A 64,289-nucleotide genomic window follows, 5' to 3' on the forward strand; every position below is an offset into this window, starting at 1 on the left:
AATGGATCCTTTTGATAGGAAGTGAATGAATTCAACTTGCTTGCTTGCTTGCTTCAGCTAGGGGATGAAAGACCTTATTTATCATTTTCAGTGAATGATTCTAGATCAGAGTCATGAATCATCAGTTTGATCATTAGACAAAGAAAGCGGGGTAAGCAAGTAGGGTAAGGAACAGTGAATAAAGAATCAAATAGTCGAATAATCAGAATGATGTCAATAATACAAGACTTCATGTAAAAAGTGATTCATCTTTATGTTATCCATCTTAGCTGGGATTCCCATAGAATTTGTATGGGATTCTCAGCTGAGTTGGGTAGTTAAGAGATGATTGCTTTAGTTAGTAAGGATTCCTGATTTCCAGCCAACAAATATTAAATTAGAAAAGTACTTGCTTAGGATCCAGGAGAATAAGATCTGTTATTCTAAATCTACTAATGATATTTAACTTTATTAAAGACTGTTAGTAGATCTTAAAATAAATCTCTAGAAAGTTAAGCTTATTAATATAATTACCAGAGTGGTTAACGGTTAAAATACAGGTTAAAAACCAAGCCCTTAAAATGTGTATTTAGATATAAATAAATTAGATATTCAATGTTCTAAAATTGAATTCAAAAGGATATCTAGTATTTATTTATAAATTACATTTATATTACCATCTAATACGGCTGGTCCGTATGTAATACATGACTAATCAATTTCTGGCCTATTTTATATGGTAATTTTTAACCGTTGGGTATTTTATGGTAATATCTATGTAATACCTAATTTAAAAATTAATTATATAATTATCTAGTTTGGATTACACTTATTAATTTAATAAATATTAAATATCTATTTCAATTCTTATAAAATACTTTAACCGTCAGCTAAATTTCTTAACCGTTTACCATTAACCTACCCTGGCCGTTAACCACTCTAATAATTACAGCTGTATTATATCTGCTTTTGAATTATATCTCTGTATATATATTTAAGTATATTAAAAGAACTAATATCCAGAGATTAAAGTAGATAAGATGAATGCGCAGGTATATATATAGAAATAATATTATTTTTAGTATAGATTTAATTGAACTCAGGAGTTAAATAACTGCTGTGGCTGTTAAGCATCAGGAGACTATATTTATTTATTAATTTATCTCTGATCCACGGGATAAAGTATTTTTGAAGTTATTGAAGGCTGATTATATTAATAGTCTAATTATTATTACTGACTTTAATTTTTTAGATAAAAAGAACGGATTGATCTTTATACTAGGTCTTAAAATATATTTTATTTTTAAAAATCAGTATTAAAGGTAGAACAGTAGAACTACTCCAGTAGATTAAATATACTTAATTAAAGTGATTTATTTCTGATTTTCTGGTTAAACTAGGGACGGCCAGTCTGCTCTTTGGGAATTAGTTATTACTTTAATTATAGTAATTATTCCCATAGTAAATCCTGTTTTATTAAAATTATAAATATTATTTGATAAGATTCTGTAATCTGTACTCTTGTATAATTTCCTAAATTTAATGAAACTAGTTTTTTATAATCTCAGGATTCTTTATTTGAGTTCTTTGATAATTGTATTATCTAGTGTAGCGGATTCAGAGAATCTGATAGTATTTAATAAAGCTGTAAGCCTAGTTGATATCTATCTTTTAGAAGTTATATAATCTTGTTTAGATAGAATTAGATTAGTTATATTTCTGAGTTTAAGCGGCCGGGGACTTATATTTTATTTATTTAGAGATAAAATCTATTTAACAAGCAAATCTTCTTTATTTTTTAATAATTTTTGATATGCGTGGATTATATCTCTAGTAAAATTATATCTAGATAATCGAGCATGGAGGATGGTTTGAGTAATATTATAAATATATGCTGCCTGGCGGATACTGGTGATTTGGCTTTTCTGAATAATTTTAATGGTTAGGAGAATCCTGCCTTCCTGTTCCACCTGCGCTTTTGATGAGTGGTTGAATGGCATCGGGTAGGAATTCGAGGGGGTGTTTTTGATGGGATGGGCCGCCCAACCGTTGAATACGTTAAATATCATTGTGTATTGATAATATGACCGAGCGATATATGGGGAACATAAGTTTCGACTGACATCTGCCAAAGTACCTCGCCAATCCTTCTACTGCTGTACTCTACTCTTAGACTGTCTTAACCTCAGAATCAAACTACTTCCTCATATAGCATAGCACAACGGACTCAATCTATTCCACATAGCACTACTGGACGGATGGCCATTCCGGGCTCCACTATGGAGTAGAATTAGTAGCCGTCCATCAGGCGTCCAGGTTTCTATTCCAAGGAATGCCTACGCTGTGGATCGGATACTGCGCAGCTTGGGTATATAATAAGGAGTTCTATTTTCTATTATTGCTTGTTTCGTTTGTGTTAATGTGGTGAGATTGAAGGTGGGACTTTAGTTTTGTTGTGGCGTGGCTCCGGGTCCGTGAGTTATGCGCGGGATGGTTGATTGGTGTTCAGAGTTTGATTGTGGTAGTTGATAGATCGAATCGCAGGGGCTTGACTTTCTTTGTCTCTTTGAATGCTTTAATATGTTGAAATACTATCTTCTGTATTACTATCGTCGCTAATTAACCGACATTGTGATTTGATGGTGCTGGTTCATTGTGTCGAGCAGGTTAAAAACGGAACAAACCAAAATATCCACATGATCGGATAAGGACAGAAGTGACAGAAATGCTTTTGAGATAAGAATACTAGTATACAAAATGTTATAGCGATAAGAAACTACCACGACACCCGTGGGTCCTCAGGATCCTCTCTAGACCGACTCTCATATTCCACGGTTACATTATCCGTCCGTCGAATCGCTCCCATCGGATGACTCTCAATGCGCCCATTGATTTCCTCTCGGAGAATGCTCTCCTGACTTCCCGCCGTTGTGATCTCATAGTCGGGCTTTCGTGGCTTGGACAGCTTGCTATGGTCGTAGGAGGAATCGGGCAGTTGTGAACTCCCCTTGTAGCGGTTGCGACTGTTGTTGTAGGAGCTTGTGGTGCGTTTACCGAGGATAAGTTCGAGAACGGGCTGGAGGGTCGGGATGCAGGAGGCGATTATGACGACGTTGGACTCGATGCTGCATTTATTAGGTCTGTGTTTATTATCGTATCGTAGAGATGTCGTAGAGATGGTCTTACTTTGTCCACATGACGAGTTCGGCGGTACCGTCTGTTGATGTTAGTATTTCTCTTTGGCTGATGGTGGGGATGCTCACAGGTGTAGTCGGTTTTGTCGGCTAACCCCTTCAATTGTGTACACTTGACGATGGCCATTGCGGAAGCACTACTAGGTTAGTCGCTGATTCCTCATGAATATGCATATACTTACACCGAGCCCAGACCCAAGGCTGCGCACAACGCGAGCCGTTTGCGCAACGACATGTGGAGTTTCATCAGCACCGTGCTCGGATAGACGGCCAGCATCAGATCGACAAACGCGGATAGGGCTGGGTGGTCAGCTGTTGCCAAACATTAATGGTCGCATGAACCAACCTCCAGTGAATATTGCGTAGTCGATCAAAATCCAGACGCCTTTGCAGGTTGCCTTGCCTTCTGTCACCAGATGTGTCTTCCACAGCGCCTCAGGCGGGTCGCACATCGTGAACAGCACAATGATGCATATCCCTGACACAACCGCAGCGAATCCAGTCAATGTCCACAGACATATGCGCTGAGTCATACTTGGGTTGAGGATCCGATTGAGCATCGCAGTCACTGCCAGCTTCGGAATCGCGAATGAGATTATCCCGAAAAGAAAGCTCAAGCAATTGAGGAATGTGGCACGTTCCACAGTCCTTTCGCTCAATAGCCATGCATGCTTCCCATATCCCATATCCACGTTTATTGTCGTGATGGCACAGTAGACGACTCCCATCACCTGTTGAAGTTAGTGGTTGTATCCTTCGCATGGTACATACATACCAACGACGCCGTGATCAGCCAGTCGTCCGGTCCGAGGTTGTGCAAAAGACTTGTCCTGATGTACATGCGCGCTATGACAAGGACGGATGTGAGACCTGTCAGTGCCCACAGGACCGATAGGATCATCGGACCTTTATTGTCGCTGGCATTTCCATCTTCTGACGAAGCCATTGTTGCGTGTAGCACAGGAGTTCGTGACGTGACACACAATCGAACGAGAAAAACGTAGCATGAATAAGAATCCCGATATTTATGGTCGCCTGCAGGGTACGCAAGGGAAACGCAGACAATATTATTCCGACAAGCGAAGGATTTCAGTCTACACCTTCATTTGACGATCTGTTCGATGAGCGGGTGACATCAAAATCTCCTTCAAAGGGAATTGCAGGGAATTGCGATGACTGATAGACATCCCTTACTTCCAGTAACCTCTCCTTTCGTGTATTAATCGTTTCATTCTTTGGCATTGGTAGCCAATAATTCTCTCGATTAAAGGTGAGCCAGGAAGGTCGCAAATGCCGTGTGGCGGCTAAGGCATAATACGGTGCTGATGATGGCAGGGATTAGCTGGTCTGGCTAGCCCTGGATCGTCCATTTTGGTAACCTTGCAGTAGATCCGTGCCACCGGTGGATAGACAAGGCGAACAGTGACAAACTGGATGTCCCGTTGGCAGGACAGGATCCATATGGTCAGTTGACAGACGGGTAGTGGGGCCGCCACGCCGTTCAGAGGAAGCTTAACATAACCATTATACCCCGAGCCACTGTGATGGGTCTGATTCAATATACCAGTCATAAGACTCCCTCAAAGGTAATAAAATAGTGAGGTGGTACTTTTGCTGGCCCTTGCTCCAGAGCTATGAGCCGGGATACAACTATCAAGAATGAAGTGTAGATATTTGAAGAATATCAAATCAGCCAGTATGATCACGCAAGGTTCCGGATGGAGCACTCAAACGCCGAAGGATCGCTAGCCTGTTCTCAAAGGAATATCGGACCTTTTAAGGACTCCAATTCCCAAGTTACACCAGCAGGCTGGGTCACGCCGTTGGGCCCATCCGGCTGAATGGACAACCGCCAAGTCAGACCGACAGCAATGTTGTGTCCTAGCTATTATGATGGTTTGTTATGCTCCCGTGTCAAGGTTCAATATGTCAGGTACTGTGCAGTAGTGGACTCTCCTGAAGTTCGATCCAAGTCGCCCATTGTTATACCTATTATTGACTGTATCAGCTCATATCTAATATGGAAGGAATGAATGTCTAGGCGGCATGTGTTGATACTTAATTCAGAGGGGCACGGTCTACCGGTAGATACCCGAGCAAGAACCTTTCCCAATCTGTCCATGTACCCAGTTTCTAAATTACCCCCTGGTATGGCTTGAAAAGAGGTACGTGTACGCGTCCAATGATGATCACGATCCTTCTGTCGGTACTTTCCCGCCACGTTGTGTCACTAACGGTGAAGCCCCTGAAATAGGAGGGTAATGATTGCAATGGAGCACGGTAAGGGCAGCCACGAATTACTTCTTATGGGATAGTTGCTTCCACCTTGACCTTCATTTCAAATTTTAAGCCATGTAATTCATTGTACCTTCCGATAGGCCACGTTGGTACCACGTTATGGTTCATAGGGCCTTCACTATTGATATAACAGAGCCGTCATCCGCACTATGTCCTATCGTTCACAGATTCCCCTTCATCTGATCTATCTGTCGCCCAATATACGTCATAAGCCACCATGATAAGTGCAGCAGAGGGCAGCCCCAATGGCAACAGCTGCTGCCAGCCAAACGGCAGGATGGACGATCATGCACAGCAGGCCTTTGTTGATGACAACGTTGCCATATCTCCAAATGCCCCTGAGGAGGTCCCCACTCTTCTAAAGCGCATAGCATTGCATGGTGAGGCTTACCTCACAGAGAATGATGAGAACGAGCGAACGAAGATTCTCGATGCAGCGCGATCATTGGTCTACGCTCTTGAGACTCCCCGAGAGGCCATCATCAGACACTGCTGGTCGCAGGTGAGCCATAAAAACTAGATAAGCAAAAGTGCAAGCACGCTAAGGGTCATGGTAGAGCGCACTATATGCAGCTTTGGAAACCGGCGTCGACCTGGGGCTTTTTACTGCCCTATCGCAGAACGACAAACCGAAGACAGCTGGCCAACTTGCCACAGCTACCGGTGCTGACCCAACGATGCTTGGTAAGTAATCACACTGGTATCATGTTTATGGAAGTTAACTTCTTAGCCCGCATCTTGAAGCACCTCGCGGCCATGGGCGTGATCACAGAGACTGGTCCTGATGAATACCGTCGGACGGGATTTTCCATGTCAATGATGTCAGATAGATACAGTGACTCTTATCCTTGCATGTACGATACACTCACATATTGGCTATATTGGCAATTAACTGGACCTAGGACTGGTTGCATCACTGATGGCGTCCTTGCCCTCCCCGCTCAGCTTAAGAAAACGAACTACCGAAACCCCAGTGACGGGAAAGACTGCGCCTTTCAACGTGGGTTTAGGACACCGCTCCACTTTTTCGACTTCCTCACAGAGAACCCTATTCATGCCGTCCAATTTAACAATCACATGTCTGTATACCATCAGGGACGACCGAGCTGGATGGATGTTGGCTTCTATCCGGTGTTGTCGCTAGTTGCCGAGGCAAATATCAGCGATCATGACACCTTGCTTGTCGACATGGGGGGAAGCTTGGGACACGATCTGTCAGAGTTCCGCCGCAAATGGCAACAGGTGCCAGGTCGGCTCATTCTCCAAGATCTACCCAAGGTTGTGGAACAGGCCAGAAGCATGAACCTGGATCCGGCTATCGAGCTCATGACACATGACTTCTTTACAGAACAACCGGTCAAGGGTGAGTGCTGTATCAAGCCTTTTAAAGCTATGGCTGACATGTATGCAGGCGCCCGTGCGTATTACATGCATTCTGTTTTGCATGACTGGACAGACGATGACTGCCGTCGCATATTGGCCAATGTTATTCCTGCTATGAAGCGGGGGCATAGCAAGCTTTTGCTAAATGAGAATGTTATCCCCAGCACGAATGCATACTGGGAAACTACCAGTCTGGACATTATCATGATGGCCGATTTTGCTTCGACTGAACGCACGGAGAAGCAGTGGCGGTCGCTGGTGGAATCCGCCGGACTCAAGATCATGAAAATATGGACCGTGCGAAGGGGTGTGGAGAGCCTTATTGAGTGCGAACTGGCTTGATGATGCTGTCACTTCTTCAACAGAACATCTAGGGGTTTATACTGTAGTAATATCATTCTACTTATGAGTCTTGTTTCATGCTGCGTTGATCTTACATCTAAAGTGATATGTGTATGCCTTATGATTCAAGGCGAGTCTTCATATTTACACAGGTAATGGCATGCTCTAACTTCCCTTGCATGTTGTTGGGACATCCGATAAAAAAGAATGGTATTTGGGACATAGTCCCATCGAACGGACGGCTACAAGTATCAAGCGCAAGGGGTTTGTTTGACAACCAATTATATGGCCTAAGGAGGTATCATAACAACCTTGCAGCCTAAAAGACAATCTCTAGACGATGTGTAACATCCAATCTGGGTTCCTGGCAGATTCTCTGTGTCCCATCCCACTACTCCCTACCTACCCAGTGACTCAACAAACCGCTCAGGAGCCATAATGTATCTCCACCTTCCATAGTAGTTTAAAATCCTCCGTTTTCTGTCATTCTGCTGTGGCCCGGCTTTCATCCACAACAAAACCCAAAACGATACTTACAATGAATAAGTGAGCATATGCCATATCAACAGTCTCGCACTGACAAATTTCAGAAACGAAGCTGCTTCGCCCCAGGCAGATGACTACCCAAACTTCAACCTTGGCTCCTACCACCGACCCATCGCCACATCCTCCCCAGCCGCCCAGCGATGGTTCGACCGCGGTCTAATCTGGTCCTATTCCTTCAATCATGGCGAAGCAGCACGATGTTTTGAACGAGCAGTCGAATGCGACCCCGCCTGCGCACTAGCCTACTGGGGCATTGCATACGCCATCGGACCGAGCTACAATATAGCCTGGGGCTTCTTCGATATCCCCAGTCTCCTAGAAACCGTGGGAAAGGCATGGGATGCGCTCAATGCCTCTCAGAAACATGCTACGCATGCATCCCCACTCTTCCACATGCTGCTAAAAGCCATCGCAACTCGGTTCCCTACCCCGGATACCATCCCCGCTCCTACTGAGATGAGACAATACAATCAGGCTTATGCAGACGCTATGCGCGTTGTGTATGAAGCCTACCCAGATGATCTCGACGTGGCATCGTTGTTCATTGAGGCGCTTATCTGCGTTAATCCGCGCGAGCTGTGGGATATGAACACAGGTGAAGCGAGCAGCGCACATACCCTCGAGGCGAAGGCGGCAATCGATACTGCAATGGCACGTCCGGAGGGTCGAGAGCATCCTGCCCTGTGCCATCTGTATATCCATCTCATGGAGATGTCGGCTACGCCTGAGGTGGCCCTGCCTGCTGCAGACAGACTGCGTCGTATGATCCCGGATGCGTCGCATATGGTGCACATGCCTGCGCATATTGATAAGGCTGTTGGTGACTATCGCCGGGCAATTGATTCCAGTGATGATGCTATTGTAGGCGATGATATGTTCTTCGCCACATTGGAAGCATCTCCGCTTTATGTGGCCTATCGAGTGCATAACATTGTCACGAAGCTGTACTGCGCTCTGATGTCTGGTCGGTCGCGAGAGGCCATGTTGGCTGCGGATAAATTGGACGAGGTGGTTGATGTGAAATTACTGGCTACTAAATCACCCCCAATGGCAGACTGGACGGAAAGTTTCTTGGGCAGTCAAGCGCATGTTCTAGTGCGGTTCGGTCGCTGGGAAGAAATTCTCCAGTTAGAACTACCAGCACCACAGGACCGAGACTTATACTGCTGCAAGACAGCTAACGTCCTATACGCCAGGGGCCTCGCCTTCAGCGCCCTTGGACGTATCCAGGAGGCAGAAGTCGCCCGGCAGGAGTTCGAGGAGGCGCGCAAGCGGGTGCCGAGATCCCGGATAAATAATTTGCCTGTTCGGCAGGTCGATTTCCTTGCCGTCGCATCTTTCATGTTAGCAGGTGAGTTGGAGTACCGCAAGGGGAATATTCGATTAGCCTTTGCAACGCTGCGTCGGGCGATTGAGTTAGAAGATGGCCTGGCGTACTGTGACCCGCCGGCGTGGATGCAGCCCGTGCGGCATGCCCTAGGTGGGTTGCTGCTGGAGCAGAAGCGGGTCCCCGAGGCGGAGCAGGTCTTCCGGGAGGACCTGGGCATGGCGCAGGGGTTTCCGCGGCGTAAGGGCCGATTGAATAATGTGTGGGGGTTGCATGGACTGCATGAGTGTCTGGTGGCTTCTGGGAAGATGTATGAGGCTCGTGTTGTCCAGGTGCAACCGGATATTGCGTTGGGGTCGGCCGATGTGCCTATCTCGACTTCGTGTTATTGTCGCTTGTCTGCGGTTAATGGAAAGGGCTGCTGTGCTCGTCTTTGATGATACGTTTCCTACAACAGCACAGCAAGTATGTAGTCAGAATGGGTCATCGCATCTGTCACTTCAACATGGCAGATGTTCGGAAAGCCTTCTTGGCAGTATTCACAGGTCTATATAATACACTTTGTACAAATCCGTCACTTCTATATACAATCCGACACTCCGTAACCATAAACTATAAGAAGATTTTTACTCCGCACGAGGATCCTTCCAGAGGGGATCGACGAAATAGACTAGCCCATGCGCCACCGCTGCAGCCAGGGGACCAACCTAGTATTATTAGTACATGGTCCGAATTTGAAGAGGGCTGCTGGAAATGAAACTCACCCAATGAATCCAATGATACGTCGGAAATTCACTGGCGACATACGCGCCGAAACACCTTGCTGGATTAACGCCTGCAGCTTGTCAGTCACCGTACTTCAATATCGAGAATTGAAACACTCACTAGCACCAATGTATCCTTCCCTCGTAAACGCCGTTCCCCAAGTAACAACTCCCAACACAACACCGACCAACCACGGCGAAACAGCATGACCAAACACCTTGGCCTGTCTGGGGTCCAAGGCAACACCAAACGCCAAGAAAATCAGAATCAGACACGCAAAAAACTCAATGACCAGTCCATCAGTTGCGGACACCATGGTCGAATCAATGTGGCATCCTCCCACGGTGAACTCACGCGTGCCGTACGCGGAGTGCATGGCGAAGCCGGCGAGTGCGCCTCCCAGTGTTTGGCCAGCCAAGTAGAGGATCATGCGCGGGAAAGTGATAATGCGGGCGAAGAAGGTGGCGAGAGTAATTGTGGGGCTGATGTGGCCACCACTGGAGGGGGAGAAGGTGTAGATGAGCAGCGGAGTGAGGAGGAGGTTGGTGAGGCCGCCGAATGTTGGGGAGAAGAAGGTGACTGTTCCGTAAACGCCAGCTTGGCCTTTGGGAGATGTTGTTGCGGAGAGTGGGTGAGTTGTTACCCAGCAGGTGATGAAAACGTTCATCATACTTGCTGTTGGTTATACACTTATTAGCTTGGGGCTCATCTTTGGTATGGGGTAGGACTCCGGAGTATGCGGGGGAATTACCTATGCATTCTAGCACAGCAAACTTCCATAGATCCACGCTCAGGAACCCCCGCAAGTCGAATATCTCTTTTAGTGTCATGCACGGTGCTGCGTCGGGCACCTTCTCTAGCACCTTTGAGTTCTTGGGGTCCGTCCTATCAACCACGAAATCCTGGTTTCCACCCATGCGGCCCGCGAACGGCGGGATGGCGGGCTCGAGCCCATGGTGCTGGGGATGTGTTTCGTCGCTTTCATATTCGGGGAGATAAGTGACCACCATGGTTCGTTTGGGTGAGGGGGTGCGATGACTGCTGCTGCTATCGAGATAAGTGGTTTGTTTCTGCAGCATGTCAGAGAAAGATAGGAAAAGATAAGAAAGGATTGCATGCAATTGATCGCGTGGTGAAGGGGACGTTTTTGTGATCGGGAGGCCCCGGTCTAGGGCTGGAGAGGCGCGATCGGGATGAAACGGGATGCAGAAATGGTGATGGTCGGTCGGCAAACTCGGGGGCGCCGCAGAATTGTGGGTCGTTTAGCCGAGATAAAGAAGGCTTCTAGAAATTATTTGCAAAATCTATCTGTCGAGTTGAATTGATCGGCCAGTGAGAGAGCCGAATTGCCAGATAAGCTACGGCCGATGGCTGGCCGTGGGGATCATCCTTCAACCGACCGCATTGATTGTGGAGATGCCTGTCTGTGCTATCATCGTGCCCTTGCTACCACTTGCTCTATATGAGACGGGAATACCCCGAGGCTTGGTGTGGCAGTTTGGTAGCGAAGTCAGCTTGGGGTCCGGAGTAGCGGTGCCGATTTCGTGTCCGTGATGTCACCCGGCATTTTGACCCTGCTGGCCCGGCTCCGAACAGGTTATCTATGAGCCCGCATGGTGCAACATGGTATGTGCGCGTCTCTGTGCTCGGATTTAAATGTACGGTTGTGCACCACGGAAGCTGCCACGCCTCGGTCGGGTGCCGGAGTCTATTTCCATAGTTTGAGTGGCACTCTTATTCCGATGGTTCGGAAGCGCCCTCGGCCGTTGATCGAAACTGGGGCATTGCATTATTGTGCACGGGAGGGAGTAGAGTAGCTGTTAGTCAAGGTGTCTCAGATTGCTGCTAGTATCTGATGATCTGTTGAGTCGTGACATCTCAGAATTTAGTCTATGAGGCCGGGATAATCCCAGAACATGCCACCTGCTTCTAAGCGAATGTCAGCGATCTTAGCGTTGCATCATGCTCAACACAATTAAATGCAATACTATTAGAGAAGACACAGTCCTTATGTTATTCTGCAAAAAGGTATAACATTCATTTAGTGTTTATTTTGTCAATGATCTCGCGACGCGTAGCCCGATATATATATTCATGGTTAAGCCGGCAAGTGTTAGCACCTAAGTACCACTGCCAGCGGAGCTCTCAGACCAAGTTGATTAACCGAACTGAACCAGGGCATCACATACTTTACATCGAATATGCATGTCCGCAGAATTAGCAACCAATGAGTGGTGGTAGAAAGCAAAAAAGTTGCCTTAAATTGGCACTGCACATAAATTTGAGGATAGTTATAATGGTGGTGCCACTGTAACGCTGCATCGCAGTCGTGATAAGTAATAGTTTCTCTGATATTGAAGGACTATTTATTGCTAGGAAACTACTTTCATCCATAACGAAACTGTCATGCAAGAGCTTCCAGCCGATTACCGCTAGTCCAAAGGAACACGTTGGTTGCGTGTACCGCTACCATATGCAAGCATCTTCAAAATTGGCATGACCCACTCCGGCCCGCTCATCCCTACTTAAAAGAGGAACGGCACCAACATGCGTGTTGTGTGACGATACTCCTTCCACTGTTGACCAAACGTCTTCTCTAGCAGTTCCTCCTCTTCCTTTATTCGTACCCATCCGATCGTTGGCAGACATATAGCCCAGAACCACCAATGTACAATGGTCACTTCGTGCAACAGTGGTAGTCGGGCATTAAACATGCAAGTACACCATCCTCTCTTGCCCAGAAATACAACACTGCAGGGGCCTGGATGGCTAATCCAGCGTATGCTGGATGACGAACGTGGCGATAGATACCCGTAGTGACAAGGCGATGAGGCTTTGACAGAGAACGTGAAGCATGAGCCTAGTTGCCAGAAGGCGTAGATACGAATACAACTACCGAGGCAGATCAATGCGAGAGCAGTTGTGGTTCTGCAAGTGAGAGCAAGGTGATCATGTCGGACATGCTCTAAATTCGGGCAAAGCGCTTGCTGCTGTGTTCGTGGAAGAGTGACGAGTAGAGCGTGAAAAAGGCCCACTGCGAGGTAATACACGCGGTAGACTGAGGATGCAGTGATCACACCATGCTTCTTCAGAGAGTCGGTCGCCACTGGTGATGAGGTATTCGAGCACTCCAGGCTTTGGCAGTTCAGCAGGGTAGTCACCGCCAAAACAAGTGAGAAGATGATCTGCATTCTGAGATGACTATTTCATAAAGCCGATCTCAGTCTGGGGTCGCAAGTCTTCACCCAAAATATATTAGCAAAGGGCCGAGCGCCCTCTAGGTCAGATCCGGCAGGAGATGTCGTTCTGCTAAGATTTCTAGCCTTGTCAATGCGCATGCAAGCATCCGAGGCCACTGTGCCACTGCTGTGGAAGGTGTTGCGAGACTAACAACGAGGTGAACCGGTCACACTGACAGGGACCCACATTCCTCACCATGATGCAGCAAACCTTGTATAGACTTCATTGTACCAGGATCAGTTGCACTGTTCCAGCTAGGTGGTCGATTACCACATCGGGAAAGACACATGTCATACCGCATACCTACACGTGGATCATGCCGTGCCTCAATGGTAAGCTACACAACTTTGTTGGATTGAGTTTTGTGAAGCGTGCTTGTACCTTGGACGTGGCGATAAAATGCATCTTCGGGTACTTTATATTTCCAGTATCCCCGTATGACTTACCTGACAGTCCTTTTACCCCACCTACCATCTTATCAGTGAATCGTTGTCAGAATGTCGCCGGATCTACCTTGCATTGTATTCGTGATGTCCTTTTTGCATAGACCCGATAATCTTGATCATACAGAGCACCATGTCAGACAAGAGACACCCAAGCAGATCGACGGACATACCCACCGGCGAAAACACTCATCCGACTCAGAAAAGACACTTACAGTCGAGGACTGGGCAACAAGTCGCGAAAATCCACATAATTGGCCTCTCGCAAAGAGAGTCATCACATCCCTCGTGGTATACATCTACACGTAAGTTAACCCAATCACACCTCGAACAAAAGTACCTATCTAAAAGTACAGTTTCGTGGTGTATTCCGGGTCATCCATGTTCATTACCGCCGTCCCATTGGTAATGCAGGAGCTGCACCTCTCCGAGCAACGCGCCATGTTAGGGCTGTCCATCTATGTGCTCGGGTGTACGCCTCACCCCATGCAATGCTACCCCATAACCCTATACTCACTTCAACAGACGGCGTCGGACCCCTCCTCTGGGGCCCGCTCAGCGAGATCCCCCGAATCGGACGCTCGGTCGTCTACTTCGGTACATTCGTAGCATTCATTCTCGTCACGATCGGAGCCGCCGAAGTATCCAACTACAGCGCATTCGTCTTCCTTCGCTTCATGCAGGGTCTCTTCGGCAGCCCGTGCCTCGCCAACGGCGGCGCCTCCATGCACGACCTCTACCCCGAATCCCAGTTCCCCTACACTCTCGCTCTATGGGTAGCTGCAGCGTACTGCGGCCCGGCTCTCGGACCCCTGCTCACCAACAGCCTGGTCAACAAAATTTCCTGGAAATGGACCATGTGGCTCCTCGCCTGTATGTCCGGCCCGGTATGCATCCTGCTCTTCCTCCTGCCTGAAACTTACGCCCCGACCATACGATACCGCAGCAGTGCGTTCAATACCAGCAACAACCAGAACAACAACAATACTAGTGAAAGTGACAACCCTCTCGCCAAACTGAAATTTTACCTCGTCAAACCCGTCCAAATCACCCTCCAAGACCCTGCCATTCTCTTCGCCAACATCTACACCTCCTTCATCTACGGCACGTATTATACCTTCTTCGACGCCTTCCCCATCGGTTACCCACCCGTCTATAATGTATCCACTACAACCCTCAGCTTATTCTACCTCTCCGTCCTAGTAGGGTGCGTCCTCGCAGTAGCAGCCTACTTCACATACCTCTCCCTCCCAAACTACCTCCGACAACACCATCACAGCACCTCCCCTAAATCCACCCCAACCCGCACACCCCCTACAAAACACGAACGACACCTCATCCCCGCCATCCCAGCTACCTTCCTCGTCCCCATTTCCCTCTTCCTCTACGGCTGGACCCTCCGCCCCTCTATCCACTGGATCGTCAGCATCATCGGCGTGACAATGTACGCTAGCGCAGTGTTCATCATCCTGCAGTGTCTGTCCATGTATATACCCAGTATATATCCCGAGTACGCGGCGAGTCTGTTTGCGGCCAATGACTTCTGTCGGAGTACGTTGGCTGCTGGGGCCGTGCATTTCGGGATCCCATTGTATAAGAATTTGGGGATGGCGAGGGGGTCAAGTGTGCTGGGGGGTGTGAGTGGGTTGGGGGTTTTGGGACTCTTAGGGATTTATTATTTCGGGGAGAGGTTGAGAGCGAAGTCGAGGTTTGTGGAGAGGTTGGTGGAGTAGATTTGCTAGGAATGGGATGAGGAATTGATTGAGGGTTGTGATGGATCGAGATAAGATGGTAACGGTATTGTATTATATGGGTTGTATTGTATACACTGTCTCGTCGCATGGGTGCTTAGATCGGTTTTGACTAATATGAAATTGAATTGAAATATTGATCTATCTTATTAATCGGAATATTGAGCTCTCTGGCTATATCTACGAAGTGTAGATTCATTGTTTTTCGATGGTGTATATAGTATCAAATGTGGATTAGACAGGCGGATCCTACCAGTTGTTGTTTGCTTCACATTGAACTCTTTCATGGGTCATTCATAAGCCTTTTCATATTCAAACCACCTAACACCACCACGTCTACTCACAATCTAATCTAGCAGCGCATCCAATCCATCTCTATCACTCACAACGCCAATCCACCCAACAGCAACCCACCCAGAACCAACACAACCACCACGCACTGACGATAAAACCCGACCGGCGCTTCCCCACGCACCAAAGAAGCTTTCTGGACCTCCGCACTCGGAAGCACCACGCCCGTCTCCGCCAGAGCCAAGCCAGCCTTCCGCTCCGGATACCGCGGCGGGTTCAGCAAATAGGAGACGGGCGCCCAGTAACTGGCGATGGAGAGGTAGCAGATGTGAAGCATTGGCGGCCAGGCAATTGTGGTGAGCAAGCGGGATAGCAAACCATCGTCGGTGGTTGTGATGGCCGAGTAGATCGAGTAGACGATGGATGCAATAGTGGCAAGCAGAATCACAACGCTGTATGCGATCCCGTTGTGCCACAGATTGTGGTAGAGCTTTTGGAGGGATGTCGGGGTCGCGCTGCGATTCCATGAGTTGGCGCTGCTGCCAGTCACGAAGGAGCCTTTGGGTCGGCTGGCGAGGAGGTGGAATCGAGCGACAGCGTGGATGTGTGCTGTTGTTGTTAGTTATGTCTTGAATCATAGTGGAAGGCAAGAGAGAGCTTCCATCTTCATGGAGGGATGCAATGTGAGAAAAATGTTAAAACAAAGTAGTGGCATTGAAATCCAGACCCCTTCCATGTCCATAATAGAACGGGCAACGACGATACGCGGGTGTAAAGCAGAAAAACAAAAACAAACGATGTGTATCTTACCTCCAGCCAGCCAGATATTTTCAAAACGAGAGAACGGAAAGCTTTCGAATCCCGTATGCGCACTCTGCAAAAGTCCATACGCCCAGGTCAAGGCAATATGGAGAACAGCCAAGAAAAACTGTGCTTTGGCCAGCAGTGGCGAAACGTCTGGGACCAGCTGACCCGACACCAGAAGCAATGGAACCATCGCAAACGTGATCAAACAGCCAACTGCCCCAGCCATGATGAAGACGCCATTCCATGCAATACTCCACTGCAGTGAGCGGGGAAGCGTCTTGTTTGTGGGCGGCATCAACACCCGAAGCTGTTGGGAGTGGCCAATGTGCCACCGGTTGCGCTGTGCAATGTGTCCATCCAAGGACGTCGGAACCAACCCATACTGTAGTGGCTCCTGGACTTGAATGGTGCGGTGGCCTAGACCCTTCAGAACAAGCGAGAGCTGCCAATCCTCGGAAAAGGAGTACGTTGGATATCCGCCGGCATCGATGATGGCTTGTCGCCGGAAAAGGGCCCCGGAGCCTGCATCCTGAGCAAGGCCCCGACGATCGAGCTCTGCATTTTCACATGTGTAGAAGTGGAGGCGTGACTGAGACAGGGGGTCACCTGATGGGAGGTTATAAAAGTACTGCCGGGTGGTGAGGAGCACTGCGTCCGGGTTCTGGAGGAGATGGGACAACGTCGCCCTCAGAAAGTGAGGCATGGGGATGGAGTCTGCGTCAAAGATGGCACAGAACTCAGGTGGCGCCTTCTCTTGCAGGGTGTAGAGGGCGTAATTCATGTTACCAGCCTTGGCGAAGACTTTACCGGACTGCCTTCCCCGGGTGTGGTAGAAGAGGTGAGGCCATTCGGTGCGCAGTGATGCAATGGCAGACTCGAGCTCTGTGGAAGCACCGTCGTCCAGTACACGGACCCGAAAGCTGGAAGTTGGGTAGTCCATCGTACAGGCAGCGCGCACGGTGTCTAGGATGACGTCGACTGGCTCTCCACAGCAGGGCACCAGAATGTCCACCTGCGGTAGATCGTCGGCGCCGTGTAATCGCAGTCTTTTGCGTGGTTGGCCATCTGATGCCGAGCCACCTAATAAGGTAAGAAGCTGATCATGGCGCCAAATGTCTGACAACATATTAGCTTGCGCGTCCTCGTTTGCTCAGGAAGGGAGCCGGGATGCCGAAACACGGCAGCTCACGGTGGTATAGACATACTGGCGAGGACGATCTCGACCAACAGAGTTAGCCATACTCGCCAATCTTGTTGCACGGCAGAGAAACACAGAGCTAGTCGAAGGACGAGGTAAAAGTTGAAGGTCCATGATGCCAGATGGGCTACGTAATAGAGCAAGCGCCGGTGCCGCTGTCCCGCGATAACGCGATGGTCAGGCGGGAGCTCCTGAATGTTGTAGAGCAGTTTAGACAGCATTTGTCGGAGCGGCGTGTCGAAGGCCACGGTCAGCTGCAGACCCTGAAAACCAAAGCAGTTTACGATGCGTGGTCAGCTAGAGTGTTCCACCGAGTCTGACACTCTGTTGCTCGTGAAACTGGCCAGGGTGCTTAGTAGCAGAGCATGGATCACCACACCACTGCAATGACCGGTACTATGCACACAATACCCGTGAAATACAAACACACTCACAGCGCATGGTCGACGAGAAAAATGAGAGAAAGGAGAAAAGCCTCCAAGGGCATCACAGGCCGGGCTTTTTGTGCGGCCGCCCCCTTTTGCCTTGGGGTTCTAGAATTTACCACACGTGCTCCACTAATTCCCTAGTCGGGATGTCTGGTGATCTTGGACGGCGGAGTAGGAGATTCATCTTGTAGACTTAGATTTGTTACTGGAGGCTTGAACAGTATTCTTAATTGACGACTTTCACATGATGCGCTTTCCATTCCCCTCTCATCTATCCCCTTGATCTTCTTACTTGCACGGAAAAACAGGGCTGCATTAAGCGATGGATTGCATGAGTGAGAGGATAAAAGTGCAGCCAGCATCTGGAGAGGAGGACCGTGCTCATCCAGGTCAGCCCGGTGCAGTCAAGTGCGTTGTGAATGAAAAGAGGTGGTGGTGGTGGTGGTTGTGAAAGGTTGAAGCAGCAGGTATCCGTGAATTTTAGGCGGCAATCCGCTGTGAAGGCCAGTGATTGGGGCGCACAGTTCATTCGGCAGGGATGGGGAGATGCATTGGCCAGACCGCCTCTTTGCAACCAATTGCCTGGCATCCTGTCATCTTCCGGGCCGACCCTGGAGAGCTCACTATCCATAGTTGAAGGAGGCTTCGCCCTCAATTAGTCTAGACTGCGACTGGTAGGGTCTTTTCGCCGCCACTCTCCCCATCATCGGCACCCCGCAGGCTGCAGGGTGGACCGGAAGGGAAAAACCTGATCAGTAATTCTATCCCATCACCAGACAACAGGAACGAGAAAAGATTGCCATGGAGCGGATGTGCTGGATGATCGATCTCCTGTCAATTGCTTGTCAGAACAAGTCCCCGCTTAATTGGAACGGCTGGGGGAAATCGTTGCAGGGGTTCGTTCACCTCAGGGCTGCTGCTTCAGTTTTGAGGTTCCGGGGACATCCGGCAGCACGCCAGCCAATAGAAGGAAGGATCGGGATGTGGACAATCTGGGATGTCGGCCAATCACGTGATTCACATGTCTGGGGTCTCGAGTCCGGTTTTTCGACTCGTCGAGGGCCTCAAAGATGGCCCCATCGGGGACACTATATGGCGTGGTCATAACAAAAGACTGGTGTTGTTAACTGAAAGCCCTGTGTAGTATGTTGCTATGGCGGAGGAAGTAAATTACACTGCAACCCCATGGGATGGGTTATGTCTCATTACAGAACACTCAACGACTATCGTAAACACGGAGGAGATAAAGCAGTGCGCATTTACTCAATAGCCGCAAGCCCAAGCCACAGGTAGATGAGCTACGTTCGGATCCTGAATAAGCCTACAGTAAGCTGTCCTCCCGTCTTGCCTCGGTGATAAAAATAGTTTTAAGGTTGACTATATACTCCGGCACGGGGTGGGAAAAGACAAGAACAGAACACGACCAAGTAGATAAATAAAACAGAAAAATGAGATCAAATAAAGTCAAAACCTACAGTAAAAAAAAAAAAAAAAAAAAAAAAAAATTAAAAAATTAATAAATAAAAAAATAAAAAATAAAAGAAATAAATAAATAAAAAATAAAAAATAAAAAAAAAATAAAAAATAAAGAAAAAAAAGGAAAGAAAGAAAAAAAGAAAGAAGATGGCAGCTAGGCAGAGGCTATCAGGTGTCGCTCGTATATTATCAATAAATTCGTGCTGGTGTCAAGTCAGATCGTCGCGTGGTTGTGATTGTCCACGTACCAAGAAAATTTACACTGAATATAGAAGAAAGTATTCGCAGGCCTGTTCCAAGTGCAGTAATGGGTTCCTCACATACAGTGCATTGCCCCAAACGATGCACGGAGGCGGTAAAGACATCTGCTTCAACAACTATCCGCAATAATCCCGACCGACATGTCCAGCCTGCGAGTTGACACAGTCCATCCTGTAATCGGCCGAGATTTGATCAATCAATATCGTGGGTTACAGAAACGAGGTGTGAGACATCACGAGGCCTCTCTAAACGCTATTGAACGTCTGTGTACCCTCCGCTTATTCGCCGCAGAGTTCCGCTTCCCCGGTGTTGCACAACATTTCGTAATGGTCTACATAGCTCCCGATCTAGCTGGATGGAGGCGGATAGTAACTACTCTTGGGGAGTATGCCTCTATCACCTACGTTCAGAGTAGCTGGAAAATGCTGATACTATTGCTCATACTTCGTAAATCAAAACAGGCACGAGGAAGAGAAAGAGATAGTGCCTAAATCAGAAGGAGAAAAATGATGAAGTTGGTAAGAAAAGGTGCAATTTTGTTAGGAGATAAGATAAGGCATAGTAGAATGGGGTAAAAATGAGCGAAGGCGACGATGATGGCAGTTAATAAAGCTTTTACTGCAGAGAAATCCTCCAAGTAAGGCAGTTCAGTGAAAGGGCATGCTGATCTCCTGACGTCCAATCACTTGATTGCATACCTTTGCCACAAATTCAATCTTGTTGTCGACAGGGAAAAACGTCGTGGAAATATCGTAACGAATTCGTACCTGCCTCCGACCACCAACTACCCTGACTTCAGTTTTCCCTGCAGGGACTTGTCTAAACCGAATCTCGATGGCAGTAAGAGGTTCCAAATCTCAAAAGAAAAACTGTTATCAGAACAATGCCGCGAATGCCAAAAAAAAAAAAAAAAACAATTAATTAATTAATTAAAGTAAAGAGAAATGAAAGGAAAAAAGGGAAAAAAGGGAGACTTACCTGTCACAACAGCCGGTGGCCGTGGATCCCTTGACACAAATATGTTCTTATGGCGGTCTCCAAATTCGCTGTCAAGAAAGTATTCCGTAACATTTTCTGTTTCCACTGCACCGTCATGATATGTCCTCCCCTTTATTCATCACATCATTAGCAGACACGCACCAAAGTCGGAACGCGAGGAATTGTAGTTACCATATCGAACACCCAGATCGCCGCCCCGGTAACCATGTTTCTACCGTCCACAGGGTCTCGTGTAAGGACGTCCGGTCGTGGCTGACCATGTCTGTCTGCGTCATACTGCTGGGCACATTCAATCCCGATATGCTGGGGACATTTGTGGATGGATAGCACGTCATCGAGGCCGTAAACCCCGGCTCCATTGACGACGGCTAGTTGCCTAACAAACATTAGTTACAATCTCCACCAACGTCGTCAAATAATTGATCAACGTACGGCTTGTCAGGAGTGTAGACATCTAGCGCATGTTTATCCTTTATCCTCCGCTTGACTGACCGTAAGATGTAGGCATTTTCTGCCCCACCTCCGACCAAGTAAACATGCTACGTCCATTGTCAATTACGATTGTCTCCATTGTGTTTTCTGCCTAGACTCCAGGAAATACTTGCCTGCTTTTTACCACCAAAGCCGGCTGTGGCTACAGTATGGTGCTGTTCGCTGATCAGACTTACCGCCATATTAATGACAGGGTCGAGAAAAGCTTGTATGTCTCGAGCGGACAGGATTATTTCCTTCCGGCGACAGTCGTAAAAGTCCGGGTTATTAGACGATAGTAGTGACCAGAACGGCAAACGGCATTCCCAGCCGTGCTCCTCTAGGTTTTCGGGGGCGAATCTCTCAAAGCAATCCCGGAACTCGCGAATCAAGGCACTACTTGGACCTATGGACTCCGTGTTCTGATTTTTGAATGTGTCCTTAAACCTCTCATACATTGTTCTGTAGAAAGCCGCCTCCACTGATAACATGCCAAGGTCCCCTGGTATGATGGATTAGCTTCGTTGGTAATGAGTTATGCAAAATGGGAATACCTCGGGTTGGCTCGAGCTGCCGAATATAGCGGCCAAACTCAGTTTGACGGATGAAGACCGATCCTACATCCTATGTATGCCAGGATTTCAGGCACGAATTATAACCACAGGGGCACCAAACATATAAAAAAATGATAAAGAGCGACATAACGAAATTAAGGGTAAAACTCACGATAGTTCCTCCGCCGATATCACATACGAGCATGACGTCGTCACCCTAATTCATTAGCTAATTGTCAACTATCATTACCGAGATCGTAGCAGTAGGATCTACCATAGCGTACCTGGAATGTATCCATCTTCTTTCTAAAGATATCCACTGCTGCCGCTATGGGCTCCGGAATCATAGTCAGTATGTCGTTTGTTTTTAATGCTAGCCCGGCATCCTTGACGATCTGTTCCAGCGCCTTGCGGGTTTCCCTTGCCCAGATTCCCGGTACAGTGATAGTGTAGTGTACCGGGTGATAGGAAGGCCCTTGGCGGGTATGTCTGAAAATAGCTTTGCTTGAATACTTCCAGACACAATCCAGGTAGTCTTTTATAACATCGGAGGGCTCCTTGGCTTTCGGTAAGGAAAAAACCCCCGTGACCGACTGTGGAATTCCAAAACGCATAAGGATCATGATCTCGATGAAAGTTAGGTTCAAGCAACGGTTTGAAAAGAGATGAACAGTTTTCCTTGCTCGCCAGTACCTGGGCCCCCCATCGGGTCGCCTCTAGTTTCTCGATACCGTTCTCGGTTTTATTCTCGTACTGGACGATCGAGGCGACTTTAGTTGCATTTATTTTCCTGGAATTGGCAGCGGGCCACTTATCAATGAGGTGATCATTATCTTCCCCTCCTCGCACTTCAAGGCTCCTCAAGGAGTAGGATACGCCTGTGAGTATTGCTTGTCAGCAAAGTGTTATATCTCAGAAGAGAATGGCATTTTTGGAAAGGATAACGTGCCAGTGTAGGTCGTGCCGAAGTCGACACCGACCATGATTTTTCCATCTTCCGCTACTCTCAGTGGCATCGTGAGAATGTAAAAGTACGTTCGAATAAAAGACTGTCGCAATGAAGCGTACTAGTTAACCGAATTATCCTTGTGTTGTTCTCGATTCCCAGTGTTAGGATGTCAGACGCAGACATATCCCGAAGACCTCCCTATATAGTGACTCGCGGTTTCACAGTTAGTTCTTATTCAGAGTGCAGGATCATATGATGATGCACTGGCAGCTACTCAACTACACAAAGTGGTGCACTCACCCTAGACACTTCCACATGATGGTCACGCCAAACGAAAATCTTGTCGGTGGTTATACTGCAAGCAATCCTAGTCACTTATTTCGATGGCAGCACAACAGTTATTTCTGTAATCCATAATCTTCGCTGGCATTTCTTCGTTTCATGCGCCTTCGTTGCACGAATTACGTTGGCTGAATACAATACACGCGTGAGTATCTGTAGTATTTGCTTGTCCCGTTTCGATGGGTTACAGAGTGCGTGTGTGCTTGATCCAGGGCAGTGGCAATATGATCTCAACGTTCCCATATCGTTATCCATCGCAAACACAAGCGATAAGGAAGGTCACTCTTTCTTGCACTCAATCTATAGGAGCTTGTATTGATGCCGCGATGAAGACCCGTGGCGTCCAAACCGTCTTGGCTGCCCCTAACTTTTTTTTTTCAGACTATCTTTCACACTATCTACTCGTTCCGCCCCAATCTGACAAAGAACACGGCCCCAGCCTGCTGAAAGAAAGGCGCCCGGAACTGACAAATTTTGTACCACATAGACAGAAGATCAACAATGAGACGCCATGTCAGACTGTGCCATCGAGCCAAACGCTGTCGGACAAATTACAGTCTGTGCATCGATGCAGTCAAATTCTGGTCTAGCCTCTCTTTTGTCTTACATTTGTGCACCACTGTGCGCTCTTCCACCTTCCCCTCATTTCCCAACCCTTCCGCGTTCCCCGGGTAGTACAGTTCTACACACCTTCATTCATCCTCAAGTTATCTCTACCATCACCGAAGGCCGCCGCCTTATCCAATGCTCAGTTAGAGAGGTGGCCATATCACCTTCTATCTACAATGGCAGCCAAGATGGCAAGGAACAAGGCAAAACACAACGCAAAGGCTAATGCAAAAGTACGTACACTGAGCACGTGACTCTATCTGTTCATCTCGTCCTCCCTCCAATGGCCCCCGAGATCTAACATCCAGGAGTCCTCTGCCCCTGCCCCATCAGCATCTTCATCCTACAAGCCGTCCTCGGGTGGGACACAGGATGGAAACGGCGAGGGACATCTAGACACCGTCGAATTTCGGAGATCGAAGCGTATTCGAGCCATGAAGGATTCGAAAACAGAAGTCCGTTATGGTACCAAATCTAAAGCCTTGCCAATGTTAGATAATGTCAAGTCTGTGAAGGAACCGCCACCGGACGATACGCAGTGTCCTATCGAAGAGCCACCGACTGCTATCGCCACTCCTAAGGAACAGCACGCGGACAATAACGAGTCTGCCGAGGGACCGATACCAGACGACGCCCAGTCTCCTGGGGAACAGTCAACGAACAATGAAGGGACCGTGGAGGAACAGCGATCGAATTTTGTTCCGTCTGTTGAGGAATTGCCACCAGATGATGTCGGTTCTTCGAGGGAACCGGACCAAAACCTCAAGCAAAAAGTGTATCGAAGATCAAAGAAACAAGGTCGGAAGTTGAACAGACGTTATCGAGACATAAACAGACAACAGCAAAAGATGAGCAAACAGCATCTGAAGACGTATAAGCAATTATCGAGGGAGAAAAGAAAACATCAAAAGCTCAAAATGAAGCACCAATTACTGCAAGATGAACACCATCGCAGTACAGAGCAATCCGCTAGGCTGAAGGAGCAATGCCAGGATATGAAAGCACAATACGAAAGAATGAAAGAACGGGTAGACTGTCTGGAGGATTGGACAGCTGAGGCACTACACAAAAACCAGTATTTGGCCGCTGACCCTAGCGGCTGGGAATGCAGATCGCATGACTACTACGAGAAAGAGTTCTTCGGTCTTTGGGCCCTCCTAAAAAACTGGGCAAGACTCCACGCTCATGAGGAAACGGCCGTCTTGGACGGTCTTTCCGCGAACTATAAGAAAGATCTCGTCAAAAGTTTGGATGGCTACTGTGCCCAACTTGACTTGAATGAAATCCTTGGTGCTCTTGAACTAGGTGATATATTTGGAACGGAGATCGTGACCATGTTTCTTGTCAAGGACTGTCTTGAACGCTTCTTTCTGAACCCCTTTTGGTACATTGTGCCTCATCCAGGAGAAGGGACCGAGTTTGACGAGGAAGTTCTGCCACGAGCTACTCGCTTCGGTACCGGACTTCATGAGCTACTTAAAAAGTTCGACACTGGTAAGTAACCCTTCTCTCCGTTAGGCAGCGATTCCGTAATATCTTACTGTTATTTTCAGATGGCAAGGAAGGGTTTCTAGCTCAATCATGGCGCCTATGGACAGCCCGTCTTTGCAGCACCAACGTCCGTGCTGATCAAAGCAACTTCGCCAAGAGCATGATCGCTCGCCGAAACCTCATGATCAACACTATGGTCAAGCAAGTGATGTCTCACGAGCTACTGGAGCCCCTTTTAAAAGTTTCACCTGACGAGAAATCAGTCGCGCTTAAAGAGCGGAGTCTGACAGTAGCATATCAGCGTGCCGCAGAATTCTCTGTGAGACTATCAAAGGACGACCATCATGTAGTATTTCGCAACTTGCATGAGCTCGGAGGAGTCTTCGATGTGTCGAACCCAGATATGGATGCAGATTCTTCCCAAGCTTTTGACAGTGTCCACCTCAATGGCCACCGGATTATGAGCATGAGGTATCCAGCGGTATACTTCTGTGCGGGTTTTATCTCTCCTGACTATCGCCAGCTTATCGTTAAAGCGAATGTCTTTGTGGAAGATAAGACAACAGTCAAGATGACTGATCCTACCCCAGAATGATGGCAACTGTTTTCATTGCGTAATATCTTCACTCATGTTCCCATGTTTTATTGATGTTTAATTTATTCCTCTTCCTTCTTATACGAGAAATAACAAGTTCACAAAGAGACAGGTACTACAAGAGCCCTAACAAGCGTAGATATCCATTCTCATGGCGAGCCTGAGCACTCAAACCATCCTTGGCAAAGCCCGTCCCACAACCATCCAACAGGCTATAATCCTTACCTGCACGCCAATCAAGCACTGGATTACACCGTGAACAGACACTGAAGAGTAAAAGTGTTTGTTCTTGTGGCTTGCATCATCTACCTGTGTCCCTGAATCGAAGCGTTAACATTTGTTTTACATGTGGCTTGGCGTTATCTGATGTACGGAAAGTCCAGACTTTCAGGAAATGATTCCCAGAGGCGGCGTCTGGCTTCCCTTGATGGAAGCTCAGTATACTGGCTCATTTTACGAATATTCAAGAGAGCCTGGCTATATGTCGATGTGACCTGATTATGGCGTAGCGAGCTGTTGATTGAAGTGCAATGGGTGGAGTCCTGTTCGTATCTTTATATTGATGAGGAAGGAAATTCATGATGGAGCCATACAAGATGCCGACCACAGATCTAGCAGTGACTGTATTTGAAAGATGCGATAGTTAATGGGTTGATGTACATGACATGTTGAGGCAACTAGTGTAGGCGTAGTCACGTGCCTGGCGCTCAGGCCTCTTCGCTTTGTTTTGCTAGAAGCACCTAGATAGCTAATTCAACACACTCTTATACTGCATTCGCGTTAGTTCGCTTGCTTTTTCGTTGTTTCGTTGCTCTACACGTAATTTCGCGCCTCAGCATGACATACTAGTATCCGTCACCCAGCCCGTTGAGACGTTTCCGGAGATTCAGGATTAAGCATCGCCCCTCTCCAAAGATCGTCTATTCCTTGCTGTATCCTCCCATGTTATCTAAAAAATGCCAACAAAGAAAGGCAGTTCTTTGATGTATCTGTTACGCTACTCTTAATCTCCCCTTCCCCTTCTATATCTCCTTTTGGAGAGCGACTTTACACCAGCCAATGATATACCTCAATTCATCCAGATCCTCTTCATAATTTACTGTATAAAACTTGTCAAGGTACAAACTACGAATACGAAGGCCCATATTGCCCAGCAAGGACGGCAAACAGGCTGCCTGGAAAAGCCTCGCTTTCAAGGTAGTCCTCTCGCGAAAGAGAAATTCGATACATCTTTGAATCGTTGAAGTAGCTTCTGGAGAATCAGGTTCATTTCTAGTTGCCATGACATCCATAACATCGAGACATTTGGCAGGCAACAGAAAGGGGTCCTCCCACGCAAGTTCGAATGAGTCGAACTCGAACTCGGTCTTGCTACCATAGTGGAGTATATATGTGGGAGAGGCCAAGCTATATAACCCTATAGACAGGTTCAACAATAGGTATAAGGCATACCATTTTTCCGCACACTGACCATTCAAAACACGTTGCGGACCAGGAAGCAGGCACGAACCCGTATAACAGGCTCTTCCCTGTCACAATAACGTGAAGTTGGTCAGGTGCACGGTTAAACATCGCCTCCAGGAGCGCAGGGGTTCCTACAGAAGCAGCAATATATAGTAGTGTCGAGTCAGTATATTCTGTGCATAATAGCTTTCCCGGGTATGTGCAGTGAACATCCAGACTTTGGTTCATTACAAGCTCAGTTCACGCGCTCGAGTACCCTCCCATGTCGCATAACCGGGTAGCGAGTTAGACAGAGGAGGTTGTGGCACGTGCACCCAGAAGAGCGTCTACCGTTAGTGGACACAATTCCCATTTACAGCCCAGAAGGCTTTCCAGGGTACCTGGTGGGCTGTCTCTGGTGCAAGTTAGTCTGGGGCCAGCACCTGTTTGCACATTACACCCTCATCTAGGGCATGAGGATATCTCCCTTGTACAGTGTAAAAAGAGTATTTCTGTAGAATAAGATGCTCTTTCATCACTTTTTCTCCCGGGCGCAAAAGCGACTCAGATGGATTGATCATGTGGTCGCTGTTCTCTTTGTCCGAAACCTTTCTAGCTCACTTCTCTTTGTTGCTGTTTGTTGATCCCATTACTTCCTGTGAGTCATGGTACAAAAGTCCATGTGTACGCTACTTTCCACATTCTGGCAAATGGGTTATCTACAAAAGAGATGTTGGTTGGCAAGATACCGAACCTTTGCCCTACTCAGTGCTCATATCTTTCAATCCAACAAATGGATATACCAAGCGGCGGAGACACCCGCGAAAGCGTTATAAGTGATACGGCCCCTGATGCTGCCGCCATCGACAACTACCTATCACAATTTCTTGTATTACAAGATGGATACATAATTTATGGTAAATGATGATCTGTGAGCAGGATTACATAGGTAAATAACATGTATTTCTAGCCTATAATACGTTCTCAAAGTACCATCCATTATTTCTGGGCCTCTGACATTGACAAGTCTTCTTTATCAGGGTACACATTATTGCAAAGCCCGCTTATGTGGCCATGAAGCTTACAGCTGGGGGTCGGTATATTACATTCAACATAAAATAGTAGACATTATACATTGTCATTCGACATCATCATGTTTGCTTTGATGGAGGCTACTTGCATATTAATTAACTCTTTACAGAAGGTTCTATATAATGTTGAAAACGATGAATAAAGACAACTAATATACGTGACAATCGTAAAATGCATCGAAAAGAAACACTTATACCCTGTCTATATTAATTTCGTCCAAAGACACTCGGTACACTACAAGCGCAAGTGGAACTTCATCGGAATCTAACTGCATGATCAACCGCAGACATCGGCAAGTCTCTATGGCAAATCCAAGGTAGACTCACGCCTTAATTGCAGGATCTCTTCGAGCCCTTTCACTTGCCTTGCAATATACTGGAGTTTTTTCTCGGCAAACTCTAGTTCTTCCACATGGTCCTCAATGTCCTCGAGCATTTCATGATACCTCTCGAGCACTCCATCGTTGATAGACCCATATCTCGATACCTTATTCCTCCAAGCTTGCCAACACTCGGAGTTCGATTGATCAATTTCTCCCGCGAGCTCTTCGAATTTCTTTGTCGCTTCAGTCAAGCTATTTTCATAATCATCAAACGCAAGTCGGTCTGCATAGAGTAACTGGGTACGGGGGCTCAGCTTCTTTAATAGACCAGACAGATATAATCTTCCATCATCTTCACCACCGGGTCGAGCTGCCCAAGAGGCATAATCTAAGATTCGCTCAAAGAGCGAAGTAGCCTCTGCGCCGTCAATGTCGAGCTTACTTGCAATTATCTGCACCAAATCAACCCATTGGAGCTTCCATTCTAACCATTCCATAGGGTCAAGTCGACAATTCCAGTAGAACTTGTCTTGTTTCCTATTGGCCAGCTGAATTGCACCTTCCAGGGTTTCGAAAGTAGGTTTAATTCCCAGATCGGGTAAATACCCAACAATCTTGTCCTTGCCCCTTTCAACTGCTAGATCTAGGGGCGATCGGTTTCGATGAGTGTCAAATTGATATAGCATATGGTTGCCTGTTGGATGCCAGAGCATATACCAAGGTATCTTGGTTGTGTGAACAATCTCAAGAGCAGTCAATTGTTCTGGCGCTCGGTCGAGTATGTGCTTTATCATCTCGGGAGTGCCTTTAGGAACAACAGCGTGCAACCAAGATATATTTTCGCGCTCTACAGTAATGCCATCGTGATTTGTATCCACTTCCGTAAATGTGTGGTGGATACTCAGGCCCTGTCCAAGCGCAACCTCAAGGACATGTGGCGCATCTTGCATGCCACATAGCTGCTCGGCCATTTTCAGGTTTGAGAAGATGACACCACGCCCAAGGAAGAGTAGAGTTGTTTCTTTCCAATGCGTCGAGTATAAGTTGTACTGATGCCAGTTCGCCAACTCGTCCAGTATAGACCATTCCGATGGCGATGACCAAAGTGTCCGCCGGGGTTTGGCCCCCTTTCCGAGTAGCATTTGGATAATATCAATCCTAGTACATCGGCCAGCTCGTAGCAATAGTGATCCCGATCCGTGTCCCCATATTTCCATATTGGGATCGATGCCTGCGTCGATATACTTCTCGACAAGGTTCCGGTCATTATTTGTGATAAGGGCGTCTAGTCGAGGTAACCTTGCTATGTTGTCTCTGTCGGTATCCTCGGATGTAGCACGTCTGAAAATGTTTTCATTCAAACCCCTATAAACATATACATATTTGCATACAGTAGTTGCATGGTTCAGGGCTGCCAAGGTATACTTTTCTCGTAGGACCGCCTTGAAATCCTTGCAAGTGCTAGATAAATGGACGACGGATATAGGGTCCAGCCATTGAGTAAGACGCAACAATATCTTGCGGGGAAGCATTCTCCATGGTCAAGGTAGACTTGATTGATGCGAAGAAGTAAGTTAACTCCTTGTGATGATGCGTCCTGGGTAAGATGAACACAAGTTTGACAGCTAACGAGGACGTAAGAAGAAGAGTATAAGAGCATATTATATGTACATTAGCCTGCTCCTGCCTATTTGCTTGAGCAGATATTGTATGGAGGAAATTACCTATGATGAATAGTGAAATAAACAGATCTCGAAGCCTGCTTTAAAATATAGGATAGCGTGCAGCTGCAGATAATAGCGTGCTCTTAGCAGCCGTGTAATGAAGAAGCCTCGTCTCATTCACACTTCTGTGGAATAAGCAGTGTAATCTTGGCAACAGAGGGATTATTTTACTTCTTTGTTCACCAAATGCCGTGTTGTTGACGGCATTGGCCGGGAAAAATCTATTTATTCTTGAACTGGCGCTTAGAAGAATAGCGCGGATTATGCATTACCCACAGTCTTTCCTATGTGCGTAGTTTCTGTGTGTTCACTTTATCGACTCAGCCACGCCTCACATCAAAGGCATGTGGTCCTCTCCGTATCTGGCTCCTCTTATTTCTCACTCTCAATGTGATAGTTCAACGGATGTTTTGACCAAAGAATACTAACGGGCTGAATCGGCGCCCGGAAAATTTCAATCTGAACTCACATGAAATAAAGGCATGCTCCGCGGGTAATCGACCATCCCGAGGCCTAGTTGACGCCACATTAGGCCGGAATTCATGACGGTGAGATCACCCGCAACAGCATCTATGGGAAAGAGCCGCAACAATTGCAAACCTGGTTGTAGTGAGTAGTTTTCACTGCTCAACTAAATATGAATTGGTAACCTTTCATTGAGGCTTGCTCCCATCGCAGGTAATCAAGATCACAAGGGGACAACCGGTCACTGCACTGATTTTCTTGAGGAACACAGCAAAAGACAGTATTCCAACCTAACGTTAAATTTGCGAATTTGCCGATGCAGCTTCCAAGTTGGTTGCTACGTGACAAGTTCCTCCCAGGAAGAGAAACTCAATCCCTGTTGTTTCATGATTTTCTGCAACACAACCATGGTTCTGTACAAAGCCACAAAGGGGAATATGTCACCGGAATTAGCGACCAAGTAAAGTTCAGCCACATCATTCTTCTTTTTTATGCATACCTTCCTCGTGGGGTATCGTTCTCGCCTATCAGTCTGATAACCGACGGTTATAGGGACAGCTACCTTGGAGAAACCACGATCTGTGCGCACCGATATTGTTTTGAGAGGCTGGAATTAATTCCAGTCAACTTTGAAATATGGCGGGCGTTCGGAAATCGTCACGATGCGCGCATGGAAAAACATCATGGTGATATCATTTGATTGTACCTATCAATCAAGTGATGATCGGTTTTAAATATGGCAGGACTGCATGAAAGAAATAGATGTTTCACTAAAGCTATCCAACAGGCACATTCAAGATCTTCTGACTTCTCTCTCAAGTCCAAAAGGGCTTTTGTAAGGCCGACATACCGGGCAAAGTCATGGACTCTCTTTTCTCTCATAACGTCGCTATCGATCCGGGAGCTCTGGCAATAGATGATGGATTAAATCAATGGTCGTATTCAGACCTCGACCGTGAAGTCCAGCGTATCGCATCCCTTCTGAAGACCCTGGACCTACCTCCAGAGGAGCCCATTTGTATCTTGCAGGGTGCGGGCAGTGAGACCATCATTGCCCAGCTCGCCGTCATCCGGGCGGGCTTGACATGCGTTCCCCTCGAGCCTTCGATTCCAACTAGTCGCTTGATGAACCTCCTGAAAGATGTCGGAACACAGTACATTCTATCTAACCATACTTTGGACATTGACAATGATATGGTCATTATCCCCATCAGTGGCGAATACCACCCACCTACGAAAGCAATCCGACCGGAGACAGCCAGTGTTAAGCGTGTGCAACTGAAAGGTCTGCCCAACTGTGATTATCGAAGTCATATCCTGTATACATCAGGGTCCAGTGGAAAGCCAAAAGCTGTTCAGATTCCAGAGAGTGGCATCCTCCACCTTATGTTCAAAAGTCCTGCCACACCGCTTCTACCATCGGACCGGGTGAGCGTATTTAACAATCCGGGCTTCGATATGTCAGTTTTTGAAATATTCGTCGCTCTAATGTCGGGCTCCACACTGGTCACAGTGCCCCGGCCGGTGATCACGGATCCGTTGGAAGCTAAGAGTTTCATCACGCAGAAAAATATCTCTGTCTCTTTCCTAACTACTTCACTCTTCTCAATAATTGCACAAGCATGTCCCAGTGCGTTTACTGGTTTGAGACATGTCCTCATTGCTGGTGAAGTAGCCAATATGGCCAGCATGAAGGCTGTCCTTGAATCGCCTAATCCACCTCAACATCTGTGGAACGCATATGGCCCCACTGAAACGACGATAGTGTCAACAATGCATTCAGTTACGGCAGATGATTTGCGCTACGACAGTATCAGCATCGGTACGCCATTCGGCGATACAAGGCTTTTCCTTGCTGATGAAAACCTCAATATCATTACCGAGCCCGGAAGCATCGGCGAGATACTCCTAGGCGGACCTGGACTGACAGCAGGATATATCGGACGCCCTAAAGAAAATGAGGAACGATTTTTCGTCGATAAAGCAGGGTACCGACTCTACCGAACTGGCGACTTTGCCAAGTGGCGTCCCGACGATCCAACTTTGCTCGAGTTTATCGGTCGTGTAGACCTGCAGGTTAAGCAGTGCGGTTTTCGCGTCGAACTTGGCGAGATCGAGCAGTCATTCCTTGGTAGTAACCGGCTACTAGCCGCGACGGTGTGTCAAATTCAGCCAGAAACTGCCGAAGATGAACCCTTTCTCGTTGCATTTCTCATTCCGGCTGTTGCTAGTACTATTCAAACTACAGACATGCTGGAGTTCATTAAGCAAAAGGCACCAGTTTATGCTGTGCCGCGGGATATTGTCTTCTGCCAGCACTATCCCCTAACAGACCATGGCAAGGTTGATCGCAAGGCATTAGCGAGGCAGTATGCCAGTCACTGTACTAAGATTCAGGAAATTCTACCAACGATTGAAGACCCATCCACCACAACCAACATCCTCCGAAAGATCTGGACCTCTGTTCTCGGCCAACAGCTAATCAACGACGAAGACAATTTCTTCTCCACTCTTCGAGGATCGTCCCTTCAAGCGGCTGCTATGATCTCCAGAACCAGGAGGCAATTCGGAAACACCGTCTCCATGCGCACATTGTACGAAAATCCCCGACTAACGGATCTAGCCAACCGCATCGACAGCTCCATTCAAGACAACAACCCCAACGACCTCGACCGCTGGATGACAGACGCCCACACAGCCGACGATCTCCATACCGCCCCCAACTGGCAAGCCGCCGAAGAAGGCCGCATCTTTCTCACAGGCGCGACAGGGTTCGTAGGCGCCCACTTCCTCAGCCGCTGTCTCGCAATGCCCACCGTCAAGGAAGTAGTCTGTCTAGTGCGAGGTAAATTCGGCATCTCAGCCAGCGAAAGGGTCCAATCAGTCCTGGAACGCTACAACCTCTGGGACAAGACCTCACACTGCATCCACAAGCTCACCGTCCTTAACGGCGACATCACCATGAGACATCTCGGTCTAACTGAGGACATGTTCACCTGGCTGACCAACTGGGCCAGCGTGGTTTTCCACCTCGCCGCAAAAGTCAACTATCTGGAACCATATGCCGCGCACTACGACGCTAATGTCCTCGGAACCCGTCACGTCATGGAAGTGGCTACCTCCGGTCGCCGCAAGGCGTTCATGTACATGTCTAGTATTGACGTCTTCGGGCCAACAGGCCACGTTCTCGGCACAGAGAAAGTCCTCGAGGACGGTTCGCTGGAGCCGCATCTCCACGCACTGAAATATGAGCTCGGCTATGCGGCTACTAAATGGGTTTCGGAGATGATGGTGCGTCGGGCGCGCGAGCACGGTCTGGCAGCTATGATTTTCCGCCCGGGGTTTATTCTAGGCGATTTCGAGCAGGGATGTGGGAATCCGGATGATTTCTTCGCTCGGTTCGTCATGGGATGTATCCAGGTTGGTGCGTTTCCGCATCTTCCTAATCAGCGCATGGAATATGTGTCTGCGGATTATGTGTGTGATGCGGTGCTGCATATCGCTGCTAATAATGGCAATCTTGGGAAGACGTATAATCTCGTTGCTCCTGATGAGGCGGACTCGGTCGATCTTGAAGAGACGTGGCGGATTACGAACCAGGCAGGGTATCCGGTTGAACTTGTGGAATACTGGGACTGGGTGCGTTTGCTACAGGAAAGGGGTGGTCCTGATAACCCGTTGATGCCGTTGATGTCTCTTTTGCAGGAGACAGTGCAGGATGGATTGTCGTGGTTGGAGATGCATAAGAATACGACGCGTTATGATTCTTCCAATACGGTTGCGGCGTTGAGGGATGCGCAGGGGATCAGATATGTGCCGTTTGATGTGGGGATGTTGACCAGTTTGCTGGGTTTTTGGGCTCAAAAGGGATTCTATCGGGTGTGATCATGCGCTCTTTTTCTTGTATATGCACTATTTACATTTTTAGATTTATAGAGTAGAGCATGGTTCATGCGCATGAAGACTGGTTCAGCACGAGATGAATTCATAAAGCAGAGACTAAAGAACAATGCAGAAAGCTAACATGTCACCAATATCCAGTCATACAATCTCCCAAACCCCCAAGGAAATCCATATCCTACCACTCTAAGCACTTACAACCGACTCGGGACAAAGTACGGGATGTTCTTCGACTCGTACAGATCCTTGTGGTCGGCCTTGATGATATCCGCTCCCTAGGTGCTCGTTAGTCCTCATATCACAAAATAAGTGTTTCATGAGGGGAATGATCACTAACCTTTTCGCCAATCATGTACACGGAATTCTGGATTCGGCAGTCCGGAATCACAGGGATGATGGAGGCATCTGCAATGCGGAGATTGCGCACTCCGTGCACGCGGAGCTTCGAGTCGACCACACCCTGGTGGATGCTCTTGGAGAGACGGGCAGTGCCGCATGGGTCTAACATGCCATCATTAGTAATCACGGTTAATAGGAACGAAGTACTGTTGAGACTTACGGAATCCAGTCTGGCTGCGATCCAAAACAGCGCGCTTCATCTCGTCATCCGACTGAAGAGGCATCTTCCATGGGTACTCCGACAGGACGATATCCTTGAAGCCGGCACCGCTGGTCAGGAGGTCATAGGTCCATCTAACGCCCTCGCGCATAGCAAGGATATCGAGGTCATTGCCGAAGAAGTTGAGGTTGATGTTAGGTTGCACTAAGGGGTTCGAGTTGTTGAGCGTCACCTCACCCTCTGACAAAGGGCGCAGCAAATCGACAATCACAGTCATGTGGTTGCCCTCTTCCGGGACGGGATAGTGCCATTGGAAGGCGGTGCTGAACATGCCAACGAAGTCGAGCTCGAAGTGAGGTTGTCCTGCGGGTCCGAAGGGGTCCAGTCCGCCGTTGGCCGCCTTGGCTTCGCGGTAGGCGGGGTATTTCTCGAGGCGTTGGTCGATGCGAGGGAAGCCGACGAGTTCCAAGAGTCCGGAGCTGATGGGACCGGTCTTGTCTTTCTTGTACTGGGCGATGGCTGCGTTGTTGGTGGGGCCGGGGCGGAGAATGTGGTCTTCCAGACCGTAGCCGTCTTTGAGGCGGAGGACGAAGGGTACGATGGGGTGGTCGAGAAGATGCTGACCGACATGGGGAGATTCGACGATTGGAATGATGTTGTGTTTGGCTAGCTCTGCAGCGGGACCGATTCCACTCAACATCAGGAGCTTGGGGGTCTCGAATACACCCTGGGAGAGGATCACTTCGCGACTGGCGTAGACGCTGATCTCAGTATTGTAGGCTTCACTGACGACGGTCACTCCGGAGCAGACACGAGTGACGGGGTCGATGATCAGCTGCTTCGAGTGGGCTCCGTAGAGGATGGTCACGTTAGGCTTATCCTTCAGGTAGAGGAAGCTGCCTTGGCGCTGACCGTTATAGATGGTGTCCACGCAGTGGGTAAGACCGCGCATCTCACCGGAGTAGATATCCTCGGTCAGCTTCTCGCCCTTGGAGACCCACGCTTGGGTCAGTGCGTCACGGAAGGGCTGCATTTCGGGGACCAAGTCGGCATGGGCAATCTGGACGGGGCCTCCGGTGCCGATCTTGCTTAGCTCGGCAGGGTAGAGCTTCTCATCATCATGATAGGTTGCGCACTTGCGGAGATACTCGACGCAGTTATCCCAAGTCCAGTCATGGCCGCCAAAGGCTTCCCAGTCATCAAAGGTGGGCTTAGAGCCAGGAATCCAGGTGAAGTAATTGGCACAAGAACTTCCACCGAGAGCCTTGCCACGGGTGTTGGGCTTTTCGACACGCTCGTAGTCGTCGCGCTTGATCATAGTGGTCTTGTAGGCCCAATCATACTTACTTCCTCGGAGGTTGAAGGCCTTGGAGGGAGTGGTGATTTCGTCGACCTGGTCAGGGTTGGGAATACCGGCTTCGACGACCAGGACGCGAACATTGGGGTTTTCAGCGAGGCGACCAGCTACTGCATTGCCTGCCGTGCCACCACCGACGACGATGAAGTCGTATTCGTTGCCATTGGATACCATTGCCATGATGATGGATTGGGATTAAAAAAGATGAGATAGATGATGTTTATATGAGAGACTGTAGGAAAGAGTAGTAGAGATGCGATGAGATGAACTGTGATGATGCTGACGGAAAGAGAGCATCAACAAGCGATGCATCTATTGTATTTATATTCATCATCTTCGATCTTTTCATCGATGAAACTTTTTCTATGTCTGCCGACATCCGAGTCATCGCCGTATAGTCGATGCAGCTTTGGTGCCTGAGAGGGCTTAGTGGATTCGGCAGCGCCCGGTGAGGGGAGGCCCACCGTTCTACTGTAGCTGCGATGGCATTGTAGATCTGATCTCCAAAGGTCTAGGCGTTAAATCGTGTTTTGCTTGATCGATAATTTTTTTTTACCCCTCATGCGGGGACAATTCAAAGCAAGTTGAGTAGGGATATATTTTACTATGAGGGTAAAATAGCTGAACCCTGACCGGCAATGCGGCATCCACGGGACGAAGCTGTCAAAGTGTCAACTGGCATCACCACACCATATTCTTCCCATCCATGGTTATACGGTGTCAGATTATTCGAATGACATCTTCGAGACTATCAGCCACTGCGGTCCTCATTGCAATGACAGCATTGGAGAACAAGGAGAGGGGAACAAAAGCCTCTGAGGGGAAAACAAAACACATGCGAGGGGGAAACTCGGCCACCGGTCGGCAATGGCTCGGTCCGGGATTCGGCATTGGCTCGGTCACCACCAGCTGCAAAAAATACTCCTCAGTTTGGCCGGAAATAGATTCCTTGTCTTATACTTCCCCTCACCACTGTGTACACCGAGATACTCTGGCATTGAATTGGAGAATTGACTCGCATTGAGCGATTAAAGATGTCTATGTTGGCTGATTCACCATGGACGTCACACTCCGCGGCTGCTGGCAATATATATACGGGGTTACCAGAAACTGCTGGTCAAACAGATCAAGCACCTCAAGAATCATTATCAGCCTTTATATTTGAGCTTCAACGATAGTAGTCTGTCGAAACACCCTTTCGTCATGTCCAGACCTGTTTATACCCTGGCAGAAGGTCCCTTCCTCGATCCTACACCCAGTTCCATATTCTGACTCTGTTAGGCCAACCCATCCCTGACCCCTCCGTGAGCACTACGCTGCCCACAATTGGCGGTGGAGGCATCACAACCCTAGGAGACACTCTTCTCCTCGAGACTCTGGCTCACTTCAACCGTGAGCGGATCCCAGAAAGGTACCTGTTCCCTTCCTCCACCATCAACCCCCCTTTCCAGACCATCCTCATCTAACCAACCAAACCTCTGCAGGGTCGTCCACGCGAAAGCAGCCGGCGCATGGGGAGAATTCGAAGTGACAAACGACGTATCTTCCCTAACCTCTGCTAAGTTCCTCAACGGTATTGGAAAGAAAACCCCCGTTTTGTTTCGACTCAGCACGACGGGTGGTGAAAAGGGTAGTGCGGATACTGTGCGAGACGTGCGTGGATTTTCAGTCAAGTTCTTCACCGAAGAGGGGAACCATGATATTGTGGGAAACCATATCGTATGTATACCTACCTACCATTCTTTATATACTGGAAGGAAGGTTTCTAAGGACTTGTGTGCTAAATGATGCCAATAGCCTGTCTTCTTCGTCCGAGACCCTATCCGCTTCCCTTCCCTGAACAGAAGCCATAAACGGCACCCTGCCACGAATCGTCCAGATTGGACCATGGTATGTCCCTCACCCTCAGGCCATATATTTGCTATCCTACCTACCACATAGTATACTAACCAACTCACCTTCTGGGGTGACACAGTTCTGGGACTTCCACACCAACCAACCCGAAAGCGTCCACGCATTGCTCCATCTCTTCGGCTCTCGAGGCATTCCAGGCTCCATTCGATCCGTCACTGGCTTCGGCGTACACACATTCAAGCTCGTATCCCCCGATGGCACCTTCCGGTACTGCAAGTTCCATTTCCGGCCTGAGCTCGATGGAAAATACTTCTCCGGACAAGAAGCCGCCCGGATGGCTGGGGTGGATGCTGATTTCCATAACTTGGATTTGTGGGATGCTATTGCACGGGGACAGTATCCTGTTTGGAAGCTGTGTGTGCAGGTTATGGAGCCTGAGAGGGCGGAAGAATTCGGACGGGGACTATTTGATATCACAAAGGTTTGGTCGCATAAGGAGTTCCCACTCATTGAAGTGGGCAAGGTGACCTTGAATAAAAATGTGAGTTCTGTCTGTTTGCTATTTGGTGGCAGGTTTTTGGGAATGGGTGGAGTGTTGTGTGCTAACATAGTAACAGCCCGGAAATTACTTTGCCGAAATTGAACAGGCGGCGTTCTCGCCATCCAATATGGTGCCTGGGATTGCTAGCACGCCCGATCCCAGTAAGTTTGCATTGCGTCCTTGCTGTTTTGCGTTTCATTGATTGAAATTCTGTGTTGTTGGCCATGTCTCTCTCCCTTGGTTCATGCATACCAATCTTGCGAAGTTGTGTAACATGCACTGATATCCCTGGCTTTATGTAGTGTTACAAGCCCGCATGTTTGCCTACCCCGACGCTCAGCGCTACCGTCTTGGGGTTAATTACACCCAGCTCCCGCCCAATCGCGCTGTCTGTCCTGTCTACGCGCCGTTTGAGAGGGATGGCTTTGCCACAGTGACGAAGAACTATGGCGGGGATCCGAATTATGTGCGCAGCTCGCTTTCTCCCGGGATTGTGAGTCGAACTACCGCCCAGGTACGGCACGATGAGCGGATTCTATCGTTCGCGTTGGGTCAGAATGAGATCCCAGTGGATGAAGAAGATTTTGTACAGCCACGGGACCTCTGGAATAAGGTCTTTGATGAGACAGAAAGGCGAAAGTGGGTTGCAAATCTGGCTGAGACGCTGACTGGGGTTCCTGAGCCGCTGAAGGAGGCTGTGTTGAATATGTTTGGCAGAGTCGATTGTCGGTTGAGGGAGATGTTAGGGGCAAAGGTCAGGGACATTTCGCGACTGTAGAGGTGAAATGGTCATTATATTTGTCGATGTATGGGTTGCTGAGAATTCAGGGCAAGGGAAAATTGTATGTTGGATGGCTATCTATTCCTATTTCCAAAGACTTGTTAGCGTCTAATCTGAAATCTAATAAGGATCTAGGCCCAAGGCCAACTGCAGTAAAATTGCACATGGAAATTTGTTTCTGGTCTGTGAGGTTAAGCACGGTTAACCGGAAAAGGGTTTCCGTTAATCCCCCGTCTTTCAGAGCCACCCTAGAAAGCCTGGAAATCGCTTTGCTCTTGTTATGCGTCGGTGGCTGCTCGACAAATGCAAGAACTTGGCATGGAAAGACTGGGATAGAGTCTGCCAAGTCATGGGAAAGGAATCCACTTTGGAACTTGCCTGTTACTCAGCAGCGACAGTCCGTGAGCACCCCACGTGGTCTGATAGATTTCCTGGTTGCATATTTTCTGGCCTGATGACCCCCATGGGACGGCACGGTAAGCGCCCAAATAACAATGTGCACGAAGCCCCCAACAGGACTGCGGGGCAAACTGAAGTGACAGGTCCGACGGCCAGATCCGCAGTTCCGTCGGTGCAGAACTCATACGTGCTCGGTTGGTGATCTAGGGAATAAACATGGAGGTGATAAGCGAGGTGGGACTGGAGATGTTGGAAACGAGGATAACCGACGTGACCTTCGCGCTGGTATCGACGTTTAGCCGTATTTGGCTTTGCTGGTAGGATTGCAGACCATTATTAGTGCTTGAGCATTATAGGGACTAATTTGGTGGAGGAACGTAAGGGAGTCTCTTGCATATGCTAAGACGAAGCTGCTGCCGGGGTTTGGCTGTTTGGCTGTCGTGCGAGTCGATCGTCGTTGAATTGGGTTTGACCAGATACTTAAGATAAGCGGATTCAAATCAAGCTGATGTGCATACTTTCAGAGCCAAGTTTCTCGGGTATGAAGGTTTTATCGTCTAACACAACTCAATAATCCTAGTGATAGACAAAGAGGTATTTGGAGAAGCTGAAATAAGCGGAACCCTTTTCCCTGACGGGCAGGTCCCACGACTACAACTAGTGGCTTTGCGAACCATGGGTCTAGGGCCATTGAAGTTCCACTGATGACACAGCAGTGGCACAACGGTTAACCAGCTGCAGAAAATCTCTGAATCAGACGGGAGCCCTCCTTTTTTGTCATGTTGGGGTCTTTTTCTTTCTGTATTAGTTGCGATACAGCCTTTGGAAGAAGTTATGTAAGGGCGATGTTATACACATTGAAGCATGGACCATAATAGTCTGCGTACATGAAAATCCTTTTGCAAAACACCCATGCCGGATAGGCTTGGGCAAGAGCAGTAACCATAACAAGACCCTGCTATTGTTGGAACAATTAAGGTTGGAATATGACAGCTCATGAGAGACCAGCAGATATAATTAGGGCCAAAGAGTTAGCTCATTTCGATCGGAAATTCGCCCAGCCTCATAATCACGCAATTAGTCGTGCAATTGGAGGAAATCGGAATAATGGCGCAGGGTAGATTAAGCGAGCTCTCTAGTACGATTCCAACCGAGTAGCCAGTGCACCATCTCCGGCTATTGGCGATGGGCTGTCTATAGCTCGGAGTCTAATTATTTAGGCTCATGCGTTTTTAGCATACTATGGTCTTCACCGCAAAAGGCCCTCATCGGTAGAAGGGAACATTTTTCAAAGTGTTTACGAGGCAGGGAAGTTTGGTGAGGAGAGCTGAATAGCATCCTGGATAGCTGGAAAGAGAAGAAAAAGGTGGGACTGTGTCGGATGGCAGTCGGGATTCTCTCGGTCAACTCTCGTACCTTTTGCAACATAAAAGGCCTTCCGTGGAACCCTGGAATGGCGGAACATGATCGCAATTAAGTAACCAATACATAACAGATACGTACATGGGCTTTGACCGTTTAACTGCAAATGTTGGTTGGGTTTGAAAGGGAAGAGCGCCCTTCGATAAGCGCGTGCCACGACTTTCCGGCAATCTCGACACAACATGTGAAATGGATGGCAACAACAAATATCTGGGGCTACGGATACTATTTCCGCCAGGAGGATTTGAGGGACGAGCAGTGTGACCTTGGTTCGCCTTGGTTTGGTGAGACATAGCTCTTTCGCGTCCATATACAGTCCTTTGCTAACTAGATAGCGGCCACGGAAGCGCATGGAACGCAATCGTGGTACCGCTAGACCCCAACATCTTCCAAGCTCCATGCTTCTCCAGCCATATACTCCTTGACCACTGCGTTAGACACTTGAGCACACGGTCCTTACACATACCAGATGCTGCCCGAGACAAGATGATCTACGGAGCCGGACTCATGGGACCCAGTTGAAGTTTACATCTGGATCTGGTAGGGCCCAACGCAATGGCTCTGGAGGTACAAAAAGCATCCGGGACCGGACCGTCCACTGGACCCAGATCCCATTACCCAATAGGGTAACAGTATTCGGCCAATCAGAACCCCAGTGGATGGCTTTTAGGACTAGTCCGAGTGGTGAGGGTTGACTGGTGCGAACTCTTGAAGTCCCTCTCTGAGGCTGCAAAGGGACCCCCTCCCCGTCAGCTTGATCGTGAGACCCCAACAGCTGCATGTAATATGATCTTTTCAACCTTTCATTTCCCAATCTCAGACGATCTGCCGGCCAAGAAAGGCTAGTAAGTGTCCATCCCGCACTAATATTGGTCATTAAGCGCGTCCACATAACCGGGGGATGGCTGTCAGCCATATCTGAGCCCGGCCACCCAAGTCACGACAGTGTCCACTACGGGAAAAAGAGGGCAGGAGAGCATGCAACAGTACCTTAGGGTACCCTAATAATGTTTACTTTCGTTTCAGCTGCACAGGGATTCGGGCAGCACCCGATCCCCGGTCCACGAGAGATGGGCACGTAGTGTCGTTCACTGCTGTTAAAACCAGATCAAACCACGTCACCCCGTGCATTCGTTAATCCCGCCTCTACCCCCTTGTCAAAGCCTCAAGCCAACTCCCAATCACCTATCAACCTTTATTATGCCGAGAAAGCGACATTCAGCAGCAGCCTCCTCCTAGATTTATCTGGTTTTTACAGCCATCTGTTATCAGCTTTACACGGCATGACCTAGATACCCATCGAGAGCGCCACCATGAGCGAAGACCAAGACTCGGATTCAGCAACAACCGAGTACCAGTTTGTATTCGGTACAGACCAGCCAGGCGCCCGCAGCCATGCGATGCGACAGTTCTGGAGGAGGAGGCACCAGGCCCTCCAAAGTTCCCCCCAGACCACTCGACCTCAGCTTAGAACACTACTACCCAAGGACTATAGCTCCGAGAGCAGAGGATATCAACGGGATGCATCACAAGGTCAGACTCCAGATCCACCAGATGGGGAAGGTCAACCAGGCTCCGCCAACGCGAAAATTCCAGCTTCAAACGTCGAGTACGGGCAGCAGTCCTCGATCGCTCAAGGGCTGGGCCCCAAATTCCCGATAGATCTGTCGGCGAAAGACCAAGAAATCTTCGCGTCATGTGAGTACAATGCAGATAAAAATTATACTCTCCAGGCAACTGATGTTAAAGTCTGTTTAGGGCTCGATCTACATGCTAGTTTTGGCCCCGGCTTATCACAAAGTACCGGCTTCGACCCTGTACGTGATGTCTGGTTGCCTTTGGATCTATCGAATAGTGCCTCGTTTTGCGCCTTGATGGCTCATGCGGCAGCTCATGTCGCCCACCGTCAAGGCCAGACAAAGTCGATAGAATCGGAAAAGTTCAGGACCCTGGCTGTGGGAATCATCGCGAAATGGCTGGCCGACGAAAGAAGATCGACACAAGATGATACGATTACGGCTATTGCACGCCTTCTAATGTTCGAGGTGAGTATTTTCAGATTAAAGAACCTCCATTGCAACATCCACAATCCTCATCTGAGTTCACCGTCTGCGAACCAGAAATACTGGGCTATAGATGACCAATGGCGTGCCCATAAAAACGGCCTTGTCAGCGTTGTCAATGCAAGGAATGGGGTAGAGAATTTTCGCTCAAGTTGGCGTCTTCATATGGTTCTCTTCCTGTGAGTGTTCATGATGTTCATACTAATACGAACAGCCTTTGTGCGCTAATATAAACCTGAAATGCATAGGGCGTTCTCTCTGGCAGAGCCGTCAAGGAATTCATCCCCGGCGCATGTCTGGGAAATCTCAGAGTACTTTGTCCCCGCTACCGTGCATCCAGCAATCGACCTTCGACTACACCAGGTTAACCCGAAGGCCTCCCAAGGGCTGATTGCCTATCCTGATATCCATGAAACGATAACATTTCTTGCGAGTTCCTCAAACTTATCGGCAGACGCATCGCCGAATGTCCAAGATCACACACTCCTCTGCTTGTTCATACTTGCCGTGATGTTTCAAGAGTCACTCTACTCCTCATCGCCGGAACTTGGTCACTCCTTCACCGACAAATTGCCGGTACTAAATGAAGCTCTGTCTAAGAGCAAGACCATATGGAAACGCTCCTCGCAGGAGCTATATGAGTTTCTGATGGAGGATCATTTCAATCTCCTGCTCAGCCCCTCAGCTCGCAGTTTCATCACGAAGGTGGCCCAAAACCTGGTTTATTTGAATGAGTCTGCACAGGCAGCTGTCGCAAAATGCCTTCTCAATAAACTTCTCTGGCAGAGCCAGGACGTGAAGGCTGATTCAGATCTCCAAAGTGATGGAACGCTTTAATTATAAGTCGAGCGATATTCCACTCAATGGTACTGTCCAGGAGGCTATCGAGCAGCACTACGCTGAATGTGGTGTGATGTCTGTACTACATAGTATAGACAGCTGCTAGCAGATAACTTCTCGTTACATCATTTCGATCCTGAACTTCACTCTCCATCAGGTAAGGCCGTCATAACCATGACATCGACGTACACATCACTCAGGGAATAACAGGCCCTCAAGAGTAAATATTTCCTATACATTACCAGTCTGCGAGCTAAACTATGGCATCTTCGCTTCTAATAAGCAATAATCGTAGCAAATAGCTCCCTCGCACACGTTCTCCCTTACGTACTTTGAGACCAAAGCTGAACGCATCCCTTCAAAGGCGAGATCGCCACATCCCCCACACAACCTGCTCTATGCACAATGGTATCAACTTCTGAAATACCACAGAAAATACTCATGCCTTGCATATATCGACCCTTATCCTCGGGTCCGGATGATCTCTGTAAAATGCTTGTGTACATGTATGTCTCCGCCGAACCGGTCTTTTCCAATCATGGGCGAATATCAATGCCAAGAAACCCTGTCTCGCATACCGATGCATGTAAGGAGAGGCAAGCATGCAGGAACGCAAGATTCCAGTATTGCATGGTTAGGCTTCTAATAGATTGAGTTAGTACATAGTAACGGTGCAATCAAATATGTGATCTTCATGATTGATATGATTGATACCAACTTTCTGTAAACCTCTTAATCCAGAGCTACAAGCGCATAGCATAACAATATCCGTACCCAATCTTCACTTGGAACACACTTTTCAATACGCAATCTCCTGCTACAGCAGGTAAACAATCTTCCCTAATTAGAAGGGTTACTTCGGATCTGCCCACTGTAAGGATCGGAATATTCCCGAGCTTACTCCGACAGCGTTCCGAAGTTTCCCGATTCCGGTTCCGTGTCCGTATCCGTGTCCGACACTAAAATGCGCACTTTTTGTTATTGGTTAGGATTGATTTGGGGGCGGAAGAGGATTATATTTAGTGTAGTTTATTTATATTAAGCTAAAGTATTGATCTATATAGAGTTAGATGAAGGCCAATTTTTGAGTGTGTTGGTGGGGTGGGAGGGGGTTCACCGTAGTAGTGGGGGAATAGGTGTTGTTTTTACGGCTTGCGCGTTTGGGTGATGTTGAGTTTGGCTTCGCTTGTGGTGGACATCGAAGAGGAGATATTTGGTAGCAAGAAGGATGTATTGTTTTGATTGGACGAGAATAGACTCAATTGAAATACATGCAGATGACCATCCGGGTCGTTTGGGGATAATCACAATGTGATCAATCTGTGTAAAACTCAATCTCAACACATTTCTCTGTCCAACAACGACGCCCAGTCCTTATCACAAGTACAAAGATGCCAGGGGCCTTTAGATCCAAAGCTTACTCGGGCTTCTTCTTTGCAGGCCCTGCATAGTGAAGAATGCTGAATGCAAAGTTAGGGTGGTTGCTTAATAGCGTGCAAAAGCTGCCACTGCATCTGAGGATCTCGATGTGGTAGGCTGCGAAATGTGCAAGATAGGCGAACAATGGGTCGTTCTCCTTGAGCTTGGAAAGAGCGAACTGTGCAGCTGATGTTAAACCCACCGACACATGTATCCGGCTATCGCCCATCCCAGACATGATTTTCTTCATTTGTATGATTGCAAGGCTTGCTAATTCCGGGATACTGTGTCTGTCGCAAAACACGTAGAGCTGGATGTTGTCGGAAATAGAATTGGCTATTTTGCATTCAACGGATTCTTCATGGTTGGATGCGCACTTGATGTCACTCTTCATAAGATCCGCTTTTTCGGGGTATTCCCCTGTATATACCCACCCGACGAGAGCAGAGAGTGTGCTGGCCTCCGTATCCATGCAGACATAATCGTCTACTGCTTTTTCTATGTGAGATTTGTAGAGAGCACAACACTTGGACTTCAGGAGCCCTGTGTGAATTCTGAATTCTGAGTCGGAGCCCTTTGTTCCAAGAACAATGATATCGGTTTGGAAGATGTTCGTGAAAGTGCCAGTGGGTATAGATTCTAGGAGGTCCATGTGTTAGCCATCTTGTAACAGAGCGTACCGACTTTCCTTTGGGTTCAGGCCCGTCGAGAAGGTACACTGTCTGACCAAGCTTGATCTTTTTATCACCACCGTCTTCTGCGGATGTCCCTTTACGTTTTGTGGTGGTGGGCGGAGGCCTGCGCTTGCTCATGATGGAAGGTGAAGTTTGAATGAACCTTAAGGAGTAGTTTGAGAGATTTGATGCTAGATTAGCATGCGTAGAAGAAGGAGTAGGGAAGCTGGGAGTAGTGGCGAGCAAGATCTGAACTAAGAAGTTTAGTCCTCAACTATGAGAATTATACGCTCATTCACTGTCATCTGCTCATGAAGCATATCCAACCTTTTCTATTTCGCGGAAAATATGCTTGCCAATAACATTGCTGTCAAAATAATGCATCTTCACCTCTCATTCACTTTGGGCTTGCTGAGTCTGCTGGGCTGAGGCTGTGTTTACTCCAGCGGTGTCCTCTTGTATAGCAATTCTCTGGTTTTCCGTTTCTACAGCATCATGCCATTTGTCTGGCCTCTCTAATTCTGGAATTCACTTGAACCGGACGCAAGAACATGTTGTGTTGACATAACTGATGAGAATATGTACATCTGACTCAGCAGTGAGATGATTGCATAAATTGCCTATCGCCTCAGGCAGAAAGAGATATATTTCAACCTCAGGCCACACACTAGCCGGGCAAGGGCCTTGAACTACTTTTTGCATTTGTTCGTATTTGTGGGATCGCCTTCCACATGGTTGGTGACCTGCCTTGGTCCCACAAATGTGAACCGAGGTTCTTGGCACTTCCATTTGAGCGAGTCATAATCTCCTGCGAGTCCATTATGGTACAAATAAGCATCATATCAAAGCTTGGCGCTCAGTAGGTTTAGGCTTCCAGTTCGGGACGTGCAACCCTACCACTAACACCGAATTTTTTTAACCATCCCCTGTGTTGACATGAGTATGAGCTTAAATTCTGACTTGTACTCGGCCGAGTCATAGGCAGCAAGATACGTGGCTCTTGTATTTCTGCAGCCTGCTTGGATCGTCGAAATTGGCAGCCGGTGATGTCATGGCATTATTCAGCATGGTGGGGTTGCATCAATCCCCTTTTAAGCTCGTGTCGCAACTTCACGCAGGCTGCTTATTGAGAGCATTCTGTGTTTGCTTGAATGAGTAAAAGTATTCAAAATGGCCAACAATAAGGTTGATGTCACGAGATCCTCGGAGTTGGATGAGGCAACGGGTATGTCCAACTTTTCTCCAGGGAATAAGGATGGGATAATAACCAAAACAAATGATAGGTGGCCGGACGGAAGGAATGGTTCGAAAGGGAGCCATTGTCGACAAGTCAGATCAGTTGTGTGCACTAGGTTGGTTGAATTCCCTTCCATAGTTCAAACTGTTTCTAATACACCTTCTGCCAGTCATGTGCGCTGAGCCCCATTCCTGCTCGGCTGTTCACCATCACGGTGAGCAGGATACCGTGGTCTACGCCGCAAAGGGCCACGGTTCCATTGTATTCGATGGGGGAAAGCAGCGCAAAGACCTCTCCCCTGGTGACTTTGCTATCATTCCTGCGTAAGTAGTGCGGCCTCTACTTGATCGAGGACATGAACTGACCCCGGATCGACCTGTATGCAGTTACACTGAGCACCAGGAGATGAACCAATCAGACCAGGATGTCGAATGGGTTATCACCAGGGCAGGACGAAAGCCGATCACGGTGAACCTGGAAGGTTGGTCTAATACCTCTAGCTGAGGGCTGCACTTTACCGTGAATGCAACAAGTGTGTATTGTGTTAGTTGCCAAACATTAGCGAATGGTGTCATCTTTGCGTCTTCAGTTCTCTGTAGCAATCTGGACATCTCTATGTGACCTCGTTGATGGGCCACGTCAGCTCTGGGATCGTAAAAAGATTCTAACGTCGTGTCACACCCTGCTTACACGTAGATATCAATAAAAAAGACGGAATCCGCATGTAAATTTCAGTCTACTACGTACTTGAATCCCATGGCATTGGCCAGAATCCGCCCTTGCTGTCGAATGATTGGAACATACCCCTACTTCACCAGGGTCGTCCCAACAATAGACATCGTTATGATTTGCCTTCGAGGAAAGCTCCGGTGAGTCGGTGCAGGAAAGTGAATAGCAAGGTCGAGGGTGTCCCAGTAATCAGGTGACAACACATATCTTCAGGAGTCTATCAATGTTGGATTTATTTCAGAACTGCCTCTCCTGCTAATACTCTCAGGATGCTACTGTTGTACCCCAGATACTACATTTCTTTCTCTTTCATCGATCTAACTACCTGTTGATCCATTCTCATCATGATATGAGTACAAGTCATGATTATCTACACAAAACAACAATGTCTCCGACTAAGCAGCATGACTTCGCCATGCTCGATGACAGTGACAAGCCCAGAGAAGTCGAGATCTCCCACGGCTTCTTCAAGCCGGCTGGAGAATGTGGTGTACGAATGCAACCCTTATTATACCACATGCACAGCAGCGATAATTTGACTAATATTCAGAGGACGACCAAATAGTTAGGACAATTAGGCCAGACAAATATTGCCGAAGAAGGTCACTGTTTAACCTGCATCAGCTGTTTTCTAGGCATATACATCATGTACCACAATGCTCTCTGCTCCACCTTATGAGAAGGAGACTTTTATTGGGCCATTCACTAATATTTCCAAGAAGCACACTAACACAACCTTCGCCAAACAACCATATTGACGTTTAGATGAATGGCTATTGGCTGTTGACAACATGGCTATCCTGAGTTGCACTATGGTCACATTTTGAATATCCTATAAGCTAGAGTGGCTACGCCTGGTCTTCAATCATAACCTTCATCCACCTTTGTTTCCATCACCACACCGAGTTGACAAAGGATGAAATGATTTCTGTCAGATTTACTGGGAAGGTGCAATTGATGGCTAGAGAGCAGCAGAGATCAAATTATCGACAAAGTGATACCCAGCCTGCCAGATTCTGTGAAGCATCGTCTAAGGGCCTGGCCTATCAGACAAACAACTTACAATACACCATATCTGCATAACCGCTCAGCACATCAACCCATAGACGGCAGTCAACATATTGGCACGGTCTTTCCGGGAAGTCGAATGACCATGCCCTAGGAGACGAGTGTAAGCTTGACAACATCCAAGGCACAAGGCACTCTCTTACCCCTCTAATGGCAAGAGGGAGCAGCAAAGTCAATTTCGCCAAGACCATAAGCGCAACCGTCCTCGCTTACTGCTCAATTTGTGTGTTAATTTTACAACCCCCCAATTCCTATCATACGCCTAGGGCCATGCAGGCCACAGTATGGAGTTAAATGTCCCGTCCGGCATACCCGACTTTACCTATATGTCTGATTTACACGACCCTTCTGCTCGAGGGGTCGAAGAACGATAACCTTCCCTCGGCTGGCGGGATTTCCGAGTGGTTGGATCCACTTCGTTAACAAAACGGTTTGCGGATACTGGTGGTATAGCGCACCCGTGCACGCAACGGCATTGGACCGTTCGGTTTGCCAATGTCCAAGCGAGTGGGCTAAGACGGCTGACAGGTAGGCTAAGGACAGACCGGCCCAATTATGGGCTACCTCAATAATGGCATAGAACGCCGTTGCAACAGAGTGATTCGCGTTGAAGATCGCACCCCTTTACGGGTAATCTAGACTGAGGCGCGGGACACCTCGGTAAGTGGGAATTTTGCCCTCTACTTGAGACTTCCCCGGGGGCTTGAAACTGCAAACCAGTTAATCTTCTGGCACATCGCAATTATCTACATTCGCAAAATGGTATCTGTTCCAACCATTGTCCTGGTTCCTGGGGCGTGGTGCACCCCGATTGTCTATGATGCTCTGCGTGCTACTCTAACCTCGCGTGATTTACCTTCGATGGCCATTGCCCACCCCTCCATTGGTGCGGAGCCACCCTCGAAGACTCTGGCCGACGATGTTGCTCACTTGCGGTCCGAGCTAGTCTCGATGATCGACAAGGGGAAAGACATCATCTTAGTGCTACATTCATACGGTGGAGTTGTCGGGTCCGGGGCGGTCGAAGGGTTGGGCAAGGCAGAACGCGCGCAACAGGGAAAGCAGGGTGGGGTTGTCATGGTCGTGTACATGAGTGCATTTGCCATACCAAAGTGGAAGAGTCTCCTGGATATGCTGGGAGGCCGGTTCTTGCCGTTCATGAAAGCAGAGGTGAGTTCAATGACATCGTGAATTTGCGACTTTCACCTTACATGATTCAGGGTGATTACGTGCATTGCCTTGAAGGACCTGAATACGGTTTCCACGACATCTCACCTGTCGACCAGGAACTGTGGACATCCCGGTTGACTCACACTTCTATTGCTGTATTCTCCGGTGCCTCGACCTTTGAGCCTTGGCATGTCATGCCGACCGCCTACATTATCTGCGAGGAAGATCGGGCACTTCCGCCACATGTGCAGAAGCAGATGGCAGAAATGCTGAACACGAAGTGGATCTATAGATTGAAAAGCTCCCATTCGCCGTATCTGAGCATGCCAGACAAAGTGGCGGATATTCTGGAGGAACTCGCGGGCAAGACTTTGACTAGTGGTGCGGGAATCTCCGCCAATTTGTGAACTGCATAATTCTATAATACCTCTTTCCCAACATTATAAATAGGACGTAAGATCTGCCTGTCTCAGATTTCAATCACAGAGCCACCATCCTAGACATATAGAGGACACAAGACACATGAGTCATTTGCCTGCACAATGCCTCATCAGCCTCATCAGCACTACCCATGAACAACTCAGCCTCCGTGGGGCGCCAAGGCAAGGCTGCAGCAATCCTCGGAAAATTATAAATATAGAAAGATCCTCCAAAGTAATATCCAAGACTGTTATCTGTCTGGAACCATATCATCTACAATCATGATGCCACCTACAGCATCCCCTCTTCCTAATATTCATCTCCTCTGCATGGACGAAAAATACATCCGTGCCGTCGAATCTGTCTTATCGATAACCACCACATCTCCCCAATTTCCTAAGATCACCTTCCACAATTGTTCTCTCTCTTATATTTCCTCAAACATTCAATTCGATGTCATCGTCTCTCCAGCCAACTCCTACGGCCGGCTAGACGGTGGCTTCGACGACGCCATCTCACGTGCCTTTTCCCCAACGTCAGACTATCTCGCCTTGACTCGTCACGCGCAGCGTATTCTCTATCGAGATTATCGGGGCTACCTGCCTCCGGGATCATGTACGCTCATCTCTATCCCGGAGGAGTTTGACCCTCTATCAAAGAACGTTTGGGGAACAAGGTACTTGGCGCTCTGTCCGACCATGAGAGTGCCGCAGAATGTGCGCTGGGATCGGGAGATCGTATATGAGTGTATCTGGAGCTTGTTGTGCGCTATCGACAGACATAACTGTGATGCTGAGAGGACAGCAGACGGGGCAACGAGGATTGATAGTCTCTTGATGACCCCGTTTGCAACGGGGTGTGGGCTTGTCTCGCCTGAAAGGTGGGCCAGACAGATGATCCTCGCGCTGAATCATTACGTCGATGCGGTGCAGAATCCGGAGAAGTGGTCCAGTCTGGATCTGGGTCAGGCTATGGTGTATTCGAGTGAGGTGGCGAGGACTTGGGAGTTATAGTTGGATGTTGGGGGGTTTATATCTGACTCCTGAGAAGGCAATGGGTGATGAAGATGAGGAAGATACATTGTGTTTGAAAAGAAATATATTCGCACCCAGTTGGGGGCGTGTAACTGGAGACAAGATTTGACGAGAGGAAACTAATTAAGAACATGATTAGACAGACAAATTGTGTGTGCGGAGATGAGGTGTTCACACTTCGTTGATGCTGTATAGCTCGAGACAAGAATTGGAAAGAGGAAGCCGAATAGAGAACTACTTTGAAACGGACGATGACTTGTGTGTGGAGAGGAGGTGTTCCAACCTTTGTCATTCGTTGGAGACGTATACTCGAATGTTCTCATCGACAAGATAAACAGGACAATAAGATTGGGAATATATGGAGAGCAGCTCATTAGTTCGTGTGGACAATGCATCCGCTTTATAAGTGGAGTCTATCAGAAAGTATAAACACAAGAGATATTACTAAGAGAATGAGGAAGATGCACTGGGCCTGTGGGATCTGGATGTTCAGCCTTCGTCAGTGTATAAAGACATATCTGCTCAAATCAGCGGTCGATACTCTCTATCAGCACGCCTATTCTGGTGGTCCTACTTTATGGGAATTGCCATGACACTATAAAGGAGGTAACTTGGCATACTCTGAATACGAGAATGTCTGGCAATGTCTTGGAAGCAACACATCATACAAAATTAGCTGGATTCAGCACACTCAAATCATGAATAATGGCCTACTCTGAGGTCCAAATGGGGCCTTGTTATCGGCAGGTTCCTTTATCGATGCATGATCGACATGACCACCCTGATACAGATTTTGGAGACTCAAAGTTCAACAACACGAGGAGAAATCGACCTATAGAATCTCTGAGAGCGAGGATATGCTTCTACACGGAAGCCAACCACACATTGCTGGTGTCTCTTGGATACTGCCGATTATATCTGTCTCAGAATGCCAGCTACCACTGCCCTGGGTCCCTCAGAACTCAGTCAGGGTTGAGCCACGGATACCTCCATTAACTACCCCACAAATAATAGTTAACCCCAGTCCATTTACTTCATGCAACGACGAAGCTATCCCACCCCCTGTGCCATCATCACTCTTGGCAGCTCTCAAACTACCAACCCCAGACGCAACAGCGCATTTCCCCTTTCAAATATACACTTCCATCACGGCCACACCCAGAAAAATGTCCTCATACCCAAGCAATCCCAGTCGTCATTCAGTACCGTGTATACCCCCCTTCACAGCAACAATAACCTTACTCAAAGTACCCCTGTCCATATATATACCACTATGAATTTGATCCTCCCGGTAACACAAGCATCGAACGTTGCCATCACCAGTCTAGGAGCCACCACCGCCACCACCACCGTCGCCAACTATGCCTTGCACGCCTCGCCCCTTCAAGGCCCCCGTGCCCAACGCCAGCCCGGCTCTGGAAGCTGTGGCCGAGAAGCTTCGTGCCAGCGGCAGCAGAAGACTCCTCACGGCAGAAGGCATCAGATCACTCTCCACCTCGACGAAGAACCTCATTGACAATCTATATACCAACGTCCGCAAGAACTGCTGGGCAGACGCCATCTGCGAAACCCCAGCAAGCCTCCGCTCCGGTCGAATGGACCCCACTGGTAGATGGCACCTTCGTAACCCTCACGTCTCCGCCTACACCGACGACCTCTCCCACGCCATCCAACTCGGCGACATCGACGAAGTCGACTACCACCTGTCGTCCCGCAGGATGCCCCTCAACACCTGCGACCGCGAGGGCAACTCCCTCCTCCACCTAGCCCTAACCACCGGCCACTTGGGCATCGCCGATCTCCTCCTCGAGTGTGGCGCCAGCCCCCAGTACAGCTTCGACCCGGAAGTCCCTGAGCTCGACCAACTCTTCCAATGCCCCGACCGCGTTGCCCCCCAGCTCAGCTCCATTTGCGTCGACATCCTCCGGCTGCTGCTCAGATACGGTGCCCAAATCCGCCGATTCCCAACTCTCAACGTCCTCTTCGACTCCTCCGGGAACGCCCCAGAGCTCCTTCAGCTCCTTATCAAGAACCATCCGGATGTGCTCCACGAACGCTCCAAATCAGGCCACACCATCCTCCACTCGGCCGCCGCGTTCGGCACGCCCGAGGTATGCGACTTGCTGCTCGCTCGTGCTCCGCACCTCCGCACCACATACACAGACTGGGACGTGACGCCCCTGCACATGGCAATCCTGGAGAGAAATGAGCCGACAGCCTGCTTCCTCATCTCCGCCGATATGAGCCTGCAGACGCGCCACGGGTACGACCGCACCGAACTGTTCCTAGCAGCATGTATGGGTCTGCGTCGCGTCGTCAAATTACTACTATCTACTACGGCGTTCTTCGCGTATCCGCCGCAGAAGTGGGTTTCGGATGCCAAAGCTGCTGTCCGCGTCGCGCTGTACATGGGTAATACCGAGATTGTGGATATGATTAGACGGAATTTAGGATTGTATGTTGTTACCCTTCACCTAGCCCCCCTTTTCTGGAATGTATAAATAATATTGACTAATATATTGTTTGTGTGTGTAGATCATGGCGCTCATGCTTATCCCCGTTTCTTACATGTCCCCGGCCTACTCTGACCCCGAGTATTATTAACATTCGGGGGATTGAGACTAGGAGGTCGAGGAGTAGACGCGCTAGGAGTGTCAGGGATCATGCTCATACTCATCGGCCACAGCGGTCTGGTGAGGTTGGGTGGCAGAATGTGAATGGGAGTGGGAATGTCTCTGCTCCTGCTCATTCCCTCGCTACTGTAGCCAATTCGGGGACTGGTAATCCTCTGGACAGTGGCGAGAGCGTGAGCGATGCTATGAGTTTGGATGCCCAGGTTGATCGGTTTTTGAACAGTGTAGGTGGGAGTGGACAGGGTATGCTTGGGATTATGGATACGGTGGTGGAGAGTATTGAGGAGTTGTGAGTATGGCGGTGGGTGGTGGTGGTGGATGCATTGTTCGTCCGAGTCTGGTATGTGAAGAGGGTAGTTTTGAGTCATTCGTTTGAGATATCTAAAAGTATTGTTTCTTTTGTACTTGAAATTGGGATATTGCATGGTATTACAAGCTGTTTGATGGGGCGTTTCCTTACTACAGACAGCATGGTTCAATGTTACATTTCGGTAGATACTTTCCAGAACAGGCTCAATCATGACAAAAGTTCTATATTCATATCCAATTCAGAGCAGAGTAATATCTCCCTATTTGAATTACCTCCCAAGACATATCATATCATATCCATCAACCCTCACACATTTGTACAGATTATACATCCTTCTCCACGACCCCCTTCTCAACAACCACCTGCTGATGAGCCGCCACCGGCTCATCCGCACCCCCAAGCCCCGCCCCAGTCAGATAAAAGTCCTGCGGGTCCGTATCCTGGGCCGTCTGCTCCCACGACAACCCCTGCTTCTTGATCAATTTCTGGTTCTCCGTGGGCCAGAACGTGCAGATGATGTAGTACATCACGAAGGCGGTCGTGAAGGATAAAATCCACCCGAGATCGCCCATGCGGGTCGCGGTGGTGGAGACGCTGGCGCCGAGGGAGCCGACGAAGCCTATACAAGTATTTATTAATGACTTGGGTGTTATGGGAGATGAAGGGATAGACGTACCAGGGAATGGCAGCGCAATGGCAATGATGTACGCGATAACGGCTTGGACGTTCCACCCGCCGTAGTATCGGTAGTTTTTGTTGAGTTTCGTGCCGTCATACAGGGAAGAGAGGAAAATGTTGCCTTTGGCGAAGCAGAAGTCTATAATTCATTAGTATGTTTTGGTCATTTGGAGATGTAGAGGGAGGGAAGAGGGACGTACACTCGCACACCATGATGGCCACGACGGCACCCATGAACAACGCATATCCGGACAAAAAGTCCTCGAACTTCGTCGCCGACGTGAGAATCTCCCATGGCACAACGGCCCACGCGAGCGTCTGCACGATGTACTGTCCGCGACGCATGTTGATGAATCGGGGGAACAGCATGGAGGAATCCGCACCGAAGGAGATCATGTTGGCCGCGATGTTGGTTCCGAGGATCTGTACCAGCCAGGCAAAGGCCACGAGGAACACGGCAAATCGGGTCGTGCCGGACCAGTAATGGTCCAGGATGAATTCCATCATGTCCCATTGGTTCCTACTTAATTAGCAAAGATCGAAAATATTAGGTATTTGGCAGAATGGCGTACCAGATATCGGTGCCGTATTTGTTGTTGATGGCGGCGGTCGCCAGAATACCCAGACTCGCCGAGAGCGTCACCGCGATCGGGTTGGAGAGCAACTGGGTCCAGAGCGGGGCATTGCGAGATTTAGTCCAGCGGCAGTAGTCGGGTTGGTTGGTGATCAAAGTGGCCGTGTTACTGGTCTCATTAGTTTTATAATTCTCAAAGGTCCTGACGGATGGCTTACCCCAAGCCACTGTTGATTCCCGCAATAATCATCCAGGCGGTTGCTGTCGTGGATCGTGCCTCGGCCGTGTACATCGTCCCCAGCTGACCCTTAGTGTTGGCCATGGCGAAAATGAACAATCCGAACATGGCGGGCAGGGAAATGAAGGTCTTGAAGATGAAGAACTTGCGCAGCTGGTAGGGACGGAAATGGCAGAAAGGCAGATGCACCAGCCAGCAGAGGAAGAAGGCCAGCATCTTCTGCGTGGTGATACCTGCGCTGGATGGGATGTGGTTGGGGATGTCGGTATAGTGGTGACCGAAAATCGCCCGCAGGATGTTGTACATGTATTCGGCGCCAAAGTCCACTGCAAGGGTCAGAATGAGGCGTTCATCATTTGAAGCGATCCGTGACAAGCGACTGTCACATACTCTGAATGGCAAACCACACGATGGCCAGCACCGCTCGTGCACCGACAAAGTAGTAGCTCCCCCACATGCCAAACACGCTGCGCCCGACGCAGGGAAATCCAAGATGATATACACTGGCGGCGCGCGAGTTGAATGCCATGGCGACGGACGAGATGAGCTGGGAGACGAAGATGACGACAATCGACTGCCACCAGTTAAGACCGATGCCGATCATGGTCTACAGAATCAGTATGTCATCGAATTAAAAACGTAGCACAACGGGCCAAAAGCATACCGATCCCAAGGTCCAGTTGGTAAAAGAGATGGACCAGTAGAACGAGACATAGTTCCACCAGCGCCAGGCTGCATCATTAGCACTGGCATGAGCAGACACTGGGTCAAGTTCAAGACTTACTGCACTGCTCCGGAGGAGTGGGAAGCAGATCTGCAGAGAAGGTAAGTTCCAAGTCGCGTGCCGCGCGCAGCAGCTTTCATAGCTACTTGAATAGGGTTTGCCGACCTTCGTTGGACCAGCGCGAGTCCTGGCTGGATTCCAGCTCGAGGGCGGAGACCACCCGACTGCCAAACCTGGCCATGATGTTGAAACTATGGACCAGTAGGAAATACAGAGGACGCAGTGTATCGACCCCGGCCACCTAAAGATTGAAAAGAGGTCGCATGGTGCACGGCAGCTGCAGGATTTTATTCCGCGGGGGGCGTGGCGCCTGAGCACGCGGCGGGCAAAGATTTGCACCCACACTTTAACTGTGAAGTGATAAGAACAGCAACCAGTGGGGAATGCCTAGAGATAGTGGTGGAGAATTCTTATTTTTAACTATCTTATTGGTTATATGCCTCCCCTCCTTCACGCCGCTGGTGATAAGCTCTGAGATGGCTGGAACCGACCTTTGCTGGAAAGAGTATAGCAAGGGAGGGTAAGGTTGTAACCCTATTTATCTCGAGGGTTTATCTTAGTCACCCTCGTCCAATCACGGCATTTCCATGCTCCGACGCTATACCAAAAGGAGATGTCAGCCCCGTTCACGAGGCTGTTCGGGTCATCGTTGTTGCGAATTTTTCTCTTTCTTTCCCTTCTTTGCCCTTCTTTTCCTTTTCAACGAGGATCTCCCGGTCGTGGGTCTACAGTTTAATATTCCAGTGGGGACGGAGCAGTTGGGCTGGTTCCTCGGTGAATGGCCGAAGAAAAACGGCCATACCTGGATGAGAACATGCCATGCTGCAGGCTACTAAAAGTAGTGGCATGATGGGGGTCGGTGATAGGCTCGGCTGACGTTGAGATAAATACTATCTGGAGTGACACCTACCGGTTCAAGATACTAGCAGCAGCTAACAATGAACGGCGTCGAGCATGGAAGCTCTCGAAGCCTTGCTGGAACACCAGTTTTTTTTTTTTTTGGAACTCTGGCCAATATGGATGGGTGGATTAGTTGGTTCCTCGTCCACCAATCACTGTGGCTATAAAGGCTGTCGGTCAAATCTGCCGGACCAGACCAAAGGAGCAATGCAATGAATGGCTGGAGCCTAGAGCGGACGACGGAGGATTCATCCCCGATGGCAGGCGGGATAACCGCCGACTATCGCCAGTTTACACACAGACAGTTATCATATCAGCCGCGATATCAACACAACGGTCAACACTACAACCAGTATAGTTGTTACTGTCAATCAGATGCTGTTGGGTTCAAAATACTGCTGCTCATTGCATCTCTTTCGGCGTGATACTCCCTATCTAGTAATAACTGCCGACTGTAAAGGCAGACAGTCACTGACTGGCAGAGCCAACAGTGGCGACGCTACTCTGCTGCAACGTTACAGCATCAGCAGTGAAGTTACTCGCTTAGGAGGGCGCTCAGGCACTTGTACGCGCTGTGACTGAGACGTGACCTCATGCCAAGCACGGTCAAACTTTGTTTCCCCATAGACCGTCAGTCAATACATGTGGACCTTCAGTCTGTTGCATTGCTTTGTCCAAGGGATTATTGTAATGAAGAAGGTTTGATCGGAGAATAATCAAGATCAAGAAATCAAAGAGTGCATTGAATGAATGGGTGTCTGGATCAAATAATTTTCCGGTGCCTGCTACTAGTCCATTTTCGGGTTCGCTCAGGGCACGCCGCCAGGAACCCTTCCGGACCCCCTTCCAAGAACTTAGGTATCCGGTCGGGAATGCCTTCAACTCTCCCAGAGAGAGACCCAGCTGATCGGGGAGTCTCTGGCCCTGTTGCACCAGTCTCAGAACGTATACAGATGGAGTCACCCACCATCTTGCTGCCTAATGTCTCCTGGACCTCCTGAATTGATACGTCCATCACCTCGGGTGGCCGATAATTATGTAGTACACATTTCTTTGTAGTCAAATACCGATCAACAGGCTCCCCGAAACGAGGCGGCACTAGCCATGGGGGTGGTGATAGATCCTGTTCCATCGCCGGGTCTAGATGGCGGCAACCCGGTGTGTACCTGGTCGTCACTCCCAGTACCTCTACTTCCGGCCCCATGATCATGTCGCTGCATTGCTTTCTTGACCAGATAATCCCCAGATTTACACCTCACGATATCATCTGCATATCCTCGGAGATATCATCTCAAGCAGATCAATTTTGAACCTGCGTCTTTGGGTAGGTGAGCAGCGCGTAAACTCCGATGATTCCCTCAAGACAGGACAGACAGTACCTGCAAGAACCAGCGTTAGCCCACCAGCTGACAGTGGCGGTCCCTCTCTGCTCCTGGACCAACTGCTCATTTCATATAAGCTCAAGGACCCCAAATGCAGGCATAGTTCATGACGCAACGACGGATCCGCCAACCACAGGAAGCGATTCACGCTCGCGTATGGCCCAAATGTTGGGTCGGTTTGGAATCCTGCAGCGACGTGTGGAAATTGGACGGGGCCATCCGCGACGCGGTGGGGAACATTCCCAGCGGTATGCCCAGTGATGGTAGAAACAGAAGGGACAAGTAGGACACTTCATTTCCAAGGTAGTTATTCACCGTTGACCTGTCTATCACATCAAAGTATACGGGATAGTCAGTAGCACAATGTACTAGAAACATGATATATCACTAGCAAACGGCCGTTCTGAAACCATCTGCTACCCGCAACCCCGAGCGTTCTTTTAGTCCGAGCGGATCGTGTAATTTCCAGCGACGCCCCCGTCATTCCCCAGATCGCCCAATCACCACCACGAATGCCATTTAATGGCCAAACTGCCTATACCCTGCAATCTCCACCCGATCCAGCATCTCACCGGTTCGTGCTCGAATCGGATCCCCGCCTGGTGTTTCACCTAAAATGTCCGATGGGGGGCGCCATCATTTCCAGCGCCAAAAACCTGTCATCTCATCTTTCATTCATTGTCCCTCATTCATTCCGTTCGGGGGCCAGTATATAACCCTTCAGGGCCCCATCCAGCTGGTCTTGGATGGTATGGTGTTGACTCCCAGCTTCTGGAAAGCCTGTCGCCTCGTCTTTCATTTCCCCAACTTTTTGTCATTCCTTTATCGATTCTCAAGACTTTACCGCCATGTTCGGATCTACTTCTCGCCTCATCCTGGGGATGCTCAGCTGTGTGGCCCTCCTGCCCAGTCAGGCTTTGGCAGCACACCAGCACGTTGGTCACCGTCACCATCATCCCATCAATCCCACCCAGCAACCCCAGCCCAGCACCCTCATCACTATCGCTCAGAGCACCGCTCCTACTGAAGCCCCTTCCGCATGCTACTGGGCCCCATCTGCAGTATCCTCAGTAATTGCCTCCGCCTCCGCCTCTGCCGCCGCGGTAGTCGAGAGCAACATCACCGCAAAGGTCATCATCCCATTCTACGTCTATCCCGAAGCTGGCGCCTGGGCCCCCATGGAAGAACTGTATGTTGTAATATCATGACTCTGCAATCCCCACTTACTAACCTCCCCAGCGTCGCGGCTTTCCCCAACGTCCACTTCACCATCATCATCAATCCCGACAGCGGTCCCGGCTCCAGCAGTCTCCCTGACAGCAACTTCCTGACCGCTGTTCCCAGGCTCACCAGCTACAGCAACGTACTCGCCATCGGCTACGTCCCGACAGAAAAGGGCACCCGCTCCATTTCGGATGTCGAGAGCGACATCAAGACTTACGCCGGCTGGCCCTCCGCCTCCGGTAACTCCTCCTTCGCCGTGCACGGCATCTTCCTCGACGAAGCCCCCAACGCCTACAGCGAGGAGCTGGTTTCGTACTACCAGCAACTCGCCAATCTCATCAAGGAGAGTTCCGGCCTGGGACCGGAGAACTTTGTATGTCCCCCTGCACCTACCCCATTCGTACACCACCTTGCATCCGCAGTAACTGATAAATGATATGTATAGGTCGTGACCAACCCCGGCACAGTCCCCGACTCGGCCTACCTCACCATTCCCGACTCCACTGTGGTCTTCGAGTCGCCCTACGACTCGTTCCTGAGCGCCGTGTCGGAAGACTCATTCTCTGCCATCAGGGGCGGCAATCACAGTGCCCTGGCTACGATGGTCTACTCCGTCCCGGATACCGTGCATCTCCCGACGCTGATTAGCCAGGTCGGGAACATCTCCGACCAGATCTTCCTGGGAAATACGAGTTCGTATACCGTGTATAACTCGTACATGAACCAGGTCATTCCGTTGTTGTTGCCTGTTTCTTCTTGATGTGGATGGTGGCTGGCTGGCTGTCGCAGGGCGATGGGTTAGATAGATGTTGATATGTTTCAATTCTTGTCTCTCGTTTATTTCACCGTTTACGTATATAGATGTGTATGTTGTGGAACAATGTGCATTTTATTCCCCCAAGGGTGTTTGTTATATGTCGGTAGGCTACAGATGAAGCGGTGGTTGAAGATACAGTCAGTGTAGGTACGCCGCGGCGCCACCCGTGGGAATTCCTCAGCTGGGCTGAGACAGTTTCATCCCTACAGTAGGATAGGGATAAAACATGACCAACAAATACTTCGAAGATATTTCATATACAATCATTTCATTCCCATCAATTTTTATGTGTTTATATAATATATACATAGTAAAGTACTCCATCGCCTAACTCCCACCATAAACTTAGTATCTAACCTAGTACTAAACAGTCAGCCCTCACTCCAACCCAAACGATATGTCAGAAAGGCGCAACATACAACAGATGTAGGCAGTAACAAATTAGATAATATCACCAACAGCGGCATCTACATCCGCGCCAACACTGGCTGCTGCATCTGCAGCGCCCGAGACCACCGCGCCGACATCAATGTCGATGGGATTGGCGGTGGCGAAGACGGCCAGGAGGGAGAGGGCGGAGAGAAGGATGAGCTTCATTCTGGTATCTGATTGGAACTGTTAGTAAAGATGTCTGCTTTGTAGTAGTGTATAGTGAAATACATACGGTGGTGGTAGGTAGAGTGGTATAGGGTGGCTTGGATAAGTCTTGTAGGTGTGAGAGGTAGAGAGGTAGTAGATGAGAGTGATGGTAGATAGATCTGAAGACCATGAAGGTCAATTTATATCTTTCTCTACAACAATATTATCCCATATTCTCTGCAATGCTCAACAGTCAGAAGAAAGTCTAGAACCATGTCATTGATGGATGCTCTACATACATGGTTATGACCCAGTCGATCGGAGACTACCATTTTTGAGGGGTTGCGGGGACCCATTTTTGGGTTTCTCGGGTGGCCGGGAGGCGACCGTTGAGATAGCCGTTGATCGATCTGGCGGTTGCTTCAGATAAATTGAAATGCGGTGTTTTACTACTTACTAGTGGTAGTCTACTATTTTTATCAAGAATTCTGATTCTCTTATCTAGATGTGATATTATTCAAGATGGTGTTAAGGTCTTAGTGATTAGGCCAGATTGGGAAAATTTGACTGAGAATAACTCGCAGGCTTGTTCGATACCGGTGTCTGTATATTATAGGTTCAAAGTCCTATCCCTTGAAGGCTGTAGTTTTATATTGTGCACCTAGACCGGATTCAATAATGGATGGCATGTCGCTTGCCTTTTCCACCTAAATTCAAGATAGCCATCGGCCATGCCACGGCTACATCTACGTCCCTATATCTGAACCACGGTTCCGTCCGGGTCAGGGGAACTTGACTACGTTCTAGGCGTTTACGTGATCGACTACATTTGCGACCTGCCATTAAACCAAGGTACTGGCTAATCGTATTTTTATGACAGATGCTATGGTTGGTTGAGAGGTACTCTGGTCTAGATGCATTCTGTCAATGGATGGGTTCAGGACACGTACGACTCAGGGCGAACCAGATTTCATCCCAGTTTTTATAGCAGATTACCGATCGGAGATCTCACAATTCAATTCAGCTCGCTCAAATCAAGGCATGTCGCTCAAATAACGTTCTCATTCTGCAGATCCGCTGATCATATCCTGGCTACCTTGCGGAGCACACTTCCGACCGGCTTGGCTGGCGTTAATGTTCATGAAGACAATGCGGTCATGGCTAATGGTATGACCCCATAATCCTGGACATAGGTCTACTGGCTTACATCGGGGATACTGGCTTCATGTTCCAACACAGCCGGGTGCTTCACTCCTCCAACTCGCAACTTTGCCCAATTACTCTCCACGCCCTCCTCGATGTCCGGGTACGGGCCTAGTGGTGTGATCGCCTTCGGGTTGATATGCCAGTGGCTCTTCGTATACTATTGCAGTTAGCACATATTCTCTGGGCGTATTTAGAAGACTCACATTTTCCTTGATATGCTTGAAGTCCGTAGTCTCCCTCGCAGCCTTCACATCCCAATACATCCCCTTGAGCCAGTTATGAAGCACCGGATAATCATGACGGATGGTCCCCAAATTACACTTGAAGTGCTCCACATACACCACGTCGAATCGAATCAATGTCGCATACAGCATCACATCCAACTCCGTCATCTCCTTCCCTAGCACGAACGGGCCGCCATTCTGCGAGACAATGCGCTCGAGCTTGTTCAGTGCCCCGAATACCCGAACCACATTACGGTCGTATTCCTCCTGCGTGTCTGTGAATCCGGCCTTGTACACACCCGAGTTCACGTCCGATTGCATCCACGGACTGATCGCGTCGATCTTCGCTTGCAGATGGCTAGGGTAAAGGTCGATTTCCGCCAGCGATGACGGGATCTGGGAGTTGAATGCTTTGGGGAGCCAGCGGAGCATTTGTAGACTTTCCTAGATTCAGCACATCCGTCAGTTATTGTAATGAATCTCCATCT

At 48.7% G+C, this 64,289-nt stretch overlaps 23 protein-coding genes across 23 annotated transcripts in view; 12 read left to right on the plus strand and 11 right to left on the minus strand.

Annotated features, from left to right (window-relative positions):
• Positions 1–2,755: 2,755 nt before the first annotated feature.
• Positions 2,756–4,119, minus strand: BO87DRAFT_345117 (uncharacterized protein; the record flags this gene model as incomplete). Its single annotated transcript, XM_025620851.1, has 6 exons — positions 2,756–3,119; positions 3,166–3,196; positions 3,243–3,310; positions 3,356–3,473; positions 3,520–3,904; positions 3,949–4,119. 6 exons carry the CDS (start codon positions 4,117–4,119, stop codon positions 2,756–2,758), a joined length of 1,137 nt encoding a protein of 378 aa, XP_025474666.1.
• A 1,569-nt stretch (positions 4,120–5,688) lies between these two features.
• Positions 5,689–7,196, plus strand: BO87DRAFT_401498 (o-methyltransferase; the record flags this gene model as incomplete). Its single annotated transcript, XM_025625618.1, has 5 exons — positions 5,689–5,973; positions 6,029–6,155; positions 6,202–6,325; positions 6,374–6,834; positions 6,883–7,196. 5 exons carry the CDS (start codon positions 5,689–5,691, stop codon positions 7,194–7,196), a joined length of 1,311 nt encoding a protein of 436 aa, XP_025474667.1.
• Positions 7,197–7,734: 538 nt separating this feature from the next.
• On the plus strand, positions 7,735–9,506 carry BO87DRAFT_449003 (tetratricopeptide repeat protein; the record flags this gene model as incomplete). The annotated part of the gene is made up of 2 exons (XM_025628326.1): positions 7,735–7,742; positions 7,787–9,506. The coding sequence occupies 2 exons, from the start codon at positions 7,735–7,737 to the stop codon at positions 9,504–9,506; spliced, it is 1,728 nt and encodes a 575-aa protein (XP_025474668.1).
• Positions 9,507–9,559: 53 nt separating this feature from the next.
• Positions 9,560–10,928, minus strand: BO87DRAFT_380736 (aquaporin). Its single transcript, XM_025624363.1, has 4 exons — positions 10,586–10,928; positions 9,955–10,509; positions 9,834–9,904; positions 9,560–9,776 (listed from the first exon to the last, which is right to left on the minus strand). The coding sequence occupies exons 1-4, from the start codon at positions 10,911–10,913 to the stop codon at positions 9,696–9,698; spliced, it is 1,035 nt and encodes a 344-aa protein (XP_025474669.1). The 5' UTR covers positions 10,914–10,928; the 3' UTR covers positions 9,560–9,695.
• Positions 10,929–12,302: 1,374 nt separating this feature from the next.
• BO87DRAFT_410670 (uncharacterized protein) lies at positions 12,303–13,025 on the minus strand (the record flags this gene model as incomplete). Its single annotated transcript, XM_025626356.1, has 3 exons — positions 12,303–12,514; positions 12,547–12,618; positions 12,656–13,025. The coding sequence occupies 3 exons, from the start codon at positions 13,023–13,025 to the stop codon at positions 12,360–12,362; spliced, it is 597 nt and encodes a 198-aa protein (XP_025474670.1). The 3' UTR covers positions 12,303–12,359.
• Positions 13,026–13,571: 546 nt separating this feature from the next.
• On the plus strand, positions 13,572–15,250 carry BO87DRAFT_410671 (MFS transporter; the record flags this gene model as incomplete). Its single annotated transcript, XM_025626357.1, has 3 exons — positions 13,572–13,822; positions 13,874–13,989; positions 14,043–15,250. 3 exons carry the CDS (start codon positions 13,572–13,574, stop codon positions 15,248–15,250), a joined length of 1,575 nt encoding a protein of 524 aa, XP_025474671.1.
• A 400-nt stretch (positions 15,251–15,650) lies between these two features.
• BO87DRAFT_320329 (glycosyltransferase family 2 protein) lies at positions 15,651–17,785 on the minus strand (the record flags this gene model as incomplete). Its single annotated transcript, XM_025619891.1, has 3 exons — positions 15,651–16,168; positions 16,370–17,482; positions 17,572–17,785. 3 exons carry the CDS (start codon positions 17,783–17,785, stop codon positions 15,651–15,653), a joined length of 1,845 nt encoding a protein of 614 aa, XP_025474672.1.
• Positions 17,786–20,376: 2,591 nt separating this feature from the next.
• Positions 20,377–22,769, minus strand: BO87DRAFT_401504 (Hsp70 family protein; the record flags this gene model as incomplete). Its single annotated transcript, XM_025625619.1, has 9 exons — positions 20,377–20,585; positions 20,708–20,837; positions 20,900–21,104; positions 21,161–21,267; positions 21,334–21,701; positions 21,859–21,970; positions 22,038–22,257; positions 22,364–22,631; positions 22,703–22,769. The coding sequence occupies 9 exons, from the start codon at positions 22,767–22,769 to the stop codon at positions 20,377–20,379; spliced, it is 1,686 nt and encodes a 561-aa protein (XP_025474673.1).
• A 942-nt stretch (positions 22,770–23,711) lies between these two features.
• On the plus strand, positions 23,712–25,826 carry BO87DRAFT_410674 (uncharacterized protein). Its single transcript, XM_025626358.1, has 3 exons — positions 23,712–23,886; positions 23,965–25,147; positions 25,207–25,826. The coding sequence occupies exons 1-3, from the start codon at positions 23,830–23,832 to the stop codon at positions 25,737–25,739; spliced, it is 1,773 nt and encodes a 590-aa protein (XP_025474674.1). The 5' UTR covers positions 23,712–23,829; the 3' UTR covers positions 25,740–25,826.
• A 789-nt stretch (positions 25,827–26,615) lies between these two features.
• BO87DRAFT_449030 (uncharacterized protein) lies at positions 26,616–27,790 on the minus strand. The gene is given in 2 exon segments (XM_025628327.1): positions 26,616–27,268; positions 27,282–27,790. 2 exon segments carry the CDS (start codon positions 27,429–27,431, stop codon positions 26,762–26,764), a joined length of 657 nt encoding a protein of 218 aa, XP_025474675.1. The 5' UTR covers positions 27,432–27,790; the 3' UTR covers positions 26,616–26,761.
• Positions 27,791–28,533: 743 nt separating this feature from the next.
• Positions 28,534–30,128, minus strand: BO87DRAFT_449032 (uncharacterized protein; the record flags this gene model as incomplete). The annotated part of the gene is made up of 1 exon (XM_025628328.1): positions 28,534–30,128. One exon carries the CDS (start codon positions 30,126–30,128, stop codon positions 28,575–28,577), a length of 1,554 nt encoding a protein of 517 aa, XP_025474676.1. The 3' UTR covers positions 28,534–28,574.
• Positions 30,129–31,646: 1,518 nt separating this feature from the next.
• BO87DRAFT_369421 (NRPS-like enzyme) lies at positions 31,647–34,670 on the plus strand (the record flags this gene model as incomplete). The annotated part of the gene is made up of 1 exon (XM_025621976.1): positions 31,647–34,670. One exon carries the CDS (start codon positions 31,647–31,649, stop codon positions 34,668–34,670), a length of 3,024 nt encoding a protein of 1,007 aa, XP_025474677.1.
• Positions 34,671–34,801: 131 nt separating this feature from the next.
• Positions 34,802–37,151, minus strand: BO87DRAFT_380742 (GMC family oxidoreductase). The gene is made up of 3 exons (XM_025624364.1): positions 35,245–37,151; positions 35,023–35,186; positions 34,802–34,960 (listed from the first exon to the last, which is right to left on the minus strand). Exons 1-3 carry the CDS (start codon positions 36,779–36,781, stop codon positions 34,880–34,882), a joined length of 1,782 nt encoding a protein of 593 aa, XP_025474678.1. The 5' UTR covers positions 36,782–37,151; the 3' UTR covers positions 34,802–34,879.
• Positions 37,152–37,804: 653 nt separating this feature from the next.
• BO87DRAFT_320341 (catalase) lies at positions 37,805–39,774 on the plus strand (the record flags this gene model as incomplete). Its single annotated transcript, XM_025619892.1, has 7 exons — positions 37,805–37,835; positions 37,883–38,012; positions 38,086–38,320; positions 38,399–38,491; positions 38,577–38,996; positions 39,073–39,157; positions 39,299–39,774. 7 exons carry the CDS (start codon positions 37,805–37,807, stop codon positions 39,772–39,774), a joined length of 1,470 nt encoding a protein of 489 aa, XP_025474679.1.
• Positions 39,775–42,911: 3,137 nt separating this feature from the next.
• On the plus strand, positions 42,912–44,498 carry BO87DRAFT_430735 (uncharacterized protein; the record flags this gene model as incomplete). Its single annotated transcript, XM_025627559.1, has 4 exons — positions 42,912–43,296; positions 43,357–43,643; positions 43,719–43,840; positions 43,910–44,498. The coding sequence occupies 4 exons, from the start codon at positions 42,912–42,914 to the stop codon at positions 44,496–44,498; spliced, it is 1,383 nt and encodes a 460-aa protein (XP_025474680.1).
• A 1,420-nt stretch (positions 44,499–45,918) lies between these two features.
• Positions 45,919–46,733, minus strand: BO87DRAFT_449067 (uncharacterized protein; the record flags this gene model as incomplete). Its single annotated transcript, XM_025628329.1, has 1 exon — positions 45,919–46,733. The coding sequence occupies exon 1, from the start codon at positions 46,570–46,572 to the stop codon at positions 45,919–45,921; it is 654 nt and encodes a 217-aa protein (XP_025474681.1). The 5' UTR covers positions 46,573–46,733.
• Positions 46,734–47,728: 995 nt separating this feature from the next.
• Positions 47,729–48,453, plus strand: BO87DRAFT_419806 (RmlC-like cupin). Its single transcript, XM_025626963.1, has 4 exons — positions 47,729–47,819; positions 47,878–47,946; positions 48,001–48,154; positions 48,218–48,453. Exons 1-4 carry the CDS (start codon positions 47,765–47,767, stop codon positions 48,333–48,335), a joined length of 396 nt encoding a protein of 131 aa, XP_025474682.1. The 5' UTR covers positions 47,729–47,764; the 3' UTR covers positions 48,336–48,453.
• Positions 48,454–50,048: 1,595 nt separating this feature from the next.
• Positions 50,049–51,205, plus strand: BO87DRAFT_380747 (alpha/beta hydrolase; the record flags this gene model as incomplete). The annotated part of the gene is made up of 2 exons (XM_025624365.1): positions 50,049–50,798; positions 50,849–51,205. Exons 1-2 carry the CDS (start codon positions 50,388–50,390, stop codon positions 51,203–51,205), a joined length of 768 nt encoding a protein of 255 aa, XP_025474683.1. The 5' UTR covers positions 50,049–50,387.
• Positions 51,206–51,474: 269 nt separating this feature from the next.
• Positions 51,475–52,640, plus strand: BO87DRAFT_380748 (uncharacterized protein). Its single transcript, XM_025624366.1, has one exon. It carries the CDS (start codon positions 51,503–51,505, stop codon positions 52,229–52,231), a length of 729 nt encoding a protein of 242 aa, XP_025474684.1. The 5' UTR covers positions 51,475–51,502; the 3' UTR covers positions 52,232–52,640.
• Positions 52,641–53,613: 973 nt separating this feature from the next.
• BO87DRAFT_369441 (ankyrin repeat domain-containing protein) lies at positions 53,614–55,178 on the plus strand (the record flags this gene model as incomplete). Its single annotated transcript, XM_025621977.1, has 2 exons — positions 53,614–54,707; positions 54,911–55,178. The coding sequence occupies 2 exons, from the start codon at positions 53,614–53,616 to the stop codon at positions 55,176–55,178; spliced, it is 1,362 nt and encodes a 453-aa protein (XP_025474685.1).
• A 152-nt stretch (positions 55,179–55,330) lies between these two features.
• On the minus strand, positions 55,331–57,832 carry BO87DRAFT_345155 (uracil transporter). Its single transcript, XM_025620852.1, has 9 exons — positions 57,575–57,832; positions 57,470–57,499; positions 57,350–57,417; positions 57,076–57,292; positions 56,666–57,011; positions 56,446–56,616; positions 56,074–56,393; positions 55,872–56,012; positions 55,331–55,814 (listed from the first exon to the last, which is right to left on the minus strand). The coding sequence occupies exons 1-9, from the start codon at positions 57,648–57,650 to the stop codon at positions 55,519–55,521; spliced, it is 1,665 nt and encodes a 554-aa protein (XP_025474686.1). The 5' UTR covers positions 57,651–57,832; the 3' UTR covers positions 55,331–55,518.
• Positions 57,833–60,194: 2,362 nt separating this feature from the next.
• On the plus strand, positions 60,195–62,061 carry BO87DRAFT_463197 (spherulation-specific family 4 protein). The gene is made up of 3 exons (XM_025629219.1): positions 60,195–60,940; positions 60,991–61,348; positions 61,421–62,061. The coding sequence occupies exons 1-3, from the start codon at positions 60,600–60,602 to the stop codon at positions 61,733–61,735; spliced, it is 1,014 nt and encodes a 337-aa protein (XP_025474687.1). The 5' UTR covers positions 60,195–60,599; the 3' UTR covers positions 61,736–62,061.
• A 1,213-nt stretch (positions 62,062–63,274) lies between these two features.
• Positions 63,275–64,289, minus strand: part of BO87DRAFT_380752 (putative cell wall organization protein/glutathione transferase (Gto3)) — a 1,507-nt gene continuing 492 nt past the window's right edge. The window contains exons 2-3 of the mRNA XM_025624367.1: positions 63,781–64,245; positions 63,275–63,734 (exon numbers count right to left, since the gene is read on the minus strand). Coding sequence (XP_025474688.1) covers positions 63,567–63,734; positions 63,781–64,245 — 633 coding nt within the window. The 3' untranslated portion in view covers positions 63,275–63,566. The remainder of the gene's footprint in view (positions 63,735–63,780; positions 64,246–64,289) is intronic.

Source organism: Aspergillus neoniger (assembly GCF_003184625.1).
Source record: "Aspergillus neoniger CBS 115656 unplaced genomic scaffold BO87scaffold_52, whole genome shotgun sequence".
Classification (NCBI taxonomy): Eukaryota; Fungi; Ascomycota; class Eurotiomycetes; order Eurotiales; family Aspergillaceae; genus Aspergillus; species Aspergillus neoniger.

Excerpts from the sequence above, each read along its gene's own strand:
- BO87DRAFT_345155 (XM_025620852.1), bottom strand. The coding sequence starts at position 57,650 with ATGGCCAGGTTTGGCAGTCGGGTGGTCTCCGCCCTCGAGCTGGAATCC. Across the intron at positions 57,500-57,574 it reads CTCGCGCTGGTCCAACGAAG|ATCTGCTTCCCACTCCTCCG; the intron begins GTCGGCAAACCC and ends CCTTCTCTGCAG. Across the intron at positions 57,293-57,349 it reads CCAACTGGACCTTGGGATCG|ACCATGATCGGCATCGGTCT; the intron begins GTATGCTTTTGG and ends CTGATTCTGTAG.
- BO87DRAFT_463197 (XM_025629219.1), top strand. The coding sequence starts at position 60,600 with ATGTTCGGATCTACTTCTCGCCTCATCCTGGGGATGCTCAGCTGTGTG. Across the intron at positions 60,941-60,990 it reads TGGGCCCCCATGGAAGAACT|CGTCGCGGCTTTCCCCAACG; the intron begins GTATGTTGTAAT and ends TAACCTCCCCAG. Across the intron at positions 61,349-61,420 it reads GCCTGGGACCGGAGAACTTT|GTCGTGACCAACCCCGGCAC; the intron begins GTATGTCCCCCT and ends TGATATGTATAG.
- BO87DRAFT_410674 (XM_025626358.1), top strand. The coding sequence starts at position 23,830 with ATGGCAGCCAAGATGGCAAGGAACAAGGCAAAACACAACGCAAAGGCT. Across the intron at positions 23,887-23,964 it reads ACGCAAAGGCTAATGCAAAA|TCCTCTGCCCCTGCCCCATC; the intron begins GTACGTACACTG and ends AACATCCAGGAG. Across the intron at positions 25,148-25,206 it reads ACTTAAAAAGTTCGACACTG|ATGGCAAGGAAGGGTTTCTA; the intron begins GTAAGTAACCCT and ends TGTTATTTTCAG.
- BO87DRAFT_380736 (XM_025624363.1), bottom strand. The coding sequence starts at position 10,913 with ATGCTGCAGAAACAAACCACTTATCTCGATAGCAGCAGCAGTCATCGC. Across the intron at positions 10,510-10,585 it reads TGCTGTGCTAGAATGCATAG|CAAGTATGATGAACGTTTTC; the intron begins GTAATTCCCCCG and ends TATAACCAACAG. Across the intron at positions 9,905-9,954 it reads GGAAGGATACATTGGTGCTA|GCGTTAATCCAGCAAGGTGT; the intron begins GTGAGTGTTTCA and ends GACAAGCTGCAG.
- BO87DRAFT_449030 (XM_025628327.1), bottom strand. The coding sequence starts at position 27,431 with ATGAACCAAAGTCTGGATGTTCACTGCACATACCCGGGAAAGCTATTA.
- BO87DRAFT_419806 (XM_025626963.1), top strand. The coding sequence starts at position 47,765 with ATGGCCAACAATAAGGTTGATGTCACGAGATCCTCGGAGTTGGATGAG. Across the intron at positions 47,820-47,877 it reads GGAGTTGGATGAGGCAACGG|GTGGCCGGACGGAAGGAATG; the intron begins GTATGTCCAACT and ends AACAAATGATAG. Across the intron at positions 47,947-48,000 it reads AGATCAGTTGTGTGCACTAG|TCATGTGCGCTGAGCCCCAT; the intron begins GTTGGTTGAATT and ends ACCTTCTGCCAG.
- BO87DRAFT_380742 (XM_025624364.1), bottom strand. The coding sequence starts at position 36,781 with ATGGCAATGGTATCCAATGGCAACGAATACGACTTCATCGTCGTCGGT. Across the intron at positions 35,187-35,244 it reads TCGCAGCCAGACTGGATTCC|ACCCATGCGGCACTGCCCGT; the intron begins GTAAGTCTCAAC and ends ATGGCATGTTAG. Across the intron at positions 34,961-35,022 it reads TGTACATGATTGGCGAAAAG|GGAGCGGATATCATCAAGGC; the intron begins GTTAGTGATCAT and ends ACGAGCACCTAG.
- BO87DRAFT_380748 (XM_025624366.1), top strand. The coding sequence starts at position 51,503 with ATGCCACCTACAGCATCCCCTCTTCCTAATATTCATCTCCTCTGCATG.